The sequence below is a fragment of the Oncorhynchus mykiss genome, chromosome 29 (genome assembly GCF_057628025.1).
Source record: "Oncorhynchus mykiss isolate SJ-2025 chromosome 29, ASM5762802v1, whole genome shotgun sequence".
NCBI classification, from domain to species: Eukaryota; Metazoa; Chordata; class Actinopteri; order Salmoniformes; family Salmonidae; genus Oncorhynchus; species Oncorhynchus mykiss.
The window spans coordinates 30528368-30581945 of NC_143050.1; the positions used below are offsets into that span (position 1 = coordinate 30528368).

At 43.7% G+C, this 53578-nt stretch overlaps 1 long non-coding RNA gene across 1 annotated transcript; it reads left to right on the top strand.

Annotated features, from left to right (window-relative positions):
* Window positions 1-12703: 12703 nt before the first annotated feature.
* On the top strand, window positions 12704-50597 carry LOC149970422 (uncharacterized). Its single transcript, XR_016493333.1, has 2 exons — window positions 12704-13309; window positions 49204-50597. It is a non-coding gene; the product is annotated as an uncharacterized LOC149970422 (long non-coding RNA).
* The last annotated feature ends 2981 nt before the right edge of the window (window positions 50598-53578 follow it).

The window sequence follows — 53578 nt, forward strand, 5'->3', positions numbered from 1 at the left end:
AGATGAACGTGGTACCTTCAGACGCTTGGAAATTGCTCCCAAGGATGAACCAGACTTGTGGAGGTCTACAATTATTTTATTTTGATTTTCCTATAATGTCAAAGAGGCACTGAGTTTGAAGGTAGGCCTTGAAATACATCCACACCTCCAATTGACTCAAATGATGTCAATTAGCCTATCAGAAGCTTCTAAAGCCATGACATAATTTTCTGGAATTTTCCAAGCTGTTTAAAGGCACAGTCAACTTAGTGTATGTAAACTTCTGACCCACTGGAATTGTGATACAGTGAATTATAAGTAGAATAATCTGTCTGTAAACAATTGTTGGAAAAAGTATTTGTCATGCTAAAAGTAGATGTCCTAACCGACTTGCCAAATCTATAGTTTGTTAACAAGAAATTTGTGTAGTGGTTGAAGAACAAGTTTTAATGACTCCAACCTTAGTTTATGTAAACTGTCGTGGAAATTTCCTGTATTACCAAATCATGAGAGAGCAAACCACACACAAGTCAGAGTTATCATAAAGTCCATTTTTAATTATATGAGCTTCACCATAGCCCTGTGACTCTCAGATCAATTCTGTGTCTATAAATGAATTCTCTGAGAGTGCTTACAAAACAGTCCTTAGTATCATTTATAGTCAAGACACACCCATCAAAACTCACATGACGAATAACAGATCTTAGGAACATTATACAAAGAAAGACTTTACTTCAGAGAGGAGTATCCCATAGCCAGACAGCATTGGCTATAAATTACCGTTCAGTTTGGTCTCCTAAACGAAAGCTCTTATCTCGTTCTTGGTACCACTTAGAACCAAAAACATTACCTCATACAATGGCATATATCAAATACACCCCCTCCTGGACAAGCTTACAGAGAGACTTGACTGGCACACAGACATTGTGGAGCCAACCTAACTGGTTCCCCATTAATCACACCATCCCTTCACATGGTTTAGGAATAGTTTACAGACACATTCACAGATAAGACTAACCCGACCTCTCCCCTCTCTGGGCCCAAGTAACTTCCCACATAAGCATGCTTATGAAAATTAATAAAACATCGTATTTATAAATTTTACCTAAAGGATTCTGCCACGACAAAACTTCTGACTTCAACTGTACCATTCTTTCCATGTTCTATTTTTTAAATTAGTTAGGTGTCACGTGACCTTCTCTTACACACCTGCTGTGACCAAGTTGACACTTGCCCCCTTTAAAGTCCCATCACCTCCACTACTATCGTACCTACAGGTAACTGCCAAAATAAAGGAAACACCAACATAAAGTGTCTTAAGCCTTAACCCCACTTGTAGGAATTGGCCTATATGGATAGGGCTGAATAGAAATGTTTCTTACAGAATAAATATGAAATACATAAGCATGGTAGCAATTGTAAGGGAACAGTTTGGAGATTATGGGGAAATTATTAGACCAAAGTTAAGGACACAACAGTTCACCTGGCACAAGACTGAATCCAAACATTACACTTGATTTTATGTACATTTTATATTTACAGTAATTTTCACTGTCACTTGCTAATAACAAAATCTGAATATAGTCTGGATACATTCAGTCATATTATAAGATTATTCCTGGAAAATGTGGAGTAGGTGCAACATAAGAAAAAATTATGAGTAAGCGGACGAACTGGTGTCTCCAAGTGGCCACACACCCATGAAGTGTGCACAGTTACTAAGTAATGTAAATGCACTTTTATGACTCAAAGAAGAGTGATTACTCCTGAGGCACTGGTCTGTGGCACCCTCCACAACCACTGTGATTGTTGTTTGACCCTGAACATTTGAACATCTTGAAGAACAATCTGGCCTTAATGGCCATGTACTCTTATAATCTCCACCCAGCACAGCCAGAAAAGGACTAGCCACCCCTCAGAGCCTGGTTCCTCTCTAGGTTTCTTCCTAGGTTCCTGCCTTTCTAGGGAGTTTTTCCTAGCTACTGTGCGTAGCACCCCTTATTATCGGCATATTCAACGGCGTTTAAGAAATATATTACCTTCAACAGTGTTATCTTGTGATCAAGCCATCAATGTTTTGTGATTATTGGTGTCGTAAAAATGTTAGCTAACGGGTTAGCAATTAGCATGTTTGACATTTCAGTGGAAATACTACTGACTATCAGCTTTTTGATAAGCAGTTTAGAAAAAAAATAAATCCCGCCAGTTATTGGCCACCTTACTATTTTGATGTGTGGTCTGTTGCGCAGTCGAATTTTACAATATACAACATGTCCCACAAGATGTGTGTAGATATAACTTTTTTTGAAAACTCTCAAAACCTAACTTAACTTACATAAACTGCAATGAAAATCATTGGTCTGCTGACTAGAAGGGTGTCTTTAGTCGCAAAACATACCATTATTTTCCAGGGCATTTAAATGTTGACGCCATGTCATCCTGTAACTGTACAGTGCCTTGCAAAAGTATTCATCCCCCTTGGTGTTTTTCCTGTTTTGTTGCATTACAACCTGTAATTTAAATGGATTTTTATTTAGATTTCACATAATGGACTTACACAAACGGCCCCCAGTTATTGGCCACCTTACTATTTTGTTCAATTACACGATATATCCGTTTAATTTTGTTCAAAAAAGACAAACCAACCTTGTATCCGAAGTGTTTACTAGATATTTCCAGTAAAAAAATAAATGACTTGCCTGTCGACTTTTCATTGCGTAGCCCGGTGCGCCCTCCTGTAGACTCTTAAAAATGGTTCTTCACCAACATCTTCAGTGTTGTAACCAAATAATGTCTCATGATTTGTTTTACAGATTAATCTTATGTTTTGAGAAATTAGCTAAGTTTAAAACTATAACATATGAATGAGTATGAATCATTTAGGTAAACAGTTGGATAGTAAATTATGTGTGGTCTGTTGAGCAGTCGAATTTGACAAAATACAGCATGTCCCACAAGATGTGTGTGTGTGTGTGTGTATATATATATATATATATATGTCACTTTTTTTGAAAACTCTCAAAACCTAACTTAACTTACATAAACTGCAATGAAAATCATTGGTCAGCTGACTAGAAGGGTGTCTTTAGTCGCAAAACATACCATTATTTTCCAGGGCTTTTAAATGTTGAGCTTGAGGTGATTTAGTCCTCCAACCGCTAGAGACTGTCCGAAGTTAGGGGGGTGTCTGATGTTGGGGGAAAATCTGTTTTGCTTGCTGTTTGGGGTTTTAGGCTGGGTTTCTGTATAGCACTTTGTGACATCTGATTTAATTGATTGATTGTTCAACTATAAGGTTATTTTTTTATCTAGCCTAGCTGTGCCATTGAGGATCATTGAGCAAGTTGTTTTAGTTTGGTAGTTGTTGTTTTGTTTGGAACACAGCCCTGCATCCCCGCCATCACATGATTACTGTTGTTGTTTACACAATCCAAAAATGGCCCATTATAAATCGCAATCTGGGTCAGGTAGGCATCATTTGAAGGCTTGCTCTATTGCCAACATTACAAGCTAAGTTGTAAAATAGGATCTTACAGTGTTAGGCATTCACAGGGCAATTTAGAGAAACAGATCGTAATTTTGGTGCGCATAGAAAGGAGTCTTGCGTGCATTCAGGTGTGTGTTCCACTTCAAATTCACTTCACAATAGACAGACTCATTCTGTTCAGAACAACCCAGGATATCCTGTAACTGTACAGTGCCTTGCAAAAGTATTCATCCCGCTTGGTGTTTTTACTATTTTGTTGCATTACAACTTGTAATTTAAATGTATTTTTTTATTTAGATTTCATATAATGGACTTACACAAAATAGTCCAAATTGGTGAAGTGAAATGAAATAAAGAACCTGTTTCAAAATGTTTTAATAAAAACGGAAAAATTGTGTGTGCATATGTATTCACCCCCTTTGTAATGAAGCCCCTAAATAAGATCTGATGCAACCAATTTCCTTAAGAAGTCACATAATTAGTGTGCAATCCAAGTGTCAAATGATCTGTCGCATGATCTCAGTATACCTGTTCTGAAAGGCCCCAGAGTCTGCAACACCACTAGGCAAGAGGCACCACCAAGCAAGTGGCACCATAAAACCAAGTAACTCTGCAAACAGGTCAGGGACAAAGTTGTGGAGAAGTACAGATCAGGGTTGGGTTAAAAAAAAAAATCATAAACTTTGAACATCCCATGGAGAACCATTAAATTCATTATTAAAAAATGGAAAAAATATGGCACCACAACAAACCTGACGGGGGGAGGAACGCCCACCAAAACTCACAGACTAGGCAAGGAGGGCATTAATCGGAGAGGCAACAAAGAGACCAAAGATAACGCTGAAGAGTCAGAAAAACAGGCAAAGCTCCACAGAGGAGATTGGAGTATCTGTCCATAGGACCACTTTAAGCCGTACACTCCGCAGAGTTGGGCTTTATGGAAGACTGGCCAGAAAGAGCCATTGCTTAAAGAAAAAATAAGAAAACATGTTTGGTGTTCGCCAAAAGGCATGTGTGAGACTCCCCAAACATATGGAAGAAAGTACTCTGTTCAGATGAGACTAAAATTGAGCTTTTTGACCATCAAGGAAAACACTATGTCTGGCGCAAACACAACACCTCTCATTACCCCGATAACACCATCCCCACAGTGAAGCATGGTGGTGGCAGCATCATGCTGTGGGGATGTTTTTTATTGTCAGGGAAACTGGTCAGAATTTAAAGAATGATGGATGGTGCTAAATACAGGGGAATTCTTTAGGGAAACCTGTGTCAGTCTTCCAGAGATTTGAGACTGGGATGGAGGTTCACCTTCCAACAGGACAATGAGCATACTGCTAAAGCAACACTTGAGTGCTTTAAGGGGAAACATTTAAATGTCTTGGAATGGTCTATTCAAAGCCCAGAGTTACGTACGCTCAAGTTTCAGTCTTATTTCTTGTTTGTTTCACAATAAAAAATATTTTACATCTTCAAAGTGGTAAGCGTGTTGTGTAAATCAAATGATACAAACCCCCCCAAAAATCTATTTTAATTCCAGGTTGTAAGGCAATAAAATAGGAAAAATGCCAAGGAGGGTGAATACTTTCACAAGCCACTGTACATTAAACACAGTGATCATAAACATTGACACTGTATATGACATGAGTTTTATGCAATGAAAATGTTAAGTACACATTTGGCTTGCTTGTATGACATCAAAGCGGTATTTATTTTAATCCTTAACATCTCATCTTTCAAAATACATCAAGTCCTCTAAAATGTACAGCATTTCCCTCACTCAGAGAACAAACAATTTGCAAAAGTGACCCAATTAGCAGGAAGGTTGTGGGCAACTTCTTGTTGTATAAGGTGCTCAAGTTCAGAACAGCTGTCAGTCAAAACCCATACAGCACTGTAAAGCAAAGAGTTCTGATGTCATGTATTGCGTGTTACTATACAGGCATTGTGTTCCAAGTTAGGCGCTTATCATTGCCCAAATCTGCCATTTTCAACCTGTATATGGTTACGAGTGTACAGGGTTAATTGGGTGTTGAGCCACCACGAGCCAGAAAGTCTTTAATGCATCTTGGCATAGATTATAGAAGTGTCTGGAACTCTATTGGAAGAATTTAACACCATTCTTCCATCATTTGGGGTTTTGTTGTTGGTGGTAGAAAGCGCTGCCTCAGGTGCCCCTCCAGAATCTCCCAGGGAACGGATCGAAACGTACAGAATGTTTACCTGAAGGAAAATGGGGAGGGTCATGCTCTTTCAATTTCAGTCAAGGGGAGGGTTTAGTGTTTTTTTTAATCTAGGCCAGGGGAGAGTCATGTCATTTGTAATTGATGAAATTTCAATATTTCTCAGTGTGTCACGTCTACCCTCACTCTGGCGCTCGATGTCGCCGGGTTTACTAACCACCGGTCCTGGCAACCCTCATGCACACCTGCGCCCCATCATGAGGCACACCTGGACTTCATCACTACCCTGATGTGTCTTCAGGCAGTATTGGTTCTGTTTTCATGTCCAGATGCTTCTCTTGTTTTGTATCGCTCTGTATCGTTCATTATTCTTAAACTCACCAACTGCACCTGCTTCCTGACTCCCAGTGTCTTCGTTACACAGTATGTTAGAATTAGCTTCTTATTAGGTTACATATCAATGTGGCCCGTTGCCGCCCTTCGTCTCTGATTCTCCGCTGGGCTCACAATATCAATTGTGCCTATAGGCTATTTAATGTGGTCTCAATCAAAGGATCAATAGCCTATAGGCTATGAAGTGCATGCTCTGAGAAGCGGGGAGCAAAGTTATATTTCTCAGATAGCTGCTGGGATGGTGTAAATTAAACTAGGCTGCATTACACACTGCAATGTTTATGCCGACTCTGAGCCCCGACTTGCTCTGCTGTTGCTGATCAAAAACATGTTTGTGTGCTACTCAATTGTGCCGCTTTGTGTGCCAGTTCAGGAGAAGAGTACAAGGTTGATTCTGAAAATAATTGTTGATAACGCATTTTTTGGTTTAAGATTTATCTTGCGTGTGGACTAGCCTATAGCCTATCTTCTTTTCAGTTTGAGAAGGAGAGCGTGAAGAAGAGAATAACCGGAGGTCAACTTTGATAGCTTGCTACTACTACATCAAATCAAATCAAATCCAATTTTATTTGTCACATACACATGGTTAGCAGATGTTAATGCGAGTGTAGCGAAATGCTTGTTCTTCTAGTTCCGACAATGCAGTAATAACCAACAAGTAATCTAACTAACAATTCCAAAACTACTGTCTTATACACAGTGTAAGGGGATAAAGAATATGTACATAAAGATATATGGATGAGTGATGGTACAGAGCAGCATAGGCAAGATGCAGTAGATGGTTTTGAGTACAGTATATACATATGAGATGAGTATGTAAACAAAGTGGCATAGTTAAAGTGGCTAGTGATACATTTATTACATAAGGATGCAGTAGATGATATAGAGTACAGTATATACATATACATATGAGATGAATAATGTAGGGTATGTAAACATTATATTAGGTAGCATTGTTTAAAGTGGCTAGTGATATATTTTACATCATTTCCCATCAATTCCCATTATTAAAGTGGCTGGAGTTGAGTCAGTGTGTTGGCAGCAGCCACTCAATGTTAGTGGTGGCTGTTTAACAGTCTGATGGCCTTGAGATAGAAGCTGTTTTTCAGTCTCTCGGTCCCAGCTTTGATGCACCTGTACTGACCTCGCCTTCTGGATGATAGCGGGGTGAACAGGCAGTGGCTCGGGTGGTTGATGTCCTTGATGATCTTTATGGCCTTCCTGTAACATCGGGTGGTGTAGGTGTCCTGGAGGGCAGGTAGTTTGCCCCCGGTGATGCGTTGTGCAGACCTCACTACCCTCTGGAGAGCCTTACGGTTGTGGGCGGAGCAGTTGCCGTACCAGGCGGTGATACAGCCCGCCAGGATGCTCTCGATTGTGCATCTGCAGAAGTTTGTACTATAATTGATTTGATTAAAAACGATATGTTTCTTGCCCGTGATCTATTTATCAGAGTTATTGACCTCACAATAATCCAGACTTGAAGTAATTTACATTACGGTGTTAAACCTTGAAGCAGCAGCCACGGCACAATCAATGGGAAATGGACAGCTCATTGTGCTGAAAGTAGGCAAATTCGAGTAATTAATTTAAACCTTCATTTTATTTAGACTTTACTATCAACAACAAGACTTTATGTTGGAGCCTATTTTCTCCTATTCAAGAAATAAGAGGTAGGTCTACCTGTTTGACAGACGAAATTAGGCTATAGGCTACTATATCCATAGATTTTGTTGGTCAATTTCTTCACCCTCCATGCATTCGTTAAATAGCCTACCTCCATCTCAGTGAAGGGCTATTAAGTTAAAACCAAAAATCAAATTGAGTTTGTCTGAAGTGATATATAAGGAGCATCCAGGCGCTGCAATTGATGCGTTTATGAAATTGATAAACATGCACCTGAAATTGACTGTTAGAACTGTTAAGGCTCCATGGATTGACGAGGAATTGACCAACGGCATGGTTGAAAGAGATGGGGCAAAAGGAGTGGCTAATAAACTACATGACTCAAAGTATGTGGACACCTGCTCGTCGAACATCTCATTCCAAAACCATGGGCATTAATATGGAGTCGGTCCCCCTTTTTTATTTATTTAGTTTTATTTAACATTTGTTTAGTCCTTCAGCTGAATCTGGTAATGAATGGTATGGCTGTTGAACAAGTTGATTAGATTAAATTACTTGGTGTTACTTTAGATTGTAAACTGTCGTGGTCAAAACATGTAGATTATATGGTTGTAAAGATGGGGAGAGGTCTGTCCGTGATAAAGAGATGCTCTGCTTTTTTGACACCACACTCCACACGGCAAGTCCTGCAGGCTCTAGTTGTATTTTATCTTGATTATTGTCCAGTCATATTGTCAAGTGCCCGTAAAGAAATGCCTAGTTAAACTGCAGCTGGCCCAGAACAGAGCGGAACGTCCTGCTCTTCACTGTAATGCCTATGCATGCCAGTCTCTCTTGGCTAAGAGTTGAGGAAGACTGACAGCGTCACTTCTTGTTTTTATAGGAAACATTAATGTGTTGGAAATTCCAAAATGTTTGCATTGTCAACTTACACACAGCATTGACACACACTTACCCCACCAGACATGCCAGCAGGTTTTTTTTTCACAGTCCCCAGGTCCAGAAAAAATATATAATGAAACGTACAGTGTTATACAGAGTCGTGAGTGCATGGAACTCCCTTCCATCTTATATAGTGCAAGTGAACAGCAAACCTGGATTCAAAATACAAATAAAGCAACACCTCACGGCACAACGCCTCTCCCCCATGTGACCTACTTGTTGTGTACTGACATTATTGTGTAACTGATAGATGCGCACACACACTACATTTTAATGTTTTAAAATGTGTGTAAATTGTAAAGCCTTTTGTCTGTACTGTCTTTTCCGTTATTTGTCAGACCCCAGAAAGACTAGCTGTCGCCATTGGCATCGGCTAACGGGGATCCTAAAAAAAACAAATATAACCCTTATTATGAATAAATTCTCTCCCTTAGTGTTCAATTGGGTTGAGATCTGGTGACTGAGATGGATGGTTTACATTGTTTTCATGCTCATTGAACCATTCAGTGGCCACCCATGCCCTGTGGATGGGGGCATTGTCATCCTTTTGGGGCATAGCCATGGTAGCAAAAATAATGGCCTGACCAACGTTTTTTATACATGACCCTAAGCATGATGGGATGTTAATTGCTTAATGAACTCAGGGACCACACCTGTGTGTAAGCACCTGGTTTCAATGTACTTTGTATCCCTTATTTACTAAAGTGTTTCCTTTTATCTGCAAGCTTGTCATGCCTTCTCCCCTCCTCCTGACTCACATACGCCTGTGTTTTTTCTCCACTTATAGAAAAAGTCAGATTAAGTGAGTAAGAGGAGAGAGAAATCGAGTAGGGTGACGCATCATCTCCATTCACAAAATGCCCTAATTACCGTATCGTGCATGTCCTCTTTCTCGACTCCCCTTCAGCTCTTACAGATACAGAAAAACTGTAGTCAGCTACATTTCAGCACGGCTTGTGTGTAGCATTAGCACCCTGAAACAAGATGTTCTGGTTCTACGTGGAAATCACAGTGGACGTTTGTACTGACACAAACCAATTATTACATTCTGAACGGACCACTGCGTTAAGTTTTGTTACCAATGGATTCACTGTGAGTTCCTTCCAATACAAAGCATAATGAGATTCTTAGATTCATAGATTTGTTCGCTTATGTTCTTGATGTATCGGTGTCGTTGTGATCAATCGCTCAAGTGCTGCAATGTACGGACCACATGCCCGATACACCATCAGGTAATATCAATAGATAGCACAGCCAACTACCTCATCCCCATATTGTTATTTATCCTCTTGCTCTTTTGCACCCCAGTATCTCAACTTGCACATCATCATCTGCACATCTATTACTCCAGTGTTAAGGCTGAATTGCAGTTATTTCGCCTCTATGGCCTATTTATTGCCTCACCTCCCTACTCGTCTACATTTGCACACGCTGTACATAGATTTTTCTATTGTGTTATTGACTGTACGTTTGTTTCTGTGTAACTCTGTGTTGTTGTTTTTGTCGCACTGCTTTGCTTTAACTTGGCCAGGTCGCAGTTGTAAATGAGAACTTGTTCTCAACTGGCCTGCCTGGTTAAATAAATAAAGGTGAAATAAAAAAAAAATAAAAGATTTGAATGGGCAATTTAGGTTAGCCTAAAAGCCCTGTTGAACTTGTCATTTTTGCAAATGCTTCCAAAAGACTAGCCATTTTTGACTTGAAAATTTGAATTTTCCATTAAGACAAATTGAATTAAAAAAGTGGATTAAGAATCAGGTTTACTGATATTTCTGACTGAACTATATTGCTTGCAATCTTATGAATATATGAGACCCAGAGAAAGTAGAGGCTGAAACCCCTTATTCATGTCCAAGGACGAAGATTCAGCTCTCCTTTCTTTAGCCCCGAACTTGTAGGACACCTTTAAAGGAACGAGGATGATAAAAAATTATGAAAATGGGTGATTGGAAAGAAATTGCCTTGATTCCACCCTGACTCCAATGAAGTACGCTGCCACTGTCACATTTCTGACCGATCTAGCTTCAGCATGTGTGATGAATCTGATCACCAACAGGCAATGGGATTTAATTCTGTTTAGCGGTGTCCCATTTTAAATGGAAATGCAATCAAAAGATAATGAACACAACACAAGTATCTGCATGAATCAGCTGCATTTCCATGACTGCAGAGCCTAGTGTTGATTAGAGAGGTAGAGTTTAAATACGCAGTCTGATTGCTATGTTGTCTGATTATAAGACGTAGTATGTGAAACTTAGCTGCTGGGAAGAGGAGCGGTCAGACCTTTACTGAACATAGGGGTTCAACAGTTTGTTGCGAAACTACGGGATCGGTGTCCCTATACCGGGACGGTTGTTGCTAATGTGACTAGAATTACATTGTAAGTAACAGACAACTTTCCAGGACATAAAGTTTAAATTATTGTTCAATCCAACTGAAGTGTCCAATTAACAGTAGCTATTACAGTGAAAAAATACCTTGCTATTGTTTGAGGAGAGTGCACAACAACAAAACACTTTTATCACGGCAACTGGTTTGATACATTCACCTCTGAAGGTAAATAATGTACTTACATTCAGCGATCTTGCTCTGATTTGTCATCCTGAGGGTCTCAGAGATAAAATGTAGCATAGAATAAAAATCTATTTTTGTGTTCAAATGTAGGTACTGGGTTCTACAGGTTGAACCACTGCTGTACCGGATGGGATGTTAAACCGGTGTCCTGACTCTCTGTGGTCTCTAAAGATCCCATGGCACTTATCGTAGGAGTAGGGGTGTTAACTCCGGTGTCCTGGCTAAATTCCTAATCTGGCCCTCATACCATGGTCATCTAATCATCCCCAGTTTATAATTGTCTCTCATCCCGCTCCTCTCCCCTGTAACTATTCCACAGGTCATTGCTGTAAATGAGAATGTGTTCTCAGTGAACATACCTGGTAAAATAAGGGTTACATTTTTTTTTATTAAAAAATAACATGAAAAAAATAAAAGTTTGAAAAGTTTGTGTTATCTTTTACCAGATCTAATGTCTTATATTCTCCTACATTCTCCCACAAACTTCAAAGTGTTTCCTTTCAAATGGTATCAAGAATATGCATACAGTATCCTTGCTTCAGGTCCTGAGCTACAGGCAGTTAGATTTGGGTATGTCATTTTAGGCGACAATTGAAAAAAAGGGTCCGATCCTTATTAAGTCATGGACACTGTCATGGATACTGTCATGGACACTGTCATGGATACTGCGTGAGTCTCTCGTGTTAAATGTTCGGGCGGAGAAGAAAATCACTGGTTTTCTTTTTTAGTAGATGGATATCCTTTGTATGGATTGTCTTCCCAATGTCCTTGCTGGTGGAAAGGAACATATGACAATGGCTGTCTCCACACAATGCCTCCCTCCACAAGCTTCCTCTGCCAGATCTCCATGCAGAACGTCAGCTGCGTGGCCTGTCACAATGGAGTCCCTGGGCAGGATGAGGGGAGCAGCCAAATTCTCTCCTCGGATCCTATTGATGGCTGAGCTTAGCTCTAATTGAGGAGGTGCTCGCTCAGAGAGCACACAGCCGATTCCAACCCCCCCGCCTCCCTCCAGCTCCAACTCAGAGCACAGTCTGAAAAACATTTCATTATTAACAGATACATGTATTTTTTTGAGGAATGTCCTCAATGACTATGAGGAGTGCTTAGGGGGTTCGTGGAGAAGGAAGGATCCAGACAATTTAGAAAATGAAGTAAGACGGTAAAAAGACAAGCGACATGGACGGGTTGTTCAGTGTTTACCCTGGTAAAGTAAGACATGCAGCTTTTAGAGGGAGATGCACTGACACACACAGAGCTACTGATTAATGGACTGGGTTGGCCAACCACAGCCAATCCAGTCCATCAATCAGTAGCTCTGTGTGTGTCAGCGCATCTCCCTCTAAAAGCTGCATGTGTCTTACTTTACCAGGGTAAACACTGAACAACCTGTCCATGTCGTCTGAGTGCATTTTATGGAGGGGTAGAGTACAGGCTGTTTGTTTGTGTTTTGTTATGATGGTTGACATTCCCAGTGGATTGTTAATAGGTAGGAGGGTGTGGAGTGGAGAGAGGCTTTTCACATTCATAGGGATCTCCTTCATTCACGTGACCGGGCTCTTTGTGGCCGCTGAAGGAAGCTACTCGAAGCAAATAAACAGCTTGTGAATCTCTCTCAATTAAAAACACATGCTTTGTTTATGTAGTGCTTGTATGTCTGTCTGCATGGGTGTGTCAGACATAGAGAGTACATTCTACCCAATATGGTAGCTGTGTCCTTTTGTATCTAAGAACGCAGTTTAGATTAATATTCCCAATTGAAATATTGCATTTCGATTTTTGTCATTTAGCAGACACTTTTATTCAGAGCGACTCAGGCTCTGATGCCTTATTGTCGTGGGCTCAAAATGAAAGAGAAAATCATACCTACTTGCTCTAATTGTGTAGTCGTCTGTCCTCCTTTTTGTTTTGTCAACTTTTTGGTATGTTCTCTGTTAAATAGGCTACATGGTTTTTATACCTTTTTCCACCTTGGCTTAGTGCTAGCGTGCTAGCTGGCGGACATCTGGAATCTATCTATTTTGGATTTCCTGGACTTTCCCTCGACCCCCCCTCGCTTTGGTAGCTAACTCAGGCTGCACTCTTTTGAAAGTTTTACCATCTGATGGGCCCTAACCATCAATCTGTAAGTCTCTGCTTTCTCTTGGCTTTGATTTGTGGTTATGTTTTAGTTGTGTTGTGTTCTAGCTGGTCTGCAGTAGTTGGACTCTAGCTGACTGTGGTGGTTAGCTAGGCGGGCTAGGCTAATAGCTTGTTCGATAAATAGCTAACGTTAGCTGGCTGGCTAGCTTGCTGGCTAAGATAACCGCACATAGATTTTTTTAAAATTCATAACTGTTTAGATGGTGTTTTTTATTTCCAAAACGTTGGTTTATTTTAATGTAGCTGTAAGCTAGGTGTTGATAGCAACTGACTGACTCATGTAGTGCTAACGTAAAATTAGCAGGTTGCTAGGGATAACGTTAGTAGGCAATTTGATTTGTAACAATAAACTCATAAAGTACTTGCTTGTAAGTTGGCTGAAAATGTCATTGAAACCAGTAGTCATGAGTGCAAATTATTTGGTTTAATTTGAAGGTATACATTTTAAGTTATTTCTATTGGAGTTTACATTATATGGAATAGTCTGTCTTGCCGGGTGCTCCATATTACATCACACCCCGGAATTGGGTCAGGGGGTCATGCTAACTCATGCCTGCCGGGCATCATAGAGGGGCAATGGTAACATATGTAGCTCTGGTACACTGACTTTGTCCACGTTCCTTCCACTCCAACACAACATGACACACACCCACACACAGCACGTTCTGTGCGCTGTGATCAGGGAAGTGTGTGTGTCTGTGACGCACGTCCTATATTAAGGGGATCAGAGGTCACAGGATTGACGTGTCATAGCATCTCTCCCTCAGATCTAACAACGCCCCCACTGTGATGGCGAATCCCTCCTGATCGATGAGATCTGATGGACCGGCCCATCCAATAGTGACAGTACAGCCGAGGGCACTGAGAGGGAGTTTTGGGAATATCTTCATCTCGTTCAAGTGGAAAATGACACGTCATGCTATCTCTATGGGAAATGTCCTGAACCGGATGATGAGTGCCACCGCCTGACATCCTCTGGTTTTCCAATCCCCCTCCCTTCAGTGCTCAATTGGGCTCTTTTATCTATCAGCCCCGTATCCGTGCCCAACCGATGCTGGGCCAGAACCAAAAACCCTCTGCATGTATAATTCAGGGAGCCATGTTTGTGTGCAGCTGTTATGGGCTGATTAGATAGGAACGATATAGAAGATAATGATACAGTGATGAACGAGCTGTCTCACACACTCTATCTTACAGTAAAGCAATATGGCATGTCTGTCAGAGGGAAGCTCGTAGTGCCAAAGCGCAAAAAAAACAACAACATGAAGTTAGAAAGTAGATGCAGAAGAAGCTGCTATCATTGACCATGCTGTTTCATTCATTCCATCTTTGTCTTGCCCGACGGAGCAGTTGTGGACTGAAGCTGCTGCAGCAATTGAGGGAAAATCCCCCCAGGTCCTCCTCCCTTCCTGCTTCCCACCCCTCCATGCAACTCACTCTGTTCCCGCCTCTAGTTAAGTGAGTGCTTTGAAAGGGTCACCCAGCCCATCCACAGGAACACAAACATCAAGACCCTCTTTCTTTCAGTTGCTGTCCAAGTAGAAACGTCTCCGCAACTGGCGACTGGCGAACACTGCCAGGATGCATGCGTGAGTGTGTGTGTGTGTGTCAGGCGTGCATGAGTTTGTGTTGTGTTTGAGTGGGTTTTGTTCCATTTGGCTGCACATGGGCTGGGCCCATTAACCAAATGGATTTGGGCAGCACAGAGAAGGGGAGAGTGGAGGGGAGGGGAGGGGGGAGAGTGGGGAGGGGTACAGAGATGGGAGCCAGTGAGGGTTAGTGGGGATGTTAAAGGGTGACTGCACTTTCTGATTTGGTTCATTAAGAAATGCAAGCAGACCATGGCTAAATTCAACCTTGGGTTGGTTTTGGGGTGTGGTTTGATGTGAGTGTCTCTTGTGTGTGTTCACAGGTGGGAAGAGTTAACAAATATTGAGCCAAATATTGAGCCAAATATTGAGCCAAATATTGGCAAAGTTGCTTGTCATAGTTGGGTCCCGTCAATAAATTACACAATGTAAATGGGACAATATTTTCATGTTGCACATATTTTAGTTGTCTGATTAAATGCTTTCAATATACACATCTACAATTGAAAGTTGGTTTGAGGTTTTTAAGTCATTGAAATTTGGAGCTATTGCTTATTATGATTGGTTCACATGCAGCTGCGCTCCGAATTGATGATTACTTGGGTCCTGCCAGCTGTGGGAAGGTTAAAATAAACCCAACCCATGAAAAACTGTTACGGCACCCTTCATTCCGTGACATACCATTATTTTCCTATCATCTCGCAAATCTCAGTTTTGGATGGGACTGACTTTGACCAAAATGATCCTATTTACACATTGTAGTCGTGGTGACACTACAATAGGTGTTTCTGACTCATGACGATGCCACATAATGTAGGTTGTTTTCAAAGAAGATGCTTTTTAGGGGCAGTCGCTATTTAATGGCTTCCTCTCTTTCCTTACTCAGTGAATAGCAGAGAAGTGTCTGAGGCACACACACAAAAAGCCCAATGTACATCCGAGAACGGGAAGCTTAGGCAATTTCACGGAGCCAAAGGAGACGATGATAATCCAGTTAAATTAAAAAATGTGAATGTCAATGGATCCTCGTTGATCCCCCTTTTAATCCGTCTGTGTATTCATAGACCCAGATAGTTTACATGATTAGAATTGACTTAGATTTCTAATGTTTTCAATATGTCGCTATGGTGAACTACTCTCTGTAGCCCTTGAGATGTTGACGAAATATTTGGTCATGGTGAAAAAAGAAATGGCCATTTGAAAGCTTTAAAATATAGAGAAGGCTGTTAACCCTGGCTCGGCGGAGTTGCTAGGAATAGGTCAGCATGTTATACATTGTGCAGTACCTCCACAGTGTTTAATGGAACGGCTAAATGAAGGACTACAGGGAAGGTAACGGGGGGGGCTGGTCAGACACACAGACATGCACACTCCCACATGCGCACACACATACACGCATTCTTCTCGAGCACCAGCCTACAGAGAACCTGTGGTCATGGAATCAACCTCTGTAACAACAAGTAAACCTATCCCATCTGTACCCTTCACTCATGTCCCCTTGGTGCAGTTAATCAGGGTTAATGAAAGTTTTATGGCTGTCGTTGTTACCTCTGGACCGCTGTTTGTGTGATGGTAATGGTTGCTGTGTTATTTCCGCTCCTGACTCTAAACTATGTGTGTCTACCCTGACAAGCAATTTTTAAAAAGTGTCTGGTTTGGAGTGCCTCCATAAGTGAGGGGGTAGGAGGAGGAGTCTGAGTTTATTGGTCTAGTACACAGATGTCATAGTGGTGCAGCGAAATGCTTATGTTACTAGCTCCTAACAATGCAGTAAAATGTCAAACAAGTACATAAATAATAATAATACATGATTTTGTTTTAAATATATGAAATCTTGAAATGTTGGAACAAATCCAATTCACTCAGATAGCACTGTAACAGCAATCAAAATCTTTATGTATACACCAGATGAATTTACAGGACAATGACCCAATACACCTCCAGGCTGTGTAAGGGCTATTTGACCAATAAGGAGAGTGATGGAGTGCTGCATCAGATGACCTGGCCTCCACAATCACCCGACCTCAACCCAATTGAGATGGTTTGGGATGAGTTGGAAGAATATGGAAGATAATGTTATTATTAGACTTTTACATCATTATAACAAATCATGATAACATTGGATAGATGGATGCATGTGCACACACGTAGATGTGTAGCATGAGACAACAGTAAGATCATATATTGTATTTAACTAGGCAAGTCAGTTAAGAACAAATTCTTATTTACAATGATGGCCTACCCCGGCCAAACCCTAACCAGGACGACGCTGGGCCAATTGTGCCCCGCCCTATGGGACTCCCAATCACGGCCGGTTGTCATACAGCCTGGAATCGAACCAGGGTCTGTAGTGACACCTCTAGCACTGAGATGCAGTGCCTTAGACTGCTGCGCCACTCAGGGATAGCATCACAAATGAATATATAAGTACCACTTGAAGCTTGATGATGAGTTGATCATTTGTATCAGCTGTGCAGTGCTGAGGCAAAAACCAAAATGTGCACCTCTTTGAGTCCAGGACCAGGACTGTGAACCACTGCTCTTCATTTGGACCTCTTCATCTGCAGACAGGCTTTCACAGCTCTCTGTATCTGAAGACAGAAAACATCACATCAAACAGACTTCATCATACTCAAATTAGACAGCACTGAATATTATGTTACTATTATTATCTCAGTCCTCACTTCTAGGGACCGGAACTACCAACTACCAAAATAATGGGCAACTGGGCATTTTCATACATGACCCTAAGCATGGTGGGAGGTTATTGTTTGATTAACTTAGAACTCACACCTGTGTGGAAGCACCTGTTCTAAATATACTTTGCATCCTTCATTTACTCAAGAGTTCCCTTCATTTTGGCAGTTACCTGTATATCAGCCGTGGAAAAGGTTAACTATTAATACTGCAGTCATGACCACCTGGAGGCTTTCATCACCAGTCACATGGATAGTTCTAATACAGTACATAGATCACAGATAACCAAGTAGATATCTCTACTGTAACTGAATGGAAATGGTTAACTGGTAATACAATGGCTCATGGCCACATGGAGGTTTCCTCACCAGTAGGGCCCCCTAAAATCTGTGATGCGGAGAACGTGGATGGAATTACGGAATCCAGACATTAAATCTAAATTCAATAATGTTCAAAAACATTTAGTAGGAAATCAATTAAATGTACTTACCTTATGAGAGAATGGTGTTGGGATGTATAGCGGCCGTTTTGCGGGCTCCTGACAAGTTATACTATTTTGTGGGAGTTTTTGCACTGATCTTCTTTTGTAAATAATGTTTCCGCCATTATTTCCTACGACCCGAAAACAGTTTTTGCACATCAGAACAGTGATCAAAAACCTTTATTTGAATGAAGAATTATACTTCAATGACTCGGCCGTGCAGATCATACTGCTCACCCAGGACCAGGCCCTCTTAAATTTGGAAGAGGAAAAGACGGCAATATACAGTAGAGGCCGACTTGGCGACACCCTAAGGAAACTACGGCGACGAGTAAATAAACAGCCTCTACCCTCTGTTCTATTGGCGAATGTACAATCACTGGAGAACAAACTAGACAAACTCAGTTCGAAACTATCCCATGAATGGGGCCTGAAGAACTGTATTATCTTCTGATTCACGGAGTCATGGCTGAATGAGGGCATGCTTAGTATAAATCTAGCTGGTTTTTTTATGCATCAGCAGGACAGAATGGCAGAGTCTTGTAAACTCAAGGGCGGTGGGTTTCCCTTTGTTAACAGCTGGTGCGCAATCTCTAATATTAAGGAATTCTCAAGGTTCTGCTCGCTTGAGTTAGAGTACCTCATGATAAGTTGTAGACCCTACTATTTACCAAGAGACTTTTCATCTATATTTTTCACAGCTGTCTATTTACCAACACAAACTGATGCTGGCACTAACAGCGCACTCACCGAGCTATATAGGGCCACAAGCCAACAAGAAAATGCTCATCCAGAGGCATCACTCTTAGTGGCTGATGATTTTAAGGCAGGAAAACTGAAATCCGTTTGACCTCATTTCTATGTTGCAAAAAAAAAATACATCTAGATCTCCTTTACTTCACACACAGAGACACATACAAAGATCTCCCTCCATTTATCAAATCTGACCACAACTCTATCCTCCTGATTCCTACTTACAAGAAACAACGCAAACAGGAAATATCAGTGTAGGTCGGATGCGGATGCCAAGCTACAGGACTGTTTTGCTGGCACAGACTGGAATAGGTTCCTGGATTTATCAGATGGCATTCAGGAGTTTACCACATCAGTGACCGGCTTCATTAATAAATGCAATGATTACGTCTTCCCCACAGTCACCATACGCCATGCAGGAGCCATGGAATACAAGCAACATCCTCGTTGAGCTAAAGGCTAGATCTGCCTCTTTCAAGGAGTAGGACACTATACCCAGACACTTTTAAGAAATCCTGGTACACCCTCCGACGAACCATTAAACACACAAAGCGTCAATACAGGACTAAGATCAAATCCTACAACACTGGCTCTGACGTTCTTCGGATGTGGCAGGGCTTAAAAACTATCATAGATTTTAAAGGGAAACCCAGCCATGGGTTGCCCAGTGACACAAGCCTACCAGACGAGCTAAACGCCTTCTATACTCGCTTCAAGGCAAGCAACACTGAACCATACATGACAGCACCAGCTGTTCTGGATGACTGTGTGATCGCGCTCTCTGTAGCCAATGTGAGTAAGACCTTACCAGATGGATTACCAGGAAGCATACTCAGAGCATGCGCTGACCAACTGTCAATTGTTATCACTGACATTTTTCTCCCTGACCCAATCTGTAATACCTACATGTTTCAAGAAGACCACCATAGTACCTGTGCCCAAGAATGCCAAGGAAACCTGTCTAAATAACTATCACCCCATAGCACTAACATCAGTAGCCATCAAATGTTTTGAAAAGCTGGTCATAGCTCACATCCAGACACTCTGGAACTACTCCATTTCGCAGACTGCCCCAACAGATCCACAGATGATGCAATCTCAATTGCACTCCACACTGCCCTTTCCAAATTGGACAAAAGGAACACCTACACCTGTTCACTGACTACAGTTTAGCGTTCCACACCATATTGCCCTCTAAAGTGCCATCACTAAGCTAAAGGCCCTGGGACTGAACACCTCCCTCTGCAACTGGATCCTAGACTGAGGGTAGGCAACCTCCAGGTGGTGAAGGTAGGCAACAACACATCTGGAACGCTGACTCTCAAAACGGGGGCCCCACAGGGGTGCATGCTTAGTCCCCTCCTGTACTCCCTGTTCACCCATGACTGCGTGGCTGCACTGCTCCAACGCCATCATCATTAAGTTTGCTAACAACGCAACTGTGGAAGGCCTGATCACCAACGACGATGAGACAGCCTATAGGAAGGAGGTCAGAGACCTGGCGCCAGGACAACAACCTCTCTCTCAATGTCAGTAAAACAAAGGAACTGATTGTGGACTACAGGAAATGGAGGTCCGAGCATGCCCCCATTCACATCAACAGGGCTGTAGTGGAGCAGGACGAGAGCTTCGAGTTCCTCAGTTTCCAAATCCCTAAGGAACAATCATGGTCCAAACACACCAACACAGTCGGGCAAGGGCACGACAACGCCTCTTCCCCCTGAGGAGGCTGAAAAGATTTGTCATGGGCCGTCAGATCCTCAAAAAGTTCTACAGTTGCACCATCAAGAGCATCTTGACTGGCTGCATCACCGCTTAGTATGCATCAACCGCTTGGCATCCGACCGCAAGGTGCTACAGAGGGAAGTGCATACGACACAATACATTACTGGGGCCGAGCTACCTGCTATCCAGGAACTCTATACCAGGCGGTGTCAGAGCATGGCCCCATAAATTGTCAAAGATTCCTGCCACCCAAGCCACAGACTGTTCTCTCTGCTATCGCATTGCAAGCCGTACCAATGCACTAAGGCTGGAAACAACAGGACCCTAAACAGCTTCTACCCCCAAGCCATAAGACTTCCAAACAAGACTGCTAAATGGCAAATCAAATGGCTACCGGACTACCTGCATTGACCCTTTTCTGTACTAACACACTTGCACTGACTCTATGCACACACACTGAACTCTACCCACACACACTGAACTCTTCCCACACACTCACACATTGAAGATTGCACCGACAGACATGGCAGCTCTGCTTCTAGGTCCTAAGCAACATTGCAGTATTTTGTTTTTTTTGTGTGTTATTTCTTACATTATTATCCCATAACGTTTTTTTGTTTGTTATTACAGCCGGAAATAACTTTTGGATATCAGAGTGGCGGTAACTCACCAGCATTACGACCAGGAATACAACTTTCCCGAAATGGATCCTTTGTTCGTACCCCCCAGAGCAATTTATCTCAGAGGCTGCTCCAAGACGCCACTGGCGGGGAAGAGGTATTCAATGAATCATTGGCTCTCTCCGGAGATACTGTCCCCGTCCATATGGCCAGCTGGGTTCTCAGTACATTGCGCAGACAGGAATAAAGAACTCTCCGGGAAGAGGAAAGGTGGTGGTGTATGTTTCATAATTAACTACGCATGGTGTGATTGTGATAATATACAGAAATTCAAGTCCTTTTTTTCACCAACCAAGAATACCTCAAAATCAAATACCTTCCAAGAGAATTCTCTTCGGTTATAGTCACAGCCATGTACATTCCCCCTCAAGCCGATACCACGGCGACCCTCAAGGAACTACACTGGACTTTGTGCAAACTGGAAATCACATATCCTGAGGCCGCATTTATTGTAGCTGGGGATTTGAACAGAGCAAATTTTAGTAAAAGGCAAACAAAGTTCTGTCAACACATTGACTGTAGTACTCACGCTGATAAAACACTCGACCACTGTTACTCCCCTTCCGGGAAGCCTACAAGGCCCTCCCCAGCACTCCCTTCGGCAAATCAGATCACAACAAACATTTTCTCCTACCTTCCTACAGGCAGAAACTCAAACAGGAAGTACCTGTGCTAAGGTCTCTTCAACACTGGTCTGACCAATCGTAATCCATGTTTCAAGATTGTTTTGATCATGTGGACTGGGATGTGTTCCAGGTAGCCTCTGAGAATAACATTGACGTATACAAAGACATTGTAACTGAGTTCATCAGGAAGTGTACAGGGGATGTTGTTCCCACTGTGTCTATTAAAACCTACGCAAAACAGAAACTGTGGATAGATTGCAGAATTCGCACAAACCTTCTTCGCCCACTTTGAGAACAACACAGTGCCACCGACATGGCCCGCTCCCAAGGACTGTGGGCTCTCATTCTCCGTGGCCGATGTGAGTAAGACATTTAAGCATTTTAACTCTCCCAAGCCGGCAGCCCTAGCTGCGTCCTCAGAGCATTCGCACATCAGCTGGCTGGAGTATTTACGGACAAATTCAATCTCTCCCTATCCCAGTCTGCTGTCCCCACTTGCTTCAATATGTCCACCATTGTACCTGTGCCCAAGAAAGCAAAGGTAACTGAACTAAATTACAATCGCCCCATAGCACTCACTTCTGACATCAGGAAGTGCTTTGAGAGACTAGTCAAGGATCATATAACCTCTACACCTCTACCCCCTTTAATTTGCATACCATCCCAATAGATCCACAGACGATGCAATCACCATCACACTGTACACTGCCCTATCCCATCTGGACAAGAGGAATGCCTATGTAAGAATGCTGTTCATTGACTATAGCTCAGCCTTCAATACCATAGTACCCTCCAAGCTCATCATTAAGCTCGGGGCCCTGGGTCTGAACCCCACCCTATGCAACTGGGTCCTGGACTTCCTGAAGGACCGCCCCCAGGTGGTGAAGGTAAGAAAGAACACCTCCACTTTGCTGATCCTCAACAAAGGCGCCCCACAAGGGTGCGTGCTCAACCCCCTCTTGTACTCCTTGTTCACCCATTTCTGCATGGCCACGCACGCCTCCAACTCAATCATCAAGTTTGCAGACGACACAACAGTACTAGACCTGATTACCAACAATGACAAAGCAGCCTACAGGAAGGAGGTGATGGCCCTAGCGGTGTGGTGCCAGGAAAATAACCTCTCCCTCAACGTCAACAAAACAAAAGGAGCTGATCATGGACTTCAGGAAAAAGCAGAGGAAGCGCACCCCTATCCACATCGACGGGACCGCAGTGGAGAAGGTGAAAAGCTTCAAGTTCCTCAGCGTGTACACATCACTCAGCGTACACATCACTCAGTGTACACATCACTGACAGGTCCTCGGCTTGGCCCTTAAGGCCCTCACAAACTTTTACAGATGCACAATTGAGAGTATCCTGTCAGCCTGTATCACCACCTTGTATGGCAACTGCACCGCCCGCAACCGCAGGCCTCTCCAGAGGCTGTTGCGGTCTGCCCAACGCATCACCGGGGGCACACTGCCTGCCCTCCAGGACACCTACAGCACCCAATGTCACAGGAAGGCCAAAAAGATCATCAAGGAGATCAACCACCCGAGCCACAGCCTGTTCACCCCACTACTATCCAGAAGGCGAGGCAATTATGGGTGATCAAAGCTGGGACCGAGAGACTGAAAAACAGCTTCTATCTCAAGGCCTTCAGACTGTTAAATAACCATCACTAGCCGGCTACCATCCGGTTACTCAACCCTGCACCTTAGAGGCTGCTGCCCTGCATAAATAGACATGGAATCACTGGCCACTTTAATAATGTTTACATACTGTTTTTCAACAGGACAATGACCCAACACACTAAGTGCAGTCGCAAAAACCATCAAGCACTACTATGAAACTGTCTTTCATGAGTACCACCTCTGCTGCAGAGGATACATTCATTAGACTTAACCGCACCTCACATTTCAGCCTAAATAAATGCTTCACAGAGTTCAAGTAACAGACACATCTCAACATCAACTGTTCAGAGGAGACTACGTTAATTGGGACTTTATGGTCAAATCGCTCCAAAGAAAGCACTACTAAAGGACACCAAAAAGAAGAAGACACTTGCTTGGGCCAAGAATCACGAGCAATTGATATTAGACCGGTGGAAATCTGTCCTTTCATCAGATGAGTCCAAATTTGAGATTTTTGGTTCCAACCGCCGTGTCTTTGTGAGACGCAAAGTAGGTGAACGGATGATCACCGCATGTTTGGATCCCACAGTGAAGCATGGAGGAGGAGGTGTGGGGGTGCTTTGATGGTGACACTGTCTGTGATGTATTTAGAATTGAAGGCACACTTAACCAGCATGGTTAACACAGCATTCTGCAGCGCTTCGCCGTCCCATCTGGTTTGAAAGATGCACATCCCTAATAAATTAGCAAGAGGAATGATATGGCAGGATAATTCAAGGATTCCATGTCTGGATTGACAATACTTTTTTGTGACCATCCTAAATGCCATCTAATGACTTGTGCTTTGATTGATGTTTTGATATTGTTTCATACTAGGGCATTGTTGGGATGACATATTTACTTTTGCAATTAAATTGTGAAAGGAGAGAGTCGTCCTCAATTTGTAGGTATGAGATCTTATTTCGCGCTCTGGGTCTTTGATCATCTGTGGTATCTTGTAACGAAAGCGCTTGGCTGGCAGAACCTGTAACACCTTGAGAAAGCATCTGGCTACGTCCAAAATGGCATCCCATTCTCTACATAGTGCACTACTTTTGATGGGCTCTGGTCGAAAGTAGTGCACTATATAGGAGATAGGGTGCCATTTGGGACTTACACTCTCTCTTATTATCCTTGTATAGCCCAGCGCTGACAAAGTCTCCAACTACTATTCAAACGGTAGAAGTAGCTAGTTAATATTCACATAAAGAGCTAGAGGGAACTACATACAACATTATTTATCAGATATTAATCAGATATAATTTACTTCATGTTATTGAATGTTCTCCTTATAATTCAAGCAATAAGAGGAATGGTTTATTTGTGCAGTTTGGGTACTGAACTAAAACTGGTAGGTCTTTATCACTGACATGGATTTCCCAAGTCCATTTAACATTCCTTGATCAATAGCTAAGTCCATTGACAGGAAGAGTGGCAGGTGTATCTCACAATGTTAACTGTGAGCATGAACATATTTTTCCAAAGTGTGTGAAACCAGCAACAGAGCCAGGCTTGATTGTTTATAACACTTGAGTATTGACTACACTCTAAGAAGAAGGTTCTTAGCGGTTCTAAAAAAGGTTAAATATATACTGTAAACCCAGTTTATAAACCCAGTGAAGGCAAAGAACCTTGAGGGTTCTTTCTCTACCCCAAAGTGTAATGTGGACTTTAGCCAACAACAGCTAACCAAAACCAGCATTAAATTCTAAAATGACAGCTAACTAGATGCTTTTTCTTTTTTTTTGACGTGATGGGCAGTGGGCTGACTGAGAGGAGGTATGTATCTAAATTATAATAAATTATTCATTATAAGTCTTGGTGATTCAATAGTTAATCATTACATGATTTGCTCATTCTGGCAGAGGATCTACTCTTTCGGCTACAGCTGATGACGACAACGGCATGTTCTTCTAAGAATATAATTTAGTCTTCAATTTGGCAGATTAACTCATATTTATTTCTGAAGATTAACTTGTTTATTTCTGAAGATGAACTAATGTTTTTGCTCCTCATTTCTTCTTCTCAAAAACCAGCCAGGAAACAACCCATCTTGTATCTTGTACTGTTCCATAAAGGAATCAGCCAGAGTTGCTACCAGGATTGACGTTGGCCATCATTCAAATAAAGAGATGCCTCCCAGGCTATCGGTGCTTACAGTGACAATAAAAATATGCTGGTATTCTTTTGTACATTATTCTATTGTTTATTATGTTATATTCTTAGCTAGAAATAGTACTATTTATTAGTATAACCCATAATTCATGAATGGCACCAAACAGGGTTCTTTATGGAACCAATTTTGGTTCAGTGAAGAAGAACCCTTCAGGTTCTGTATTTAGTTCTGTGAATAAGAACCCATAGGGTTCTGATCAAAGAGCCCTATAAAAGGGTTATATTGTATATAAACCTTTTAGGGGTTTTATATATGAACCAAGCAATATAACTGTTTTTGCTTCTATATGAGTGTACGATTGCTACATCAATTAATTAAAGGAGCAACAGTACACCCTCCTCTGTTTCTATACACATAGCCTCACAGCTGGAGCGAATAAGCTCTGGGGCTTTAATTAAATGGCCAGAGAGAACCAGTGATGTAAAAGCATTGGTCAGTCATTTCATTATGGGGAGTGTTTGTGTCCCTGAGAGGCAGCCCAGGCTGATGCAAGCCTCCATTAACCTGACGGCACCAGCTACAGGCCTGCCACGGGGAGATCAGCATAGTGCCAAGGGAGCACCAGGGCAACAACGGGCAAGGCACCACACTGTCATCAAGCCACCAGGGCTTTCTCTCTCTCTCTCTCTCTCTCTGCCCTAGCCAGAGCTAGCTCTGCTAACAGCCATCGTACAAACCAGGCCCTTTACGTAGCCAACAAAGCTGTCAAACTCAACACCTCCGGCAGAATATACTCTTCTTTAAGTAACTGATGCTTTTTATCAACCCTGTTAAGCACCAGCGTTCCCCCCCAAAAGAGGATTGATGACAGAGGTATAAAAACCTGTAATTGGAGGGGGTTAAAAAAGGATGGCATGGTTTTTAGGTGAACCTGTCCACCGTCCATTTGGTCCCCCGTGCAGTTGGTGCCAAAGTGGGAGTGTTGACACAATTAGGGATCTTTTTTTATACAGGCACCTCGGGCCCAGCCTCTATGGGGCTTTGAGGAAGCTGTGGGCTGGTAATTAGCTGAATAACTAAAAAGTTATTAACCCCACAGTGTTTCGCTGTTAGCGGCTAATATTATCCTGCCTAATTAGCCCTCTCGTTGCGTTATGTGGCCTAATTCCAGATATGTGCCACAATGTTCCCAGGAATGTGAGTAAGTATTTTGGAGAGTAACCACGCCCTGAAAATACCTCACTGAAATATGGAGAAGGGGATACCTGCATTCCAACATGGCGACCGGCGTAAGGGTGAGAGGGTGTGCCGGAAGGAAAATAATTGGAGTGTGGAAAGGAGTGGGTGTGTCAAAAGCTCTCTTCTATAGGTTAGACGGTTTTGATTGAGCTGTGTTTTTTTTCTTCTGTTTCTTACCACGCAACTGGAGCTACTGTACAGCCAGAGCTTGGTCTTCTGCCCAATTATGAGTCTGAGTCATAGTTCACTGTTAGTTTTACAAAAATAATTGTACATTTTCAGTTGTAAAACTGACGATTGTTCATTTTTTATGAAAAGTACTGATGATGGGTGTACTGTTGCTCAATGCGTTGTATGTGTGTGCTTACTGTGACTGTCACCCTGTTATTGGCTAGGTAGCTACTGCAGGACAGAAGTGCTTGTCAAGTGTGAGTGTTGTTACAATGTTGCCGTTTTGTTATCGTTCATGCCCTTCTCATTGAGTAGTAGACTGTATGTATGTATCAAGGTGAGATCTAGATGGTTAACAATAAGAGTTATTTAATGTGTAGGCTGCTATAGCTACTTGAAATAAAATCATGTGAGAGAAAACATTTGCATCGTAGTTACCGCTGGCGACACGACCGTGATACCTAGTAGGAAGCACTTAAAGTTGGCAGGCACAATATCGGTGCTGGGTGCATCGACTCATCGTGATGCTGCCAAATCAACCACACAAAACGGTCTTGAGTGGCAACAATACTGCCCAATTAGCTGATTAGCTTTCCATACACCCACTGCTTTCGACACTCCCAATCACCCATACCTCGTTGCCATATTGGGCTGCAGCTACCCATACTTGGAAATATGAGTAAGAGCTACTGAGCAAACTCCACAAAACTCCACTGGTACACACTCCAAGCAAAAATAGAGATTCTTCTTTAAACGTGCATTATGCAGAAATTCCTCTGCCATTTCCTGATTGCAAAAATTCTAATAGTTTGCCTAATTTTAGTTTGTGTGACAAAACAAGCAATGTATAGGGTAGAGAATCTAAACCGCTGTGAAATATCTTTTCAATAACCAATCATGTTGTATTTTCAGCTGTTTGAAGCTGGTGTACAAAACCAAAAGTAAAAGACGCAAAAATGTAACTTCAGAACAGGAAGCATAGAAATAGAGTGCATAGAACATATCTGCTGCTTCTTTAACTTGCTTTTGATGAGAATGGCAGATCTATAACTCACATATCTATGTGAATTTGGCCGGGTCACCCAAAGAGTTACATATTGCAGTTTTAACCCTAAATGTGCTCGACTAGGGTCTATTGTTCTGGGTTTCAGTCAGGTAAACAGGGCACATCTTGTTTTGAAGGGAATAGCATGAAGAGCAAAGCAACACATAATGCTCTGTCCCTGCCTCATAAAGAGCATGAGAATGAGGGATCTCCTCTTTTAACTGCGCTGTGTGCTTAGCAAATACTGCTTGTTGATGTTTTTCATTGTCTTTGTGAAATGCAGCCGACCTTATTCAAAGGCTAGTCACATTGATAAATATTTACAATGATGAGAACGTTGGTGGTGGGATGGTAGGGGATTGTTGGGAAGGGAAGAAGGGGGAGGGTTGAGACGGTGGAGGACTGACTGGCGCATCAATTCCCAAGATGCATTCCTTTCCTGCATCCTCTGTGGCGAGGATGTTTGAATGCTAGAGCACAATCTTACTGCTGTAGACCAAAAAACAATGTTAACTAGCCGAACCTACACACACACCACACACACACACAGCAGTAGCTTCAAGTTTTATTAGTCATATGTACGGATAGCGTATACAGTGCATTCAGAAAGTATTCAGACCCCTTGACTTTTTCCACATTTTGTTACGTTACAGCCTTATTCTCAAACTGATTAAATCTGGGGGGTTTATTGTCAATCTACACACAAAGCTCCATTAGACATTTTTGCGCATAAAAAAATTATAATAACTGAAATATCACATTTACATAAGTATTCAGACCCTTTACTCAGTACTTTGTTGATGCACCTTTGGCAGCAATTACAGCCCGGAGTCTTCTTGGGTGGGACGCTACAAGCTTGGCACACCCGTATTTGGGGAGTTTCTCCAATTCTTCTCTGCAGATCCTCTCAAGCTCTGTCAGGTTGGATGGGGTGCGTTGCTGCACAGCTAATTTCAGGTATCTCCAGAGATTTTAGATCCAGGCTCTGGCTGGGCCACTCAGGGACATTCAGAGCCTTGTCCCATAGCCCGTCCTGCGTTGTCTTGGCTGTGTGCTTAGGGTTGTTGTCCTGTAGGAAGATTAACCTTTGCCCGTGCCTGAGGTCCTGTGCACTCTGGAGCAGGTTTTCATCAAGGAACTCTCTGTACTTTGCGCCATTCATCTATCCCTCGATCCTGACTAGTCTCCCAGTCCCTGCTGCTAAAGAACATCCCCACAGCATGATGCTGCCACCACCATGCTTCAAATCAAATCAAATGTATTTGTCACGTGCGTCAAAAACAACCTTACAGTTAAATGCTTACTTATAGGCTTTAACCAATAGTGCAAAAAATGTATTAGGTGAACAATAGGTAAGTAAAGAAATAAAAACAGCAGTAAAAAGACAGTGAAAAACAGTAGCGAGGCTATATACAGTAGCGAGGCTATAAAAGTAGCGAAGCTACATACAGACACCAGTTAGTCAGGCTGATTGAGGTAGTATGTACATGTAGATATGGTTAAAGTGACTATGCGTATATGATGAACAGAAGGTAGCAGTAGCGTAAGAGGTGATGGTGGGTGGTGGGTGGCAGGACACAATGCAGATAGCCCGGTTAGCCAAAGTGCAGGAGCACTGGTTGGTCGGGCCAATTGAGGTAGTATGTACATATGTACATGAATGTATAGTTAAAGTGACTGTTCATATATGATAAACAGAGAGTAGCATCAGCGTAAAAGAGAGGTTGGGGGGAAGGCACACAATGCATATAGTCTGGGTAGCCATTTGATTACCTGTTCAGGAGTCTTATGGCTTGGGGGTAAAAACTGTTGAGAAGCCTTCACCGTAAAGATGGTGCCAGGTTTCCTCCAAATGTGACGCTTGGCATTCAGGCCAAAGAGTTCAATCTTGGTTTCATTAGACCAGAGAATCTTGTTTCTCATGTTCTGAGAGTCCTTTAGGTGTCTTTTGGAAAACTCTAAGCGGGCTATCAAGTTGCTTTAACTGAGGAGTGGCTTTCGTCTGGCTACTCTACAATAAAGGCCTGATTGGTGGTGTCAGTCTCTGATCTGTTCACATGTCTTTGTGCTTGTCTCAACCCACCTCCAGGTGTTGCCCATCTTTGTCATTATACTGAGTGTATTTATGCCTGTGTTCTCTGTTTATTTGTTGCCAGTTCGTTTTGTTTCGTCAAGCCTACCAGTTGTTTTCCCATGTTCCTGTCTGTCTCTAGTTCCTGTTTTCTAGCTTTCCCGGTTTTTGACTATCCCTGACCTTGAGCCTGCCTGTCGTTCTGTACTTTGTCATACCACCCTAGATTACTGACCTCTGCCTGCCTAGACCCTGAGGCTGCCTACAGTTCTGTACCTTTCAGACTCTGCTCTGGACTACTGACCTCTGCCTGCCCTTGACCTGTAGTTTGCCTACCCCCCTGTTTTTGTAATAAACTTTTGTTACTTCGAAACTGTCAGCATTTGGTTCTTCTCCTGAACCGTGACAGTACGAACTGGCCTTGACGGATGCAGCAGACTCGGACCAGCTCCGCAACGCCGTTTTCCACACAAGGAGCCACCATTGGAAGGCACGAGGAGTTGCTTCGTGGTCTTATGGAAGGGTTCACTTTCCTGGAGTAATTCCGCAGGTTGTCTGTCAGGCAGCCTACCACGATGGTAACCTCCCAGCCTCTCAGTAACTCAGCTGTTAGCAGCGCGGCCTCCCCGGCCACCCCGGTTTCCCGAGGGCCCCGCTTACCTCCCCCGGAAAGCTCTCGGACTGCTCGAAGATAGCGTACCTCATCACGCTGATGTCCGGGAGGGCTCTCGCCTGGGCTACAGCTGTATGGGAACAACAGTCAGTATGCTTCAGTTTGGAGGAGTTTGTGGCAGAGGTGAAGAAGGTTTTTCATTTTCCGGGAGACAGGTTGCCCGGAAGTTACTCCAGATTCGGCAAGACTTCCACAGTGTGGCAGACTATGTGGTGGATTTCCGCACGTTGGCAGCTGAGTGTGCCTGGAACCCGGAATTGCGGTTTGGCACAGAGTTTTGGAGAAGGTTAAGGACGAACTAACAGCCCGGGAACTACCGACAGATCTCGACTCGCTAATTGCCTTGACCATCCGGATCGATGGGTGGCTACGGGAACGCAGGATAGAGAGGGGGGTCTGATTCCACTCGCCCAACCAAGGATTCCACCTCGCCTCCAAGGCATCCCGGAAGTCCCCGACTCTACGTTGCTAAAAGGACGCGAGGCTACCCGAGTTCCCCCGAGTGTCTCCGAAGTCTGCAGAATCACCTCTTCCTCAGCCGATGCAACTACGCAGAGCTAGGCTGTCCCCAGCCGAACGTCTACACCGGCTTCACATGAAGAGTTGCCTGTATTGCGGTACTACTGGTTATTTCGCGTCCTCCTATCCACTAAAAGACCAGGCTCACGAGTAGGGGTGAGTACTCTGGTGGGCCATACAGATAACTTTTCCTCCTCCCTTACTCACACCCCTTTCCATGCCATCCTGCTGTGGGGGAACCAGTCGAAATATCTTCGGGTACTCATCGACTCTGGGGCCGATGAGAGTTTTATGGACTCTACCCTGGCGTCTGAGTTGGGCATTCCCAGTCAGCCCCTCTCTATTCCCATTGACGTTAGAGCACTGGATGGGCGCTATATAGCCCGGGTCACCCACAATACCACTCCCATCAACCTATGAATGTCAGGGAACCACAGCGATGCTATCCAATTCATGCTAATTAAGTCCCCTCAGGTTCCCGTGATATTGGGATTCTCTTGGCTCCAGCGACACAATCCCCTCATTCTGACAGTAGTGGACTGGTTTTCCAAAGCCACCCACTTCATTCCTCTCCCCAAGCTACCCCATGCCAAAGAGATGGCCCAGCTCATGGTGCAGCACGTCTTCCGGATCCAAGGACTTCCGCTGGACATGGTCTCCAACAGGAATCCTCAGTTCTCGTCCCGGTTCTGGAAGGCGTTCTGCACTCTCATTGGGTCGTCGGCCAGCCTGTCCTCTGGGTTCTACCCTCAGTCCAAAGGTCAGTCGGAGCGAGCTAATCAAGACCTGGAGACGACTCTTCACTGCCTTGCCTTTGCCAACACCACCACCTGGAGCCAGCAACTTGTGTAGATTGAATACGCCCGCAACAACCTCCCCTGCTCTACCACTAGGCTCTTGCCTTTCGAGTGTTCCCTAGGTTGTCAGCCCCACAAACCCGCGGCCTCCTGGTCAGGCTTCGAAGGCGTGCACACCGCCCACCGCTTCCGAGTATACCACTCGCAAATGTCCAGTCTCTTGATAACAAGATGGACGAAATTATGGCAAGGGTTGCCTTCCAGAGAGACATCAGAGATTGTAACATTCTCTGTTTCAATGAAACATGTCTCTCTCGGGATATGTCTCGGCGTCGGTACAGCCACCGTATTTCTTCATGCATAGTGCCAACAGAAATAAACATCTCTCTGGGAAGAAAAAGGCCAGGGGTGTATGCTTCATGATTAACGACTCATGGTGTAATCATAACAACATACAGGAACTAAAGTCCTTCTGTTCATCTGACCTAGAATTCCTTACAATCAAATGCCGACCATATTATCTCCCAAGACAATTCTCATCAGTTACAGTTGAAGTTGGAAGTTTACATACACCTTAGCCAAGTACATTTAATCTCAGTTTTCATTCATTCCTGACATTTAATCCTAGTAAAAATTCCCTGTTTTAGGTCAGTTAGGATCACCACTTTATTTTAAGAATGTGAAATGTCAGAATTATATTATGATTTATTTCAGATTTTATTTATTTTGTCACATTCCCAGTGGGTCAGAAGTTTACATACACAATTAGTATTTGGTAGCATTGCCTTTAAATTGCTTAACTTGGGTCAACCGTTTCAGGTAGCCTTCCACAAGATTCCCACAATAAGTTGGGTGAATTTTGGCCCATCCCTCCTGCCAGAACTGGTGTAACTGAATCAGGTTTGTAGGCCTCCTTGCTCGCACATGCTTTTTCTTTCAAATATTCTTTGGGATTGAGGTCAGGGCTTTGTGATGGACACTCCTTGGTTTTGTTGTCCTTAAGACCCATTTGCGACCAAGCTTTAACTTCCTGGTGTCTGGTGTCTTGAGATGTTGCTTCAATATATCCACATAATTTTCCTGCCTCATGATGCCATCTATTTTGTGAAGTGCACCAGTCCCTCCTGCAGAAAAGCACCCCCACAACATGATGCTGCCACCCCCGTGCTTCATGGGAGGTGTTCTTTGACTTGCAAGCCTCCCCCTTTTTCCTACAAACACAACAATGGTCATTATGGCCAAACAGTTCTATGTGTTTAATCAGACCAGAGGACATTTTTCGAAAAAGTACGATCTTTGTCCCCATGTGTAGTTGCAAACCGTAGTCGGGCTTTTTTATGGCAGTTTTGGAGCAGTGGCTTCTTCCTTGCTGAGCAGCCTTTCAGGTTATGTCAATATAGGACTCTTTTTACTGTGGATATTGATACCTTTGTACCTGTTTCCTCCAGCATCTTCACAAGGTCCTTTGCTGTTGTTCTGGGATTGATTTGCACTTTTCGCACCAAAGTACGTTCATCTCTTGTAGACAGAACACGTTTCCTTCCTGAGTGGAATGACGGCTGTGTGGTCCCATGGTGCTTATACTTGCGTACAATTGTTTATACAGATAAACGTGGTACCTTCAAGCATATGGAAATTGCTCCCAAGGATGAACCAGACTTGTGGACAATTTTTTTCTGAGGTCTTGACTGATTTCTTTAGATTTTCCCATGATGTCAAGCAAAGATTAACTGAGTTTGAAGGTACATCCACAGGTACACCTCCAATTGACTCAAATGATGTCAAATAGCCTATCAGAAGCTTCTAAAGCCATGACACCATTTTCTGGAATTTTCCAAGCTGTTTAAAAGGCACAGTCAACTTAGTGTATGTAAACTTCTGACCCACTGGAATTGTAATGCAGTGAATTATAAGTGAAATAATCTGTCTGTAAACAATTGTTGGAAAAATTACTTGTGTCATGCACAAAGTAGATGTCTTAACCGACTTGCCAAAACTATAGTTTGTTAACAAGAAATTTGTGGTGGTTGTGGTTGGAAAACAAGTTTTAATGACTCCAACCTAAGTGTATGTAAACTTCTGACTTCAACTGTATATTCACAGCTGTGCATATACCCCCTCAAGCAGATACCACGACGGCCTCTTTGGGCTGCAATCCCGTTAACGGGATGATATGACAACAGCCACTGAAAGTGCAGGACGCCAAATTCAAAACGACAGAAATCTCATAATTAAAATTCCTCAAACATACAAGTATCTTATACCGTTTTAAAGGTATTCTTGTTGTTAATCCCACCACAGTGTCCGATTTCAAATAGGATTTACGGCGAAAGCACCACAAACGATTATGTTGGGTCAGCACCTAGTCACAATAAAACACAGCCATTTTTCCAGCCAAAGAGAGGAGTCACAAAAACCACAAATAGATATAAAATGAATCACTAACCTTTGATGATCTTCATCAGATGACACTCATAGGACTTCATGTTGCACAACACATGTTTGTTTTGTTAGATAAAGTTCATATTTAAATTTTAAAAAATCTGAGTTTACATTGGCGCGTAACATTCACTAGTTCCAAAAACATCCAGTGATTTTGCATAGCCACATCGATTCAACAGAAATACTCATCATAAATGTAGATGATAATACAAGTTATACACATGGAAGTATAGATATACCTGTCCTTAATGCAACCGCTGTGTCAGATTACAAAAAAACTTTACGAAAAAGTAAACCATGCAATAATCTGAGACAGCGCTGAGAACAATCAAGTCAAAATAGCCGCCATGTTGTAGTCAACATAAACCATAAATGACATGCTAAATATTCCCTTACCTTTGATGATCTTCATCAGAATGCACTCCAAGGAATCCCAGGTCCACAATAAATGCTTGATTTGTTTGATAATGTCTGTTATTTATGTCCAATTAGCTACTTTTGTTAGCGTGTTTGGTATACATATCCAAACGCTGTTCTGGTCAGCGTTACATCGGATAGAAACTACAAAAAGTTATATTACAGGTCGAATAAACATTTCAAACTAAGTACAGAATCAATCATTTGGATGTTTTTAACATTAATCTTCAATAAAGTTGAACCAGAGTATTCAACCAAAGTCCAACCAGAGTATTCCTTTGTGTCTTCAGGAGCAATGCAACGCAGGTCGCTATCATGTGCAATGTGCATGACCAGAAAATAGCTGACTGCCAGACCCTTGATTAATTCAGTCATTGAGTAATTCAGTCACACAACACAGTAGAAGCCTCATTCAAATTTGTATAGACAGTTGACATCTAGTGGAAGCCCTAGGAAGTGCAACATCATTAATATCTCAAGCGGATTTCAATGGGAACTGTGTACATACCAGCCTCAGATTTCTTACTTCCTGTTTTGATTTCTCCTCGGGTTTTTGCCTGCCATATGAGTTCTGTTATACTCACAGACATCATTCAAACAGTTTTAGAAACTTTGGAGTGTTTTCTATCCAATACTACTAATAACATATATTAGCAACTGAGACTGAGGAGCAGGCCATTTACTTTGGGCACCTTATTCATCCAAGCTACTCAATACTGCCCCCCAGCCATAAGAAGTTAAAGGACCCTCACTGGACTCTACATAAACTGAAAACCATATATCCTGAGGCTACATTTATTGTAGCTGGGTTATTTTAACTAATCAAATTTGAGAACATCGCTACCTAAATTCTACCAGCATATTGATTGCAGCACCTGTGCGGGCTATACACTGGACCATTGCTACTCTAACCTCCGCGTTGCATACACGGCCCTCCCCCGCCCTCCCTTCGGCAAATCTGACCATGACTCCATCTTGCTTCTACCGTCTTATAGGCATAAACTCAAACAGGATGTACCCATGACTAGAACCATTCAACGCTTGTCTGACCAATCAGAATCCACGCTTCAAGATTGTTTTGATCACGCGGACTGGGATTTTTTGGGTGGCAGCCTCTGAGAATGACATGGATATGCTGACTCGGTGAGTGAGTTTATAAGGAAGTGCATTGGAGATGTTTTACCCACTGTGACTATCAAAACCTAACCTAACCAAAAACCATGGATGGATGGCGGTCTACAGGCAATTACGTACTACAAAAACAAAAACTAGGGACGTCACGGACACCGACATATTGCTTCCAGACAAACTAGGCACAAATTATGGTGGAAAATAAGTATTTGGTCAATAACAAAAGTTTATCTCAATACTTTGTTATATACCCTTTGTTGGCAATGACAGAAGTCAAACGTTTTCTGTAAGTCTTCACAAGGTTTTCACACACTGTTGCTGGTATTTTGACCCATTCCACCATGCAGATCTCCTCTAGAGCAGTGATGTTTTGGGGCTGTTGCTGGCAACACGGACTTTCAACTCCCTCCAAAGATTTTCTATGGGGTTGAGACTGGCTAGGCCACTCCAGGACCTTGAAATGCTTCTTACGAAGCCACTCCTTCGTTGCCCGGGCGTTGTGTTTGGGATCATTGTCTTGCTGAAAGATCCAGCCACGTTTCATCTTCAATGCCCTTGCTGATGGAAGGAGGTTTTCACTCAAAATCTCACGATACATGGCCCCATTCATTCTCTCCTTTACATGGATCAGTCGTCCTGGTCCCTTTGCAGAAAAACAGCCCCAAAGCATGATGTTTCCACCCCCATGCTTCATGGGTATGGTATTCTTTGGATGCAACTCAGCATTCTTTGTCCTCCAAACACGACGAGTTGAGTTTTTACCCAAAATTTTTATTTTGGTTTGATCTGACCATATGATATTCTCCCAATCTTCTTCTGGATCATCCAAATGCTCTCTAGCAAACTTCAGACGGGCCTGGACATGTACTGGCTTAAGCAGGGGGACACGTCCCTGGCGGCGTAGTGTGTTACTGATGGTAGGCTTTGTTACCTTGGTCCCAGCTCTCTGCAGGTCATTCACTAGGTCCCCCCGTGTGGTTCTGGGATTTTTGCTCACCGTTCTTGTGATCATTTTGACCCCACGGGGTGAGATCTTGCGTGGAGCCCCAGATCGAGGGAGATTATCAGTGGTCTTGTATGTCTTCCATTTCCTAATAATTGCTCCCACAGTTGATTTCTTCAAACCAAGCTGCTTACCTATTGCAGATTCAGTCTTCCCAGCCTGGTGCAGGTCTACAATTTTGTTTCTGGTGTCCTTTGACAGCTTTTTGGTCTTGGCCATGGTGGAGTTTGGAGTGTGACTGTTTGAGGTTGTGGACAGGTGTCTTTTATACTGATAACAAGTTCAAGCAGGTGCCATTAATACAGGTAATGAGTGGAGGACAGAGGAGCCTCTTAAAGAAGAAGTTACAGGTCTGTGAGAGCCATAAATCTTGCTTGTTTGTAGGTGACCAAATACTTATTTTCCACCATAATTTGAAAATAAATTCATTAAAAATCCTACAATGTGATTTTCTGGATTTTTTTTTCTAATTTTGTCTGTCATAGTTGAAGTGTACCTGTGTAAAGGCCTCTCTCATCTTTTTAAGTGGGAGAACTTGCACAATTGGTGGCTGACTAAATACTTTTTTGCCCCACTGTATGTAAGAATGCTGTTCATCGACTACAGCTCAGCATTCAACACCATAGTATCCTCCAAGTGCATCATTAAGCTGGAGGCCCTGGGTCTCAACCCCGCCCTGTGCAATTGTGTCCTGGACTTTCTGACGGGCCGCCCCCAGGTGGTGAAGATAGGAAACAACATCTCCACTTCGCAGACAATCAACATTGGGGCCCTACAAGGGTGCATGCTCAGCCCCCTCCTGTACTCCCTGCTCACCCATGACTGCGTGGCCATGCACGCCTCCAACTCAATCATCAAGTTGTCAGATGACACAACAGCAGTGGGCTTGATTACCAATAACGACTAGACAGCCTACAGGGAGGAGGTGAGGGCACTCAAAGTGTGGTGTCAGGAAAACAACCTCTCACTCAACGTCAACAAAACAAATGATATGATCGTGACTTCAGGAAACAGCAGTGGGAGCACCACCCTATCCACATCAAAGGGACAGCAGTGGGGAAGGTGGAAAGTTTTAAGTTCCTCGGTGTACACATCACAGACAAACTGAAATGGTCCACCCACACAGACAGTATGGTGAAGAAGGTGCAACAGGTCCTCTTGAACCTCGGGAGGCTGAAGAAATTTGGCTTGTCACCTAAAACCCTGACAAACTTTTACAGATGCACAATTGAGTGTCAGGTGCGTGAATGAGGACCCAAAAGCGAATTAACAAACAGAGTTTCTTTAATGATGAACACACGTGGGCTCAGATGGACAGGTAGATTCCGACAGGACAGGACAAGGTTGCAGCAAACACGATGATAGTCTGGTTCAGGCATGAGACACACAAACAAGAATCCGACAAAGACAGGAGCAGAAACAGAGAGAGATATAGGGACCTAATCAGAGGGAAAAAGGGAACAGGTGGGAAAAGGGGTGAATGAGGTAGTCAGAGAAGACAAGGAACAGCTGGGGGAAAGAGGGACAGAAACGGTAACCTAGTACGACCAGCAGAGGGAGACAGGGTGAAAGGAAAGGACAGAAACAAGACACAACATGACAATACATGACAGTACCCCCCCACTCACCCAGCGCCCCCTGGCGCACTCGAGGAGGAAACCTGGCGGCAACGGAGGAAATCCTCGATCAGCGCACGGTCCAGCACGTCCCGAGAGGGAACCCAACTCCTCTCCTCAGGACCGTACCCCTCCCAATCTACGAGGTACTGGTGACCACGGCCCCGAGGACGCATGTCCAAAATCCTACGGACCCTGTAGATGGGTGCGCCCTCGACAAGGATGGGGGGGGGGGGGGAGACGAGCGGGGGCGCGAAGAACGGGCTTGATACAGGAGACATGGAAGACCGGGTGGACGCGACGAAGGTATCGCGGAAGAAGAAGTCGAACTGCGACAGGATTAATGACCCGAGAAATACGGAACGGACCAATGAACCGCGGGGTCAACTTGCGAGAAGCCGTCTTAAGGGGAAGGTTCTGAGTGGAGAGCCAAACTCTCTGACCGCGACAATATCTAGGACTCTTAGTTCTACGCTTATTAGCAGCCCTCACAGTCTGCTTCCTATAACGGCAAAGTGCAGACCTGACCCTCTTCCAGGTGCGCTCGCAACGTTGGACAAAAGCCTGAGCGGAGGGGACGCTGGACTCGGCGAACTGAGATGAGAACAGCGGAGGCTGGTACCCGAGGCTACTCTGAAAAGGAGATAGCCCGGTCGCAGACGAAGGAAGCGAGTTGTGGGCGTATTCTGCCCAGGGGAGCTGTTCTGACCAAGACGCAGGGTTGCGAAAAGAAAGACTGCGTAAGATGCGACCAATAGTCTGATTGGCCCGTTCTGCTTGACCGTTAGACTGGGGGTGAAAGCCGGAAGAGAGACTGACGGAAGCCCCAATCAAACGGCAAAACTCCCTCCAAAATTGAGATGTGAATTGCGGACCTCTGTCCGAAACGACGTCTGACGGAAGGCCATGAATTCTGAAAACATTCTCGATGATGATTTGTGCCGTCTCTTTAGCAGAAGGAAGCTTAGCAAGGGGAATGAAATGAGCCGCCTTAGAGAACCTATCGACAACCGTAAGAATAACAGTCTTCCCCGCTGACGAAGGCAGTCCGGTGACAAAATCTAAGGCGATGTGAGACCACGGTCGAGAGGGAATGGGAAGCGGCCTGAGACGGCCGGCAGGAGGGGAGTTACCGGACTTAGTCTGCGCGCAGACCGAACAAGCAGCCACGAAACGACGCGTGTCATGCTCCCGGGTGGGCCACCAAAAACGCTGGCGAATGGAAGCAAGCGTACCCCGAACGCCAGGGTGGCCGGCTAACTTGGCAGAGTGAGCCCACTGAAGAACGGCCAGACGAGTAGGAACGGGAACGAAAAGAAGGTTCCTAGGACAAGCGCGCGGCGACGGAGTGTGAGTGAGCGCTTGCTTTACCTGCCTCTCAATTCCCCAGACAGTCAACCCGACAACACGCCCCTCAGGGAGAATCCCCTCGGGGTCAGTGGAGGCTACTGAAGAACTGAAGAGACGAGATAAAGCATCAGGCTTGGTGTTCTTAGAGCCCGGACGATAAGAAATCACGAACTCGAAACGAGCGAAAAACAGCGCCCAACGCGCCTGACGCGCATTAAGTCGTTTGGCAGAACGGATGTACTCAAGGTTCCTATGGTCAGTCCAAACGACAAAAGGAACGGTCGCCCCCTCCAACCACTGTCGCCATTCGCCTAGGGCTAACCGGATGGCGAGCAGTTCGCGGTTTCCCACATCATAGTTACGTTCCGACGGCGACAGGCGATGAGAAAAATACGCGCATGGGTGGACCTTGTCGTCAGAGAGGGAGCGCTGAGAAAGAATGGCTCCCACGCCCACCTCTGACGCGTCAACCTCGACAACAAACTGTCTAGAGACGTCAGGTGTAACAAGGATAGGAGCGGATGTAAAACGATTCTTGAGGAGATCAAAAGCTCCCTGGGCGGAAACGGACCACTTAAAGCACGTCTTGACAGAAGTAAGGGCTGTGAGAGGAGCTGCCACCTGACCGAAATTACGGATGAAACGACGATAGAAGTTCGCGAAGCCGAGAAAGCGCTGCAGCTCGACGCGTGACTTAGGGGCGGGCCAATCAATGACAGCTTGGACCTTAGCGGGATCCATCTTAATGCCTTCAGCGGAAATAACAGAACCGAGAAATGTGACGGAGGAGGCATGAAAAGTGCACTTCTCAGCCTTCACAAAAAGACAATTCTCTAAAAGGCGCTGGAGGACACGTCGAACGTGCTGAACATGAATCTGGAGTGACGGTGAAAAAATCAGGATATCGTCAAGGTAAACGAAAACAAAGATGTTCAGCATGTCTCTCAGGACATCATTGACTAATGCCTGAAAGACAGCTGGAGCGTTAGCGAGGCCGAAAGGAAGAACCCGGTATTCAAAGTGCCCTAACGGAGTGTTAAACGCCGTCTTCCACTCGTCCCCCTCCCTGATGCGCACGAGATGGTAAGCGTTACGAAGGTCCAACTTAGTGAAAAACCTGGCTCCCTGCAGGATCTCGAAGGCTGAAGACATAAGAGGAAGCGGATAACGATTCTTCACTGTTATGTCATTCAGCCCTCGATAATCTATGCAGGGGCGCAGAGACCCGTCCTTCTTCTTGACAAAAAAAACCCCCGCTCCGGCGGGAGAGGAGGAGGGGACTATGGTACCGGCGTCAAGAGCTACAGACAAATAATCCTCGAGAGCCTTACGTTCGGAAGCCGACAGAGAGTATAGTCTACCCCGGGGGGGAGTGGTTCCCGGAAGGAGATCAATACTACAATCATACGACCGGTGTGGAGGAAGAGAGGTGGCCCTGGACCGACTGAACACCGTGCGCAGATCGTGATATTCCTCCGGCACCCCTGTCAAATCACCAGGCTCCTCCTGTGAAGAAGAGACAGAGGAAACAGGAGGGATAGCAGACATTAAACATTTCACATGACAAGAGACGTTCCAGGAGAGGATAGAATTACTAGACCAATTAATGGAAGGATTATGACAAACTAGCCAGGGATGGCCCAAAACAACAGGTGTAAAAGGTGAACGAAAAATTAAAAAAGAAATGGTTTCGCTATGATTACCAGAAACAGTGAGGGTTAAAGGTAGCGTCTCACGCTGAATCCTGGGGAGAGGACTACCATCCAGGGCGAACAAGGCCGTGGACTCCCTTAACTGTCTGAGAGGAATGTCATGTTCCCGAGCCCAGGTCTCGTCCATAAAACAGCCCTCCGCCCCAGAGTCTATTAAGGCACTGCAGGAAGCTGACGAACCGGTCCAGCGTAGATGGACCGACAAGGTAGTGCAGGATCTTGAAGGAGAGACAGGAGTAGTAGCGCTCACCAGTAGCCCTCCGCTTACTGATGAGCTCTGGCTTTTACTGGACATGAAGTGACAAAATGACCAGCAGAACCGCAATAGAGACAGAGGCGGTTGGTGATTCTCCGTTCCCTCTCCTTAGTCGAGATGCGGATACCTCCCAGCTGCATAGGCTCAGCTCCCGAGCCGGCAGAGGAAGATGGTAGTGATGCGGAGAGGGGGGCAACGGAGAACGCGAGCTCCTTTCCACGAGCTCGGTGACGAAGATCAACCCGTCGCTCAATGCGAATAGCGAGTTCAATCAAGGAATCCACGCTGGAAGGAACCTCCCGGGAGAGAATCTCATCCTTTACCTCTGCGCGGAGACCCTCCAGAAGACGAGCGAGCAAAGCCGGCTCGTTCCAGCCACTGGAGGCAGCAAGAGTGCGAAACTCAATAGAGTAGTCTGTTATGGATCGATTGCCTTGACATAGGGAAGACAGGGCCCTGGAAGCCTCCTCCCCAAAAACAGATCGATCAAAAACCCGTATCATCTCCTCCTTAAAGTCCTGATACTGGTTAGTACACTCAGCCCTTGCCTCCCAGATTGCCGTGCCCCACTCACGAGCCCGTCCAGTAAGGAGAGATATGACGTAGGCGACACGAGCAGTGCTCCTGGCGTAAGTGTTGGGCTGGAGAGAAAACACAATATCACACTGGGTGAGGAACGAGCGGCATTCAGTGGGCTCCCCAGAGTAACACGGCGGGTTATTGATTCTGGGCTCCGGAGATTCGAAAGCCCTGGAAGTGGCCGGTGGATCGAGGCGGAGATGGTGAACCTGTTCTGTGAGGTTGGAGACTTGGGTGGCCAGGGTCTCAACGGCATGTCGAGCAGCAGACAATTCCTGCTCGTGTCTGCCTAGCATCGCTCCCTGGATCTCGACGGCTGAGTGGAGAGGATCCGAAGTCGCTGGGTCCATTCTTGGTCGGATTCTTCTGTCAGGTGCGTGAATGAGGACCCAAAAGCGAATTAACAAACAGAGTTTCTTTAATGATGAACACACGTGGGCTCAGATGGACAGGTAGATTCCGACAGGACAGGACAAGGTTGCAGCAAACACGATGATAGTCTGGTTCAGGCATGAGACACACAAACAAGAATCCGACAAAGACAGGAGCAGAAACAGAGAGAGATATAGGGACCTAATCAGAGGGAAAAAGGGAACAGGTGGGAAAAGGGGTGAATGAGGTAGTCAGAGAAGACAAGGAACAGCTGGGGGAAAGAGGGACAGAAACGGTAACCTAGTACGACCAGCAGAGGGAGACAGGGTGAAAGGAAAGGACAGAAACAAGACACAACATGACAATACATGACATTGAGAGCATCCTGTCAGGCTGTATCAACTGCACTGCCCTCAACCGCAAGGCTCTCCAGAGGGTGGTGCGGTCTGCAAACTGCCTGCCCTCCAGGACACCTACTGCACCCGATATCACAGGAAGGTGAAAAAGATCATCAAGGAAAACAACAACCCAAGCCACTGCCTGTTTGCCCAATTACCTTCCAGAAGGCGAGGTCCGTACAGGTGCATCAAAGCTGGGACCGAGAGACTGAAAAACAGCTTCTATCTCAAGGCCATAAGACTGCTAAACAGCAATCACTAACTCAGAGAGGCTGCTGCCTACATAGAGACTCATATAATTGGCCACTTTAATAAATGGATCACTAGTTTAAACAATGCCACTGAATAATATTTACATATCTTACATTACTCATCTCTTATGTATAGACTGTATCTTATACCATCTATTGCATCTTGCTGCACGGCCATCGCTCATCCATATATTTATATGTACATATTCTTAATCCATCCATTTAGATTTGTGTGTATTAGGTAGTTGTAGGGGAATTGATAGATTACTTGTTAGGCATTACTAGAAGCACAAGCATCTTCCTACACTCGCATTAACATCTGCTAACCATGTGTATGTGACCAATAAAATTTGATTTGATTTGTTTCTAGGCCCACACCTCTTCCCTGTCTCATCGATGGCCAACCGGCGTACACGCTGAGGCGCCTCCTGAAAGTTTGACCGCGGGGCAGGGGATTCCAATACCTGGTTGACTGGGAGGGTTATGGCCCATGGGAGAGGTGCTAGGTCCCCACTAGGGATATCCTGGATCCAGGCCTTATTGCTGAGTTCCAACGCCGGCACGCTCATCTTCCTCATTATCCCCAGTGTAATTATGCCTGTGCTCTCTGTTTGTACCTGTGCTCTCTGTTTGTCTGTTGCCAGTTAGTTTTGTTACGTTAAGCCTACCAGCGTTTTCCCCCGTGCTCCTGTCTCTAGTCCCTGTTTTCTAGCTATCACAGTTTTTAACCATTCTGCCTGCCCTGACCTTGAGCCTGCCTGTCGTTCTGTAACTTGTCACACCACCATGGATTACTGACCTCTGCCTGCCCTGACCCTGAGCCTGCCTGCCGATCTGTATCTTTTAGACTCTGCTCTGGACTACTGACCTCTGCCTGCCCTTGACCCGTCGTTTGCCTACCCCCCTGTTTTTGTAATAAACTTTTGTTACTTCAAAACTCTGCTTCTGGGTCTTCTCCTGAACATTGTCAGGTGGAGTGTTGTAGGGATGGTTGTCCCTCTGGAAGGTTCTCCCATCTCCACAGAGGAACTCTGGAGCTCTGTCAGAGTGACCATCGAGTTCTTGGTCACCTCCCTGACCAAGGCCCTTCTCCCCCAATTGCTGAGTTTGGCCAATCGGCCAGCTCTAGGAAGAGTCTTGGTGGTTCCAAACTTCTTCCATTTAAGAATGATGGAGGCCACTGTGTTTTTGGGGACCTTCAATGCTGCAGAAATGTTTTGGTGCCCTTCCCCAAAGCTGTGCCTCGACACAATCCTGTCTCGCAGATCTATCGACAATTCCTTCGACCTCACCTCATGTGGGACCTTATATAAACAGGTGTGTGCCTTTCCAAATCATGTCTAATCAACTGAATTTACCACAGGTGGACTCCAGACAAGTTGTAGAAACATTTCAAAGATGATCAATGGAAACAGGATGCACCTGAGCTCAATTTCAAGTCTCATAGTAAAGGTTCTGAATACTTATGTAAATAATCATTTTTATTTTTAATACATTTGCAAAAATGTCTCAAATCCTGTTTTTGCTATGTCATTGTGGTGTATTGTGTGTAGATTGATGAGGGAAAAAATGTATTAAATCAATTTTAGAACAAGGCTGTAAAATAACATGTGGAAAAAGTCAAGGAGTCAGAATACTTTCCGAATGCACTGTACATCATCCAACGAAGTGCTTACTTGCAGGTTCCTTCTCGACAATGCAAACAATTAGAAGTACTAAAAGATAAGAATACGAACGTAAAGTAAATGGCAATCAAATTGAATAATTTTATCATAAGTATAATACAGGAAGGTACAATTTATAGTCCAATATTTACATGTGTATTGGGGAATGGGGGATGGGGCAAGTGTAGAAATATAGCAGTGTAGTAAGAGTCTAGTAGCAGTGTGTGTGTGTGTGTGTGTGTGTGTGTGTGTGTGTGTGTGTGTGTGTGTGTGTGTGTGTGTGTGTGTGTGTGTGTGTAGATGTGTGCATGAGTGATTGCATGTGTGCTGAGGTGCGGAGAATCAGTGCAGGTGGTCAGTCCAGTTCAAGTGTTCAGCAATCTGATGGCTTGTGGATTGAAACTGTCTCTGAGCCTGTTGGTACAGTATCAGACCTTATACTCCTTTACCGTCTGCCCAACGCTAAGAGAGAGAACAGCTTGTGTGGGGTCCTTCCTCAGGCACCGTTTCGAGTAAATGTTCTGGATGGTATGGGAGCACGTTCAGGGTCCCAGTGATATACTGGGCAGTCTTCACCTCCTGCTGGAGGCCCTTGCGGTCGTGGATGGAGCAATTCCCATAACAGGCCGCGATGCAACCGGTCAGGCCGCTCTCGATGGTACCGTGGTAGTATTTGGACAGGTCCCGGGGTGGCATGCCAAATTTCTTCAGCCGCCTTAGAAAGTAGAGACACGGTTGCGCCCTCTTGACAAGAGTGGTGGTGTTGATGGTCAATTCAAATGTCCTCGGTGATGTGGATGCAGAGGAACTTAAAACTTGTGACTCTGTCTCCTGCAGTCCAGTTGATGTGGATCGGGGCTTGCTCCCTCCTCTGCTTCCTGAAGGAGTACTCAACTTACCACTCCACTAGATTGCAAATGGAATCAGAGAACAATCTATGGTGTGCATTATTTGTTTTATTCAGTGTGTGTGCTCCCACTGGGAATGACAAGGGGGAGGTGAGCAATGAGATTACCCCTCTGCTGGTACAGACAAGCCTCTCTCACAGGCAACAGAGTACTACGTCCAATCTAGAAAACATCTCTCACAGAGAGACGCAACCGAGAGGGGTTACATTAGAGTCTGATTAACACGAGGAGATAAAAGGTGCATATGTATGGTGCACGTTATTATGTCCTCTGTCTGATTTCAATTTCCCAACGCTTCAATTAGACACCAGGGATGAAGGTGGTGGGGATAGAATGAATGGAGGGGAAACGTGTATATCCACGGCTCTGAAGCATGAACGTTGTTACCCCCCGTCTCGAGCCATCTCTCACTGAGAGTATCAGATTTCATTATGCCATGCCGGCTTTTGGTTAAGGCCGGAAGATTTAATCAAATGAATAATCATCCGGTTGCCACTAATGATGAATCACGGAGCATTCGCCGATCGTTTTGCATGTCACAAAGGCAAAACTGCTAACACAAAGCACTTGGTGCATAGCGTGGCGTGTCTGGTGTGAAATCAAAAGTCAAATGTGGAGATCCGTGGATTAAATATGGCCTCTAGTGAGTGGTACTGCTTACCCAGAAGGAGAATCCTCCATGTCCCCTGCTTCTATTCATCACGCCTAATCCAGAAACGTACCATAAATCAGCTTGGGAGCTTAATTTGATTAATTAGCTAATTAATTAAAGGCAAAATGATTGAGAGAATGCCTGGATGAGAGTCTGTTCCATGGGATGCTAGCACATGGTTTTTAGACTCTTGTAAATCCATCAATTTATATTTCCATAATAGATAAAACACTGCCCAATAATATACATGGAACAGATAATAGATGAAAAATGGCTAGGAAGAAATACATGGATATGGGGCGTGGCGTTATAAGACAGGAGGAGACTTTCCATTAGGTAATAAAATAGTACTGTAGCTAAAATGGTGTAGAGGCAGGGCTTTCTGAACAATATAGCTACACTGAAATTATGCAAGGAATGAGGAAAAGCAGGGTTGATCATTCTTCAGAGAGTGTGTGTGTGAGAGCGCTAGCTAGCTAACCCACCTGCAGCTCTTGCAGAGGAGGGGGGAGAAGAGAGAGCTCCTAGTGTTGGTCTAAATCATTGATGGCTTATTCTGAGAACCTGCAGATCAGAGGAACAAGCTCCTAACACAGAGCGCCGTTTCACATTAAAGGAGTCGCAGGTAGAGGGCTCTCTGAACTGCTGCTGCTGCTGTTAAACGTTATAGTAACCGACACCAATGGATGTGAGAGGCCTAGGTGGGAAGGGATACTACTCTATACTTAAAGATGGCTGTTTCTAAAAGAGAGACTGCAGGGAAAGGACGACGGACGAGGGTAGTTGGAGTTCAGAGACTAAGCAGAGTAATGGGTGATAAGGGTCTATGTTTTTTTAGGGGATCAACTTGAATAGATCCTTCATGGATCACAAGAGACATGACAAAGCCATTTCCCCCAGGGATTACTGATAATAAACATCTGAAATTGGGTTGCAGAAGGGTTACCATCACTAATGAATGCATGTCAGTATGGTAATAGGTCAACTATTGATGCTGCCTAAGGTGCTGCCTGATTTCCCCAAGGGTGTATTCACCTGGGCATCTCAACCTGTAACCTCCCCTTCTCCTCTTCTCCTTCATCCTCCACCTCCTCCTCCACCTCATCCTCCTCCACCTCCTCCTCCACCTCATCCTCCTCCCCCCCACCTCCACCCCCACCTCCTCCTACTATCCTGTTCCTTACATTGTTGGCCTCATTTATTTTTTATTTAACCTTCATTTAATTAGACAAGTCAGTTTTGGAACAAATTCTTATTTACAATGACGGCCTACCCCGGCCAAACCCTCCACTAACCCGGAAGACGCTGGGCCATTTGTGCGCCTCCCTATGGGACTCCCGATCACGGCCAGTTGTGCTAACACTTCTGTGGTGGCTATCAGACGGAGACAAGCTGAAGGGTGACATTGAAGAGGCAGGGAGGGTTGGACACCGCGGCCCATAAATCAGATCCTGTCTCGGGAGGCAGACACATGACCCCCCTCCCCCACCTAGACCCTGCACCAGCCCCAGCCACTCCTCATCCGCCACAGACAGCCCCAGTCTGATCCAATCTGGTACATGCTGACATGTATAACCCGTTTGATTTCCTCTCTCTGATTGAAACACACAATCTCATCTGCAGGGAAGGCAGTTCTGGAGGGTTTTAAATTAAGACAATTAAGGTAAGGAGCACTTTACTCCAAAGGATGGGCAAATATTGATATGGCGGTTTTATTTGGTCTCCTGGTCTTTCTCTGCATGTTAGCATGCTTTTCTTATGGGTTTCTTTCATGTATGTTCATCACACATAGTTGACAGTCTTGAAAGATCTACAACATCTCATCAAATGAAACATGAAAAAGCCACCAGTAGCATGGACCAATAGCTGTCTTCGGCATGTTTTCCCTGTTACCCACCATATATCCCTATGGCTGACTCTATTAAAGATCAATCATTTTTTCCCAAGATAATTAATTGAAGATACTGTATGTCTGTTGGCACAATATCTTTGAAAGAAGAGTATGAGCAAGTCCCTGCGTCATTATCTGATGTTATGGGTCTAATAATATGTATAATAATCCCTATGGGTTTCGTCACACACACACACACACACTCACACATCCAGGGATTGTCATGGAGGATATGGGTGTGTGTGTAACAAAAGGAAGCTTGACAAGTTGATAACAGCACTTACTTTCTTTTAAAAATGCTATAAGGTGCTTCCATAAAGCTGAATAAAAAGTATGCATTGAAAGTACCAAAGCCAGACTCTCTCTCAGATAAGGTGTTTTTTTTGTTTTTTTTACAGCTGCACTGGACTGAATGTGAATGGAGGGAGAAGGCATGATCGGAATGAGAAAAGAAGACACGGTCTCCGGGGGCGCTGAATAAATGTGACTTCACGTAATCTGTATGTGTATCACAACAATGCAAGACGGCCTTCATACTTTAGGCTATCTGTGTCTTCAGAGAGGTTTCTGGCGTCTTGCTAAGTCTGTTGAGGAATAACATTATAGCCTTCTGCAAGAGAGAATATAACACAGGAATCGGATATGATGTGAATATTTCTTATTAACAGTGTGACTTCGACTTCCTGTGTGTTTATGGATCTATAGTCTTTTTTATGTTCTACTTCAGTACACACACACACACACACACACACACACACACACACACACACACACACACACACACACACACACACACACACACACACACACACACACACACAAACACACACACACACACACACACACACACACACACAAAGCCAGAAAGTACAAAAGCCGAAAATATTCATCAATGCCCAGTTGACATGTATGTCTGTTTGTAAAGACTGTAATCTTAACCTGTCCAATGGGAATGCCCATTAGGCAGTGCTGGCAGTGGAGATGCGGAATGCACCAGGTTGTGATGCACAGTGTGATAAACACAATTACAGGCAGACAGATACCGTCTCAGACACTGGCTCGCAATTTTTTTATTTATATATGGCAAGAAAATATGTTAAAAAGTCCCTCGGCATGAATATCCATACTCAGAATAGACAAGATATAAACTGAAAAGTAGACATGAAAACCTTGTGTTCCTTATACACATCCCGGGCTTGGAGAGAGAGGTGAAAAGATGACAGGGTTAGGCATGGCACCAAAACCTGCTCCAAAAAGCCTTCACATTGTTATCAATAGAATGTCTCTTCAATGTTCTGTTTTGTTATACACAATCATTCAATTGCCTTAGGTCATGTTTGAGGTAATGTGATGTAGTCTCACCAAATATGCAATGATTATGTGACCTCATCAGGGCCGTAGCTACATATGAGCAGATCGAGGTCCAGACCTCTGTAATGTGGTTGTGCATCAGCAGTTTTCCTCTTGTTATATGTCATTCACTAACAGTCACCCAATTAGCCCATGTCTGTTCAAACATTTTAGACTGGTATATAAGTCTAGGTAGTCTAGCCAGCTATCTAAACTTGTAGTAATCATCAAGTTTTTAAATTGTACAGCAATGCAGTAAATGCGCTTGAACTTTTTTTAAATTGGAAATTTGAATTGGAAACACAACATTTCAAAAACATGAATATAATATTACAGCAAGGTCTGGGACTTGAGATTGTAATGCAAGGATATTACCCCTTGGCTCAGATAACTTAATACTGCTTTTGTTGGGAACTAATAAAGCTTAATGCATTTTTACATGTTTCAGCCCTCAAGCCTTCAGATAAATGACAGTCAGACTGTTGGACCTGATCTGAATTGAAAATGTGTGAAGAGAAGGTGTTAGTGTGTATTGGCAATGCATCTCTGGATAGCTTTATGCCTCTTTTCGCTCTTTTTGCATGAAATTGTGTTGATAATGATGGAGTCAAGGGTCAAACGGTCTGGTAGGAATTTTAACACCATCATAGAGACTGCTTAACCTCTCTTATTTTTCATTCAAATGCTGTCTTTGTGCATATGAATTGAAACATTTCGGAAAAGTTTCAACAGGCTATAGTTCAAACACGTTTACGTTGTTATATTTGACATTTCAGTCATTCCAGAGCGACTTGAAGTAGCTATCAGCAAAGTCAGTGCTAGTTCACAAGGTGAAACATCTGTCTGTGCCCTACTATACTACTATGGCTGATCCTGTAAAACAACACATTTCACTGCACCTATCCAGTGTGTGACAATACAACATCTATTTTCATTTAGTAGGAAAACGTGTTAGTTCTTGAAAGTAAAAAAACAAAAAATTGTGGGGGAGGGAGGGGTGCTGTGGGATTTTTAAGATATTCTTTGAAGGGGTAGGGTTTCAGACGTTTTTGGAACATGGGAAGTAGCTTAATACAGACATACATACACGTGTACATACAAAGCTTGGTACAATACAGCTGTCACTTTATTAATTAAATGGTGACTTTGAACATCACAACACAAAGATGTCATAATTCTGTCTTTTATATTCACAACAACAAAGTGCTACTCATCTGCTATAGAAGAGTATGGATAATCTAATTGTCTGTTCTCCATTGCGAGCCCTCTGATTTTGTGTAATTGTGATGATTTCTGCTTTTTTCCGAATTGGTTTGTAGTTTTCTGTGATGTCTTTTGAAATGCCAGAGTAATGAGGGGTAGAAAATAAAACAGCTTCTGTATTTCAGAAGCATTCGCACTATTTTCAGTCCAAAGAGTTTGCTGCTGGCGATATGTATATTTAATTGGGTGTCAGTTGGCTCCCTGAACACTCACTTGTATATTCTGGGGGCTCCTGGTCTCTAATGACAACAAAAAAGCCATAACATGTATCACTGGTTTGCTAAATAGCCCAACTGGGAAAAGATAATGATAATATCTATTTGTGCTTTTATACAGGAACCATATTTGAAATAGAGATCCATGGGTTCCGGAGGAATGCAGGAGACTTAACTATTCTTTAAAGCTAGAATCCTTTGTTGCTACATACATTTTGGGATTTATAAATGTATGATACACTGGTGGAAAAAGTACCCAATTTCTCATACTTAAGCAAAAGTAAAAATACATTTAATAGAAAATGAATCAAGTAAAAGTGAAAGTCACCCAGTAAAATACTACGTGAGTAAAACTGTAAAAGTATTTGCTTTAAAATATACTTAAGTATCAAAAGTAAATGTATTTGATTGTTTTTTTTTAAAGCAATCCAGAATCACAATTGTCTTTTTATTTATTGATTTATTTATGAATAGCCAGGGTCACACTCCAACAATCAGACATAATTTACAAACAAAGCATTTGTGTTTAGTGAGTCCACCAGATCAGAGGCAGTAGAGATGACCAGGGATGTTCTCTTGATAAGTGTGCGAATTGGACCATTTTCTGTCCTGCTAAGCATTCAAAATGTAACGAGTAATTTTGGGCATCACGGAAAATTTATGGAGTTAAAAGTACATAAATATCTTTAGGTTTTGCAGTAAAGTAAAAGTTGTCAAAAATATAAATAGTAAAGTAAAGTACAGATACTGCAAAAAACTACTTAAGTAGTACTTTAAAGGTATTTTTACTTAAGTACTTTACACCACTGATACTGTATACCCATTGATTCTTGAAGAACATAACTTATAAATGCCTCAGGATCTTGGTTCAAATCACACACCCAATCAGAACCCAAAATATAAGATAGTTTTACTCCAATGTTTGTAAACAATGTCAATGTAAACAAACTCTGAATAGTCTCAAAAGTCCTTGCATCAAAAGCTCTGTCTACACATTTGAGAATGGTTACATTTCTCCAGACCAATCCCACAGCTTTTTACCAAAACAAAGGCGGTGTGGGTGTGTTGGGCAAGACAAAAACAGCAACCTACATCAGTCAGTTGGCTCTATCTATAACTGCAGACTGGTGGGCCCTTACTGCATATCATAATTTTATAGGTACTGCAAGGCCCCATTTGTCAATAATTTCACAATGCTGTGTAAACTCCCCAGTGCCCATTTAAGTCAATCATCCCCACAGTGCCTAACTCTGCAGATTGTTTTCAATGGAATGAGGGCACAAACACAGAAGGGCTTTACGAAAACATGTTAGTGTGCTTAGGTGTAAGAAGGATGCACTCTCCTAAATGAATGTTACAAATGTGCTATAACCATTTCCATCCTTGAGGAATGGAGATGGCTATAATGTAAAACATATATTATTGTGTATCTTGATCAACTAGGCCTTCCTCAATGTTAATGTCCTTGGAAGAAGCCAGGTGATTAATACCAATGGACATGTCTGACAGAAGACTCAAGGTCCTATCAGGAAACAGATAAATTATTACCCAAACTAGTCAACGCGCTAACATCTGTCTAACCTTGGCAGACCCATGGCTGTTATAATTATCATTATATGAGGTCAAATATTACCAAATCTCTCAACTTCGTAAAGGTTGAGAGCAGGGCCTAGCCTCGTCGACTTGTCAAACACGAATAGGTCCATGACATTGATGCGTAGTGTACTTCAAGAGACGCGAAGTTGAAATGCCTCGGCATGACTCATGTAAAGAATCAGACACCAGTTGTTCGATACTTGTATATGTTTTTCTATAGATTAAACTTGAAGGCCAACGAGAAATACTTAATAATGTTGACTGACTTCTGTTGACAGAAGCGGCGCAGTAAGGCGTAAAGGCTACCCACTGATTTCCCTCCGGTGAGACAGCGCGAACATGTTCTCTA